At 42.1% G+C, this 66,965-nt stretch overlaps 1 protein-coding gene across 1 annotated transcript; it reads right to left on the bottom strand.

The window, feature by feature from the left end:
• Positions 1-10,455: 10,455 nt before the first annotated feature.
• SULT4A1 (sulfotransferase family 4A member 1) lies at positions 10,456-40,081 on the bottom strand (the record flags this gene model as incomplete). The annotated part of the gene is made up of 7 exons (XM_082309149.1): positions 10,456-11,773; positions 16,358-16,496; positions 17,961-18,055; positions 21,122-21,248; positions 21,372-21,452; positions 22,878-23,008; positions 39,913-40,081. 7 exons carry the CDS (start codon positions 40,079-40,081, stop codon positions 11,661-11,663), a joined length of 855 nt encoding a protein of 284 aa, XP_082165275.1. The 3' UTR covers positions 10,456-11,660.
• Between the last annotated feature and the right edge of the window lie 26,884 nt (positions 40,082-66,965).

The raw sequence follows: 66,965 nt of genomic DNA, 5'->3' as shown, positions 1-66,965 counted from the left end.
TGCAGCATTTTACACAGGTAGAAAAGCCCTCCTGCTCTCCTCTCCTCCTCCCCCCCCCCCCAAAAAAAATTCAAAATGAATAAACAAAACCACCACAGTTCAAACGCTTCAAGTTTTCATTACCTAGCTCAGTGTTTTGGACTACTAGGGAGAAGGGGCGGGGGGGGGGGGGGAGAAAGGAAGGGAAAACAACACATTTCTGACAACTTAAGCAATCTTATCTTCATGTTATCAAACAGCAATTAAGCAGATCTGAGTAGACCATCTCCACTGCTTAACATGCAGCAAATTAAGCAGTTGCTGGGTGCTGTCGCTGGGCACTACATCTTCATCCTCTGTACACTCAAATTGTTAGAATAATCCCTGATTGGGTTTTGACCCAAGCTTGGGTCAAACAAACAGCTTCTTGGGCACGTTTTGGGGGTTAGCTTCGTCAGGAACCATTCCCAATGGGCAGTTTGCATGCAGCCATCCTGTTTCAAAGGGTGAGAAGCATTTAACAGTCTGGACATGGGCTATTCCATGCCAGTTCGCCTCAGTGCCAAGAAACAGTCACAAGCACACTTAATTTACTAGCATAACCCATCTACAGCAGTAACCCCTGGCAGATGTCCTGGCTCTGTAGCCATCCATTAAAAGAAATCAGCCTTCAAGCATTCTTTCTCCACCATTCGGGTGGAAAACAACCTTTTCTTCTTCATCTGATACATGGCTAAGTGTCATCCTTGCTACAGAGGCTTGGCTGATACACTTGCAGTGGCACCCAGGCAAGTTTGGCTCCCTAGAAACCGTAAATAGGGAAGGTCCATTTCTCAGAGGCCAAGAGCTCAAATGAACGGGTTCTGGCTGCAGGATCTACCCCATCATAAATATGGGCAGACAATAAGCGTATCTGAAACAAACGCAAGCCGATTCTGCCGTTGCCTCCTCAGGCACCACCAAGCTCTGTCACAGGTACTGGGGGTTTGATACTAAAGAGGCTGTGCCAGCTATTTGTACCATGCCCAAGCCAGAGGGAAATTCACAGACTCTTCAACACTGCTCTGCAATTTTTACAGGTTCAGCAGACATATTTAAATCAATTTGTTAGCAAAAGGACTGTTCAAACAGCTAAGGCAGCAACAGCTATTTGGCCTAGTAACTAGGCTACAACAAAAATATGGTAAGTAGAAGCACATCCTGCTGCTGCTGAAGTCCATTAGCAAAGATTTCTTTGCCCTCAGAAAATCAGGATGGAGCCCTAAGCTACTCTCGTAAAAGCCAAATGCATCTGGTATTTTTTTGGACCCCTAGACGTTTTCTGATGGAAGTGTATGTCCATCTGGTCTACTAACAGTCAGCTTGCCTTTCTTAGCTATCTTTCACAGATGCTTCAGAAATAATCCATCATCCATAAGAAGTCCATATATTGAAAGTCAAAGATTACTGATACAGGGCAATCGAATTTAAAGTTTCATCAGATACTGAGCCTATATTCTCTTCTCACTTACACTGCCTTTACACCTGCAAAATATCAGTGCATGAATCAAGAATAACTTACCTGCACTGAATAGCTCCTGATTTACCTTACTTGGAATTCACGCTGGTGCATAAAAGGTTGTAAATCAGATCCATGGCTTATATTTTTAAGTACACGCCTACTAGTACGAGGGCAAGATCCTCGGTTACCATAAATCAGAATAGCTCTGCTTGCTTTCCTATCTTCAGAAGAATTACAGAATTTATAGCCACTAAGGGATTTGGCTCTCATTTCAATAATTTAATTGATAAGAGTTTCCCAAGTGTCTACATACCAGGTTCCTGCATCCGAGGCATGTTTCACTATAGCTACAAGATGGATGGATCTTGCAAATGGCATAAACATATTTCTGGTCAGTTCAGACAGAAACATAGAAGGCAGTTTCTAACAGAATAATGAGGATCCGTTACAGTGTTTCAGTCAGGACCATAGGACCACATCCTTTTCTTGGAAGGATAAATGAAGCTTTAGAAGAGAATGCTTTTTCTATTTGTTTCTGAAAGCTTCACTATTTTGTATTGTGTTTGGCAAGACAGATGATAGCAAGTCTCACCTTCATTTTCTCTTAGCTTTTTTTTTTTTAAAAAGCCTAACACATTTGATTTGTGTAACCTAAAGTAAAAGGATCGCTCTAACCTTGTCCTTTATTTCTTTTTATTCCCCTTGAAAGAGTGCCAGTCTCTGCAATTGTCAGAGAACAATTAAGGCTATGAAATCCCCCATGCAGATCAAGGGTGAACAGTTTGTGGCTCTAGTACAATTTGTTGTTCTCACGATGGGATTATAGCAAACAACTGGCAGCAGAGCGACATCAGACTATAAGCTCCTGCGTGATCTGAAATGGGCTACCAGAGGCTTCCACAGTGTGACGGGTTGACCTGGGCTGGCTGCCAAATGCCCACGCAGCCACTCTCTCTCCCCCTCTCCTCAACAGGACAGGGGGAGAAAATAAGATGGAAAAGCTTGTGGGTTGAGATAGAGACAAGGAAATCAGTCATCAGTTACCATCACAGGCAAAACAGACTCAATCCGGGGAAAATTAATTTATTGCCATTTAAAAATAGAACAGGATGCTGAGAAACAAAGAACCTAAACCACCTTCCCCCTCCTCTTCTTCCCAAGATCAACTTCACTCCTTCATTCCCAACTCTTCTACTTCCTCCCCCCAGGCGTTGCATGGGGGTTCGGGAATGGTGGTTGCAGTCAGTCACAGTTCCTCTCTGCCACTCCTTCCTCCTCACGCTTTTCCCCCGCTTCAGTGTGGCTCCTTCCCACAGGCTGCAGTCCTTCATGAACTGCTCCAGCATGGGCTCTCCACAGGCTGCAGCTTCCTTCAGGGTATGCCTGCCTGCTCTGATGCGGGGTCCTCTGTGGGCTGCAATATGGATATCTGCTCCACTGTAGTCTGCTCCATGCTCTGCAGGGGAATACCTGCTTCACCGTGGTCTCCTCCAGGGGCTGCAAGGGAAACAGCTCCAGCACCTGCAATACCTCTTCCTCCCCTCCTTTTTCTCAGACTTTGGTGTCTACAGGACAGTTTCTCATACTTCTTTCTTTCCCCTCACCCCTCTCTCTCACACAGCTGTGCTGTATTTTTACCCTTTCTTAAATACGCTTTCACAGATGCATCGCAGCTGATGAGCTCAGCTGTGCCCTGCAGTGGGTCCACTGGAGCCGGCTGGAAGCAGCTGTGTCTGCCATGAGGCAGCCCCTGCCCTCTTCTCACAGAGGCTGCCCCTGCGGCTCCCCACTGCCAACACCTTGACACCTACACCCAATACACAGGGCAAGTCACCCTGAGATCCAAATGGTGGGTGAAGCAGGGACTTCCTAGAAAGTCACTGTTACCTCCCACCTCACAACTCTGCCTGGAGCTCCCTGTCTCTGAGGCGTGCAGTGTCTTTGCTAGTGTTTGTTAGCCATAGGAAAAATTCTGGTGTGCAAATCACAGACTATCCACTGTAAAGATGGTGTCGTCTCATTGCCTTCCTTTTCTTACCTCCCTAACTCCAATTATGAAATCCTTAATTAATATACTCTCAGTCTGCATTTGCTACTTCTCCCTATTCTCTCTCCATGGCTTGAGGGGGAAAGGCTGATTGTAGAAATATCAGCTAGTTAAGAGCCAGATTTTGCCCTACTCAGAGGATGACCAAAGAAGCTTTCTCCTTACTTTATACAACCCAGAGGAAACAGTAGTAGCACTTGCTTTGTGGGAAATGCAAAACAGAAGGAAATAAACATGAAAGCTCTCTCTCGAAAGAATGAACAGTCACTTAGGTACCATATCCTCTCCTGCATTTAAACTGTCCCTGCGTGACACACTAAGGCAGAGGTTTCTGGATTCCGGCACGTGTGTTTTTCACGTGGACAAACCACCTGCAAGGGCCCTGTGCCTTAAAAGGTCTAATGTTATTCAAGTGGCTGAGCACCTTCACTTGTTCCTGTATTTATCAAACAAGGTGGTACAGCTGGAAACATACCTCCAACTGATCAGGCAGGGACCTGGCACCACTCTAATCTGTGGTGATAACCTCCTTACTACAGCAGATGATGGCTTTTCAGCAATTCAGAAATTTCCATGCCAAGATTCAATTCTGATGAGTAATGCAAAAGACCGAGATAACCTACAGGATGTGCGTTTTATTTTGCAAAGAGAATTTTATATATTCTGAGCTCAGGGAGTGTGTAATTTTGTGTCCCAAAGGCAGCAAATCCCCCAAAGTTAAAGCCAACCTGCAACACATCAAATAAGGAAGTTCAATAGCACCCAGGCTGCCTCCTGTACTGCCCTGTACTTCCTCAGCGTGGGGCAGGTCGTTCTGATTATCAGGACATGCTCTAAGTTGGGCTACAGTGACGGACTACTGGCCCGTAAAGGTCCTGAACTATAAAGCCTCTCTGTTTTGGGTACTTCAGAGAAAAGGTGAAAGAACTCTCGGCAAACAGAACTGTGGAATAAACCAGGTTCTTCTTTATCAGGGGCAGTTAGGGATGGCCTCCCTCCTAAGATAACATCTTTTCTTTCTTTACTCCCCTTGAACGTAACAGTGGAGGATTTTGACAGCCGCGCTGCCTGTTCTTCGGCCCAAACCTGCAGCCCTCGCCCTGACAGAGCACAAAGCCCAGATCCACCTGTCCCTCCACCCTTCCCCTCTGCCAGCAGACTCCCCCGCCCCAACCTCCGGAGCAGCCCGGCGCAAGCTTCAGGCTTCTGCCTTGCTTCAGGCTGCGCTTATCATTAGACGGCAGAAAATTAAAGCGATTAATTAAAGTGATCAAAGCCCTCCTTCACGTCGGGAGGCGGGTGCTCCGCTGGCCGGTTCCCCTCACGACCAGAGCCAGGCCCCGCTCGGCGCTGCGGCGGTGCAAGGCAGCCGTCGCGCCCCGGCCGGACGCCGTTCCTCCCGGCCACGTCCCTGCACGGCGCCGCGGTAGGCTGCGGGCTCCCAGCCCCGGATCGTTACCTGCGGGAGTAGCGGGGACCCGCCGGTACCGGCACCGTTCCGCGCCGCTCCCTGGTGCCGGGACGCTGTTGCCGTAGTAACAACGGCCCTCGCGTCTGATTGGGTAGAGGCGCCGCCGTTCGCATGGCAACAGTAAGGCAGGTTCCGATTGGGTGCGGGGCCGTGGTGAGGCCTTGTACCGGAGGGGCCGGGCTGGTCCGCCACCGGCTGTTGGAGGGTAACGGCAACCGTAGGGCCGCGTTGTGCCGTCCCCCGGGGCCCCAGCAGCCGTCCCCGCTACCCTGGGCTCCCGGGCGGTGGGCTAGTAACAGTCCAGGGCCCACCGCAGCCCTCGGGCGGAGGAGGAGGCTGGGCCCAGGGCCCGGAGCCTCGCGTAGGGAACCGGGGGTCACCGCCAGGCGCGGCCCTGGTGGCCGTGGCCCCGTGGTGTGCCCCTGGCCGGACCCAGAACCGAGGAGCAGGCGGGGGGCTGTTAGTACCTGATTGCCCGTTTGTTGCGTGAGTGCTTTTGCTTTAAGCATTGAGCATTTCAGTGAGAAATTGGGCCCTTTAAGGTTTGATTCAGTATAAAATACATACGTTTTCCTGGTGTGGTGACCCCTGGGAAGTATCAGTAGGGTGTTTTCCGTCTTGATTTAAGCCCTTTTAATTCCAAAAGGGCTGCATAAATTATTGCAGTCTGACATGAGAAAAGAGGCCTTTATTCTATGCCCTTCACTAGGCTTTGGTGTATTTTTTTTTAAGAAATTGAATGAGATTTGTTGAAAACTATATTGTAGCCATTGTCTGGAAAAAATACTGTCTCGCAGAGTCCAGACACACTGGCCATGCATCAGCAATTAAGTGATAATGCTTTCTATTTTCAAAAGTCCATGAACAAGTTCAGTATTTCAATAGTTCTTGACGTAGACTAATGCCCTGCAGGGCACGTTAGAGCTGTGATTCCCACAAATATTTGTGCATGTAACTTAACTTTCATGTGGTCCCTTTGAATTCAGTGGTAGATTTAGAGACAGTAACTTGAGCAGAAATATGTAAGATTGCAGGAATGTAATGGCTGTACATAGCATCATAGCTATTGCTAGAAAAACATGAGAATAGTTTTGAAATTATTTTTTCATTTCAAAGACTTCATGTAAATTGCCCCAGATTACTGAGTAAAAAAGTGACCAAATGATCCATACTTGCATGGTTAAAACCCAAATGTTTACAGTTTGAATTGGCCCATATAATATTTTTTGTTTATATTCCTTTTTCATCCTGTTTAGAATACACAGGCTTACATAGATCTGTAATAATAAAAACAAAGTCAGAACTAGTTTTAGTCTCTAATCTCACTGGGGTTTACTGAGGGAACAATGAACATGTCCAAAAGGGTCTGGCTGTTAAGAGAGACCGACCCCTAAGCGTGTGTGGCTGAAGCAGGGTGGTTAAAGAACTGAACTGGAAACCCACTATGGGTCTTCCTCTCTGGGTTTAAATCCTCCCAACTATGGAGTGGTGGCAATCCCAGGAACTGAGTGTCTCTTGCAGTATTTCCAGGATTATCTGTCTCAGTAGGGTTAGAACTGCCTTTTTGGGAGGGTTTGCAGCACCAGAAACAATTAAGGTGCAAACAAGAGTGGTACACGAATAACCTGGGAAAAGTTAGTTAAAATCTGGTGTGGTGCAAGCATCGAGTAGGGAATATTCATCATCACCTTTGTTTCCTCTGGTAAATTTTTATATATTTATTAAGCCCTAGCCATCTGATTATGTGATGTATAGGCAAAAATAAAATACTGTCTTCCCAGTGGAGCTTGAAATCTAAACATTTTCCTTGGTTCCCGTTTTGTTCTAATTGGTTCACTCGTGCTGAGTTCTTAGAGCTGTCGCATATTTTATGGGTGACTCTTTTCCAAAGCCGTAAGAAAGCAGATGTAAGGCCTGCGAGGGCTGAAGTCTTAGCACACTGTTACACCAGCTGTGTGTTACTGTTATCTACGTGTGAGGATTAAATTGTCATCTTATGTTCAGTTCTGGCAAAAGCTGAGTGTGTGACAGAGATGGTGACAGTGGATTTAATGTCTGGGTGGCAGTTACTTTGAATATCACTCGTACCACACATATCAGGCAAGTCGGCACATTAGTGGTTGTGATTGGAATCGGTCTGAGCAGTCAGCTGCCATTACGTTACTGTTCTTTCTGCATCTTGCATGCTGTCACACACCATGTCTTACTGCAGCACTCCCTCCTACAAAACAATATTCCTTCCAAAAGTGGGTTTTAGTTAATTCACTCCATGTGGCAGTGTGCATCTGTCTCCCCGTCTTGCTGAAGGACACAATTCCATCTTTATAGACCATCTTTCACAGGTGACACCCGGCCCGTATGTGAAACAGGCCGTTCCCAAGTAGAGACTGCATTCAGCCGATTGCAGAGCTCTTTCAGAAGGTCTCGGACAAGGACTTGGGAGATCACCTCCAAGCCAGGGCAGCACCCGAGGACACGCTTGCTCCTTGCAGCTGCATTTCACAAATCAGCCTGTTATCTGAAACACCATCTATATCAGTTTAAGTTAATACGTTAGCCTGTAAATTACAGCAGCTGAGGAGCCAGCACACATTTGCTTCTGCTGTCTTTCCTCCACGGTGGCCATTTCTGGCAGAGAGGCAGGGTGGACAGCTGGAGGTGGTAGCTTCTAAAGCTACTCTAGCGTGCATTGCCAGGGCCTGTCATCTGTGCACAGTGAGAACTCCAGCAAAAGTTGTTGCGTGGCTTTACAATTTTAATCATCGATGAGGTGGCAAAATCCAGAAAAATTATACTGGCGCAGCACAGCTTACCAAAGGAACCTCATTTAGCTTCCTGCATTAGCGGGGAGTACAAAGGCTTCTCCTTTCTCTATTTGACTGGTGTGAACAGCTTCACTGTTTCTAAAACCAGTTTATGGTTAGGAGTCCTACGCTGCTAATAGTAATTCCCACACGTTGGGGTCCTCAAGTACAGAAAATTGCCCCGCATTTTTGTAAACTTTTCTCGCATTCATTTTTAAAGACCACACAACTCGGACGTTTTCAGAAGGACACTGGATGTTAGTGCGCCCATGTACGATTCAAGCCTGAGATCTGGGAAGAGGCATTGTTCCAGTCTGCCTGCAGAATTTGCCATCGCTCTCCCATCTTTCAGAGGGGTGATTTATACGCAGATAGGCCGGGACGGAGTGGCATCAGCGTTGTTGACTTCCTTGCCACTCCCTGAAGATAGAACAGCAGTTTTTACTGGAGTATGACTGGGCACTTGAGGTCTAAACCTCATTATGCCAAAATCTGGGTAAGTTTTATTTTTAAATGAAGGTGTTCCTTTTTGCAGACTCCCTTTCCATTGCCAGAATGAAGCCGATTATTGGTTGCAATTATTTCCGTGCTATCTGTGTGATACACACCATGACAGGTAGCAGGAAATACTCATCTGCGTATGTTTTATAATTCAAACACTAGAGGACACCCGTCTGCAGATCCTGCAGTAAAGAAATCAAATGGATTACGTAGTGAGCACACTGGCAGCTGAGGATGCTGTGAGATTAGATATCATCTTTTCTGTACTGTGGCCTTCCCAGTGTGGTCACTGGGTTTGGGATTTTTTTGTTAATATTATTTGATTCAGCTGAATCTCTCTTTAGCCTTTTTCTCTTGACTGGAGAGGCAAATGCTGTTCCTTAATCCTTCCTCTAAACCTTTGCTGGTCGCTACTGAGTGGCGTTATTTATAGCCCAGGCAAGACTGAATGGCTTATAATAACGGTGACTCAAGCAAGTGACTCAGTCTCTATAATTATTGCCAGAACTATTGGTGCCATGTTGTGTTGTGATGCTTATACAAAAGTGCTGAGAATCTTTAATGGTTACTCATTAGCTTTCTTGTCTTTCCTCTTTACTGCCCAGCTTCACTGCAATGAACACTTAAACCTTTTATATACAAAAGTGTGCAAAAACTTCTTATCTAGATTAGTTCCCCCTCAGTTCCTTCACGTTAACGCTTTGGAGGGGGCTGGCTGAGGCGAGACACTTCATGCTGCTGGCATTTGGGACACCCCACCGACTGAAGCTGCAGGGGTGGGTAGCCAGGAGCCACAGCGCTGCTCAGCACAGCCCTGGGGCTTTCTGGGGGCCTTACGGCTAAGGCCTTTCGAGTGCTGCCTGATGTGCGCCTGCTTGATCCAGGGAGGTGGTGTCTTTGCTATATCTGTGAAGGAACGTGGCCAGCGATGGCTGGTTTGAACTAACGTTGAGGGTACTCAGTGCTTTAGAGGAAACGGGGTTGCTGGTTGGTGATCTGAGATACCACTGCAACGAAGCCATCCAAATCCTCCCCATGTCTTGCAGGTTTGTATCCCTAAATGGGCTACCAGCTGCATAACCATGATACATCTCACTAGCATGCTAACTTAGTGGCAGCTGGTAAGGATGTATTGCTCATATGTCCTCAGGATTAAGTGACTTAAGTAGATTTTTGGTGCTAATTAAATTTTCTTCTGACTCTAATCTGCAGGAACTGTGGGGAGATTTTATCTTCCTCTGTAGCAAGAAGGAACTCTACTCCTGTCTTCTTGCAGCTTGTTGTAGTTTGTGGGTTTTGGTCTCCTGTATGACAGCGACGAGTAGGACTCCTCAGCATGGAGTTGCCCGAGAACTGGAAGATAAAAGCGTGTAAAATCTTGCGTGGATTGAGCAGTGACTGTGTATCATCTGTCATAATGCAAAAACAAAGGAACACCAAATGACACTATCTGGTGGCAGGCTCTAAGCAAACGAGTCCTTTTCCATACAGTGTATATTTAGACGAAGAACTCATTGCCATGGGATGCTGTCAATACCAGCACGAAGGGAAGAAAACCCTGTGGAGGGCTATTAAACACAACGATGCTCAGCGAGTCCTGTGCTTTCTGTTGTACCCTTGCACAGGCGTTCGTTACGGGCCACTGTCAGAGACAGCTCATCGGATCAGATGGTGGTTGAGCTGATGCCGTCTTTCTGGGGTTAGGGGCTGTGGGTATGGGAGAGGATCTCTGGCTTGTACTAAGACTACCTGGCCTGAGTAGGAGGTCTAGAAAATGAGCAAACCACAAGGCATGGAACACATCTTTTATTCAATAAGCAAGCAAGCACAGAAGTATAATGTGTAGTGCTTAATATTCATACAGTACTAAAAATATAAAAATAGAAATAAAATTTCACTGAAAGCATTTTCACTCACAAATATACAAGGAAAAGTGCTGTCAAGCCACATCATGCTACACCACTTGCCAGTTGCTGAACTGACAGTTAGTTTCCCAACAGAACTGAAACACTAAAAATCTGCTAGTCCTTCCTCACAGCTTTTGGTGAGCCTGAATATTTGACTAGCAAAAATGGGCCTCCTGCAGCTGAGAACCTAGAAAGCATAGATGTCATTATCTAACGGAACAATAAAATAATTCTGGAGAGTTTTATAGTCATAGTAGCCTGCTTCAGGCCGTTTGTGTACCTGTCATAGAGAACAAAAAAACCATACAGAAATAAACTTGAATCCTGATTATAATCCAGATCAGTCATGGCTAACAATTAGTGAAACTGTACTCTGCATGAATATTTGTGCAATACTCCCACCTGGTGGCATAGTTTTAAACTCTCTTCCTTCCATGCTGCCGTTTCCTCTGCCTGCTTACACTGGCATGTATATTCATCTTCCACTTAGGTGTGCTGGAGTCCAGTAGCACAAACTGTAAACAGTGCTGAGTGCCCTTAACTTCTAGTGGAACTAGAGGATATCCAGCACCTTATCTTCTCTTACTGTATCTAACGGTGAAATTCACATCTACACAGGAAAGCAATATGGGTCAGAGACTCTGATTCCTCAAGAAAGACCCTGCACCAGATGCCTTTAAGCCCCATTTTGAGGGACTGAATGAGAGTTGGGGGCTTAAGAAGCTTCTGTTTGCTGACCTTCATCATGGAGCTGAACTTCATCCATCAGCAGACAGCTATGTGCTGTCATCCATGAAAGAACGGGTGGGTTTTGGAATTGGAGTGACAATCACAGCTGTATTTCATAACAAGGCCTGTCTTGCAGAGTATGCCACTGCACAGAACCTACTCAAATTATACAGATAAGGGTGTGCAGAACCTAATGTGAACCCCACTTTGATCAGTTACTATTTTGGAATGGGATTTATTTATACTTGATATACCTGCTATAAAAATAAATGTGACGATTAACCCCTGAGATCATTCTAAGCATACAAGTTTTGGCCTGTTGTTTCCCTCTGAAATAATTTTTTATTTGGTTTACGGCCGTTTATTTAGGTTCTAGTGAAAAGCTTTTATAAAACACATTAAATAATCAATGTGGGGCTGAAAAAGTGTACATTCTAGTTGCATATATGATACATACCTTATACGTATATAATACATTCCATAACAGCTGCATATTCTAGTATTGTCTAGGAAGTTCTTGCATGTGGACAAAGGATTAAAATACTAGAAGATAAACAGCTGTTTAGGATCAAAGATAATTGTATCTGATATGGTTTACTTAGATTGTTTTTCTTTCTTTAAATCTTGTTACACATAATAGCTACAGTAGTTTGTCCAGCAGGTAATAAATGAATGCATAAAGCACTTCTAGCTATATTTGGATATCATATGCATGCACTTTTTATAAATAAAAATCAAATGTGAGGTCACATTTTCCCATCTTCTGTTTATAAACTAAATCAAATTTCTCATTCATTGAAACAGTGAAGATGTCTTTCCATAGCCCAACTCGTCCTGAAACACAGAGAAGGAACACAAGTCAGAGTGGACATAACAGGACACCAAATATCTACAGTCTAATTGTGCAGGGCACCAAGTATCATCTGTGAGATGCTAATCAGTCTCAGCTTTCACTGAAAGCTCAATGAGACCTAAGGCTGTCCATTGTCTTGCCCAATTCCCCTGCTACAACCCTTGCAAAGCCTTAAAATAAGAACCATACACCTTGTCATCTGCACCAGGCGAGTGTTGTACAGGAAGAATTCAGATTTTTGTGATATTTTGCTCTAGCCTTAATTAGAAAAGAATACAGATTTTGGCTTGGGTATTCAATTAAAAGTGGATTTCTGGTTTCAGTGCAAACTATGGCTGTTTAATAATTCCAACAGCTAACAACAATACGTTTCAAAATTACTGTGCCTTCAGCATACGCTGGTTAGAGAACTATCCAAAAGGTACATGGAATGCAGAGTATTAAACTGATTGATTATTGAATTCTGATTATTGAGATGTAGTATTATCATTACTAATTTCTATTATTTTATGTTTAAAGGTAAGTTCAGCAGATGAATTTACATTTCTCAATATGGAGAGAATTATTTGTTAAATATGAGTGCCTAGATTATATCAATAGAAGAGAACAAGTGCCATGCACCCAGTTTGTGCCATTTAAATTTTAATTTTGTACATGAAGAATAGGAAGCTTTTGGTGGATGCAATATGGACACTGAACACTTTTTCCTTGTACGGAGCATTCTTCTACTTTACTGAACCCAACCAGTAACATAACCTGATGACGCTGCTGAACCCACCAAAGGCTGCAGCCCCCTTAACCACTGTTTCACTACAGTCCAAAATTTATTTAACTCAAAGTCAGCTGGATTACTTGTTGGTGATTAAGTCCCATGCAGTAACAAGACTGAGAGGCCCAATTCTCTTCTCATTTATATTGGATATAAATAAAGACAAAATCCAGGCTTGTTCAACTGAAATAAATGAAAGGAGAATTGGGACTCTGCTACCAGAGAGTTTAATCATAACAGCAAGAACAAAACTACATGCAGGGAGCTTAATTATGCATTTGATGCATAAGAAGAATACGCATTTAATTTAATTACCATTGCTTTTATGCAGCAACTCTGTAACTGAGTCCAAAGACAAAACTGTCTGAAACATGTACAAATTACATATTAACATGATGGTGTAGTATGTGTGGCAAGGGCCGTTTTATGAAATCAGGATTTTCCTGCAACTCCTGAAGCTATGATAGGGTTCTGGTTTGTTTTCAGGATCCAAAGATCAAAAGAACCTGAAACTGACTGAAAATGCATCATTTATTGTTTTCATCAAATTTCTCCTGTTTCCAAAAAAAAAAAAATTAAAAAAATGCTTGTAATCACAAACATCTGATACTGATTTCAATTTTGCTCTGGCAACTATAATTGCATAAAGTACAGCATAAAAGCCTGTATTTCTCTTTCAAAATGATAATAAAACATTTTCTTCCTCTGCTTGGCAAAGATAAGCCTTTTATTTCTGTATCTCCCTAACAATATGTATTGACAAATGACAAGTTTTATAAAGGACATATGCGGTGGATTATTTGTAACATTTTTTTTTTTTACCATATGAATTGATAGCTTGTCAAAAAGTCACCCACCTGGTTTATGATTTGAATCATGCAACTGTGTAAATTATGATGTGATAAGAGTCAAATATAAGTAACATATCTAATCATTGTTCTGCTTTCACAGCAGCTCAGGGTTATCTTCAGAGTAAAGATCAATGTGCTAAAAGAAAAAAAATGAAGAACTAAAATAAAGCAAAATAATAAAGTAAATGTAACTAATGACAAATTAAAAATATTTGAAACAAATTACAATAAGCTGTCATGTTATTGCCACCATTCTTTGTCACAGAAACGAACAGAGAAGGAACAAAGCACTGTTAATGAAGCTGCATTCTGAAGTAACAAAATATTGTAAAAGCCAGAGACAGCGAACAGAAGAAATTCAAAATAAGGATATTTTTAATAAAAAGCACACAGTGAACAAATGACAAAAATATTACATTAACTGCTGTAGCTCCCTTCCTTCTCTATTACAAATTGGAGGCTTCTTTTTGAAAGATTGTAGATGCTATAAACAAGAGGCTCTGACCCTTGACTGGGGGTTTGCAGGCTCTACTACAGAACAATGAACACTTAACACCGCGTACGGAGCGGTGCATGCAGCAAAAGTGGGCATCACCCTGTTTGTCTGGATGGAAATGCATTGGCCAGCAGAGACAGTATTTGACCTTTCTGCCTGTGGAAGGTCTCGCCCACAGCTCTGTTCTCTTTTCTCTTGTATTACAACCCCACCTTTCTTTCGCAACTGCCTTTCTGGCTTTCAGTGGACAAGGAGTGGGGATTTGGGCTGTGCATAGCATGTGGCAGTGCTGCTGCCCCACAGATCTCCAGATCGTGGAGGTGGGGAACAAACCTCAGGTTTTCTGTTACTTCATGCAAGTCAACAGAGGAGAACGCAGCTCTGTTGTTTGTAAAGTCTTGCACCGACACAGAACACTTTAATCAAGGCCCTCAGGATGTCTTGCCAGACTCATCATTTTGTGATCTTGTCTTCATAGCTGAGAAGTGGGTTGGTAATCAGTTCGGCAACGTGCTGTAAAATCCTACTGCAAATGAGATGGTCTGCTGTTTTCACACAAGATACAAGTTGTATTGCATGCTGAATTTTCAGTTTGAAGTAGTAAGGGGAGGGTAGGATGGGAGTTGAAAGCAAGATAACTAAGCAGGAAAGCACACCATTCAGTGGAGACTCTACCAGAAACTATCGGGAATATATTAGGTCTTTCAGTGAAACTACGAACTCCTTTGTCTTCACTGGAATTTTACCTCAAGCCAGCAAACTTGAGATATTTATTTCAAGAAGTCATCATTTACCAGAACATAAGTGAACTAGGGCAAAAAGAGGTACCATATCACAGTTATGACAGTGAACTGCCCATAGGCATCTGGTTTCCAGGTCCTACTATAATAGCTGGAGCGTATAGCCCCTACATAACGTCCTAAGAGCTTTTCCATACCAGGTGTGCAAAGTCACAGATAAAAGCAAGGAGGTGTGAGCAATGGCTTTTTTCCAAGTATGACATTGTGAAATGTTTGTGCCAACATACAAACAGGATGAGTTATCCTGGGTCAGTTACTCTGACGATAGTCTGAGCTGAGTAATGGAACACTGGCATAAGGCTCTGCCAAGAAAGACGCACAGGTAGTATAGAATACCAGTGAACCTGCTTTCATGGGAAAGCAAACTTGCTCTCAAACAAACGTGACTGAGTGTTGGTAAGGTTGAAGTTTGCCTGATTAAAGGTGAATGCAAAGATGCAATAGACTTTTGTGAGGCATGTGATTTTAGTGTTTTTTTTAATAGAACTATATAATGACAACAAAATGCGTGATAATGAATAAACAACCGGCTAACTCAAAATTAGTAATCAAGAAGGACTGATGATGTTCAGTATTTTTATCAGAGATTTGAAAATAATTATAAAAATTACAGCTGATAAAATCTGCAGATAACAAGAAGGTTGGCTGAGAGAGGTAGTATGGAAAGGGCTCCTACACAGAAACCTAAGAACAAAGTACTCAGGTCATGCTCCCCAAGCAAGGGACAGGAACCTGCAAATTAATTCCTCTGAAAAGACTTTGTGGTCATGATAAACGACACATGCTTGATGTATGACGGTGTAGCAAAAAGTGCTAACGTGGCCATGGATGGACAAACAAGGGAGATGGGGAGAGAAGGTTCTAGTTAAAACTGGATTAAATCAGTGCATAAAGTGATTTTATGTCTGGATAAGGCATTTGTGAAGCTGACATAGGAATTCATCTTGATTTTATGCCCTCATTTTTTAAAAGAACTGTTAAGTGCTGTAAAGCAGAAAATAATTTGAGGGAGACTTACTGAGGTCACTCTTTTATGCTTATCAGAAGGAAGACTGAGAAAGGACTTGATTTCTTGACATTATCAAAGGACAGATGTATCAGCAGTTTAAAGGGCACTTCAGGTTCCTAGAGAAAGACCTCACCAGAATAAACATCTAGAAGCTAAATATATTTTAAACAGCTGAGGCAGACAATGAAAAGAAAAAGCTTATAAGGAAACCTACAGCTCCTTGTCATGTGATGCCTTCAAATTAGAATTATCTGCTATTCTAGAAAATCTGATATACTTAAACACAAGGGCTTAGGCCAGGATAAACTGTATGAAATTGTGTGGGCTTTGACATGCCAAAGGTCAAAGTGCAGTCTTCTCAGCATGAATACCTCAATCCGTTGAAGTAAGCCAAAGACTCTCTAACAGAGTGCTTTGCATGGTGTTGAATATCTTGGATGTTTCCATCCTTTTTAGTCAGTTCTACCTAACTTTATTTCAGAACAAACAAAACCCCAAAATTGCACCAACAGTCAGTTTCCTCCCATCATTTACATAGCAATATTTTGCCAACATCTTAATGCATCCTGGAGGTTACTAAGTTGCCAGTTGCTTCTTGCAACTTCCACAACAAAAGTTTTACTGTGGGTTTTAAACATACCCCTGCCAACGGGAAGTGCTTCTGCGTTACAGCACTGATCAATGAGTTGATGGCAGTGTTCCACCATGGATTCCAACTGTGCTTTGTCATAAGAAACTCCTAAGAACCTCACCAGTTGCTCAACCATTGTTGCTAGGTCCTGTAAGAGAGTATTTAAAAATAGTTTATTTCACAATATTTTAAATGACCTTTTTTTAATGAGTTGAAATATTTCAAAATAAGTTATATCCTGATGAGTGTGAAAAATACAAATGCAGAAGTTGTAAAAACACCACTGTCTTATAATTTTGCCACCTTCCAATTCACTGAAAATAAACACATTCCAAGTAATTAGGGTAAGACAGGTCAGCAGAGAACATGGTCACGTAAGCTCACTTCTTCAAATATTAGAACAGGGAACTGCAAAGCGAGTGTGATGCTTCCCACTTGAGGCAACACCACACCCTTAACTGATCACTTTGGAATACGAGTGTATTTTGGAGAAATTAAAAGTTACTTTGATTTTGATCTTGGTAAAATAAATGACTACAAATGTTAGAACAGCCCTTCCTTCATTGTTAGCTTCTGGGACTGCATTCCTGTAGATGGAAAGGATCCAGTGAGGTGGCCTCTAAGCATAAGCAGCCATTCATTTATATATCCAGAACTCCAGGGTTCCTCCGTATGAGTAAGACTTCTGGAGTTGCAAGGACAAAACAGCAATGTTTATCAGGAAGCAGAAAGATACTGTGAGGCCACCAGCTTTCAGCAGCATCCATCAGTGAGCACAGCTAGGAATATACCATTATTCAAAACCATGGGTTTGAAATCATTTCTACTAAACTTTAATTATTCTGGTTGTATTACATCTTCTTTTAGCATCCCACTCCATCAGAATGCTCAGTAAAGCTGAAATTATAAATTTATTCAGCTTTATTGAGTTCTGCCCCGATTTTGCCTTTTTGTAGGTTTAGAGATAGGAGCTGGGTTTTTCCTATGCTTGCATTAATTTTCCAGTCAAATAAACATTTTGACGTATTTTCATTAATTCTCAAAAATACATTATTGCAATAGGAAATGGAAACCAATGTTCTATGTAGTATATCCACTAAACATCTGATTAAAAATAAAGTGGATTTATTAGCCAGCATACTGTAAGGACCCAATAATTATGTTCCCCTTATGCTACACGATCATCCCTAATTGTTTTCAACATTGTTTCACCTAAGACAGTAAGAACAACCAAATAATCAGAGTAAGTGCCAAATATATAGGACAAAACCCTAATGATATACTTTTTCTCATTGATACAGCACACACAGCAAGACATTTCTTTTAAATGAATGCCCAGGGCTGAGTGTAGCAAGCACTGAACAGTTACTCGTCTTTACCTTCTCTGTGAGTAGTTCAGTGCCTATGGATGCAGGCAGATTCCTGAGTAAATTACTAGGCTTATGAAAGTGCTGAAAGTCCACAGAAGCTATTGAATGCCAGTGCTTTAAAAATGGTATCAGACATTAGGAAGCCCAAATACGGACATAAGAAGCAAATTTTGTACTTTATGTATTTTAAACACTACAATGCTAAATGTTATTAAAATACCTTTTCGCTACATCTAACCTACCTTATGCATATCTTCATACTTGAGAAAAAGTACATTGGCATCCATGTGATGTTCCCAGAACTCTTGCACATGTTCAAACCACGAACCATATCCTACTACAAAGACATTATGATTGGCATGAGGAAAATGAACACTTTTGTTATTAAGCCCTTTTGAAAAAGGACAAAAAAAAGGAGAAAAAAAATTCACTGGAGTCATTCATAGCCCCAGGAGAACAGTGTCTGGTTTTGACCCACTGCCAGGCACAGCAAGGAACTTAATTAAAAAAGAGTTTTTCCTATCAGTTTGGAATATTCAAAAGAACTAACTTACCATGAAGATAAAATGTTCAACTGAAAATGCCACCATATTTCATGATGGACCTCTTGGAGCTCAGTATTAATAACACCTGACTCTTGAACAGAAGTTGAGCCAAAATAAAAATAACACAGACAGCTTTGCAGAAGGCAAATTTCCAGTGGCTCCAACCTGTGTGAATTCCTGCAGTTAACATATCACACTGCAGCTTCCTTCACTGAGAAGCTAGATACAGCATCTGTGGAAATTCCATAGAGCATCCTCTGTTACAGACCAAGAATTGCTAACAACCATTGTCCTTTCTTAATTAAAGGAGGACTGAGGAAACAGACCTATAAAAATGCTTCATGGTCATTCCCAAAACACGTAGGATGTACTGACAGAATATTCTATTTATCATTACATCTTTTGTGTGTCGTGTGTCATCCCCCCCCCCCCCTAAAATCTAAGACCTATTCTCTTCTATTGTTATTTTCTGAACACTTCCACACAACTTCTGTAGATATGCCAGAACAGTTTCCGTTATACTTTTATCAGTTATCTCAGTTATGCAATAAATCCAGACTACAACCAGATGCCCATGAGGTGTTGAGTGCCCCGAAAAGCTTACCATGATGTGATGGGGTACTTCCCATATATCACAAGTTGTGAGCAGGCCCACCGTGCAGGGTTGCCAGTGATGAACGGCATCTGCCTCCTACCTCCTGCATGCCACCAGCAGCTTGTCTTCAGTTCCCCATATCTGCTGTGTGGGGTTTAGGACTTGAAGAGAAGCTGAGGTGCTACGATGGGAGAGCCTGTGCTCCCAACACTGCTGAGGCAGTGGTTACTGGAAGTCTTAACCCTCCCCCCAAAACTTTCCTCCTTTGCTTTTCACTTCTCTGATAAAGTCCGCATTTGTACCGATTTCAGTCAATTTATGTGTGTCTAGCTGAGGTTCAGACACTGGTATTAATTAGAGAATGTCTTTTGCTGCCAATATTACCAGAAAGACAACCCAAAGGGAAACACGTTCTGCATGTTTCTTTGTTACCAGTAGTAAGTTCCCCCAAAGTACTTCAGATAATCAAGGCAGGAGTTAAGCAAATATGGTGAGCAGTTTTTCACTTTCTTTCCCATTGTTTTTTTGGTCAACTTTATCTTTTCAGTAAAGCAGCTATAGAAAAATACAAAGCTTTAGTTTTGTATTTTGAAGCCACATTTTCCCTTTGAAAAAGAATTGTTTAATTTTGGTAACTGGAACATTTCCAATGGACAAAGAGGTCAGTTTCACAGGAAAATTATTTTAACTGGCTGACTCATTTTTAATTTTCATAAAGGTATTGGAAAAATTTCATTTTTGTTATTGCCATTCCATACACCCCTAATGAAATTCACGCGTGAAACTAACACATCAGTCAGGCAAAAAGTGTTCCTAGATGCTCTTAATGGTACAGGGCAAGAATCCATTAAGATTATGTTAGCAGAGTTTACCTATGTTCTGACATGCTGTGATGTTTTATTGACTCTGGAAGGTTGTGATAAATCAGGTAGCTGGTACAAGATGAAGATATAAATAACTCTTGGGATACTTATATGAAAAAGAATACAGAACCTTCCTCCTATCTTAGAAGACCTTCTAGTGTGTCTTTCATATGTCTCCAGTCTAGAAGTTCCTAATCATGGGCTACAGACAAACATCGCATTCGCAGAGAATGCAAAAGAAAAAGCTGAAGGTGGGCTTGGAATGGAAGGTGAGCATTTACCCTCCCTGCACAAACTTGCAGGAGAAAGTAGCAAAGGTTTTTAAGGCCTGTTAAATAACTTCCACTGGCAGGCTTTTACTTTTTTCTTCCCTTTAGTATTATACAGCTCCTTTAGCATCAACTCCTCCGAATTCCAGGTTGAAGGAAAGTTTGCTGCACTGGATCTAGAGGAGGTTCTGCTCTCAGAGCACAAGGTACCTGGTGAATTCTTAGTGTCACATTAAAGTATCATAGAGAAGATTTTGTAGAGAAATAGAAGGCAGTAAAAAAATTTTCTCTTCCTAGCTAGAAAGTGTGACAATCTATTGGCAAACAGCCCAGTGGCAGCCAGTTATGTGAGAACACAGGGCTTGCCCTCCCTGTAAGTTTACAGAGCTAGTGCAATGGAGCTACTTAAGACAGTGCAGACTGAGTAGGAACACAGTGGGTGGGTGTGTCATGAAACAGCCCTCGTTCAAAGGAGTTACTGGGTGAGCAGCTGATGAGTTGCCGTAAAGTAGATTATTATATTCTCATTATAGACGTGTATTTTTCAGACAGTAGCAGCCTGCAACTGCTTTCTTACAAGGGCTCACTTCAACTTACTGATGTACTCCAGATCAAACTCATGCAAACTAGAGATTTTTTTGTGTTAACTGGTATCTTGCAAGGGACAAACTTGAGGTTTTGGATGAAATAAAAGTATTAAAAACACACAACAAAAACTTGAAGAACAGAAAGGCTCCTGAGAAGTAGCTAACAGTGAGGTACAACTGAAATCAAATGATGCTGGGAGTATTCACCACTTTTCACAAGGTACCTGGTACCTTGCAAACTGAATTTTAGAAGAGTAGACCAGAGTTTTGCCTGAGCTAAGTGGAACACTGCTGAGACCATGGGGTCAAATACTGTGAGGCAATTACGTACAAAGCATGGCCATAGTTTGCATGGACAAATGTAAGTCCACGCAGCACTATTTGCATGGACAAATATAAGTCCACGCAGCACTATCTGTAGCAACCTCCTTGCTGTATATGCAAAACAAATGCACCTTTATCCAGTTCATTTCTGTACTTGCAGAAGGAATGCAGAGATGAAAATAAATGTGTAACAGCGTGTGCAGAGAGAACAGCTCCTTACACTTGTCATTCATAAACCTTCTGCAGAACTCCTGAAACGTTCCTCTGTAGCTCATGGTCCTTAGGGAGCGGTGAAACTGGTAATAAGACACCACCAGGTCTTTGGGGTTGCGAGCCATGTATATTACCTATGATGAGGGTGAAAAAAAAAAATCACCTTACCGAAAGCTTTTTCCCCACCCCATTTTCCAAAGCACTTAAACAACTGCTGCCAATATAGTTAAGCAAACAGGATTTTATTTCTTTTTTACCTTTGAATTGCCATTATGGAGGTCCGAAGGCAAAAAACGATATGGTAAGTGGCTTTTTATGAGGCGAGGAGATGTCAGTTCCTAAAATAAAGCAGACAAACATTTCTTATAGTGCATTAGTTTTTGGCACATCCTGAGCTGTACTGAACTGTCATACTTGAAGCCCTTTACTATACTGACTCACATTCACAAATTCACTTCCTAAATTAATAGGGGTCTGGGTCTAGAAATTAGGTCAGAGAGTTACATCTGTTTTTTAAATATCAAAAGGCTGGATAATGTATTGGGTTTTTTTTTCCCCTTTTGTTTTCAAAGTACTTCCATTTGTAGGACCTTCTAAGGAAAAGAGTGTAATAGTTGACGATTCTTAGTATCAAACTAACTTTGTTTCTAGTGATGCGTCCACTAAAATTCCTTGAAAAATATTAGAAGCTCTGAAAACCCTACCCCTAACTTCCTCACTTCAAAATTTTACTCTTGCAATTTATTTTATCCTCCAAATTAGGTCTAAACAATCCAAAGGTTTATCTGTGTGTGTGAACATCTTTCAAACAGAGTATTTTTCTACAATTTGAGACAAAATTGTCTTATGACACATATCATCTTCCAGTAGTTAAAAACTGCATAAATCCACATTGGATCAAGTTGCTAGCACACAGTATAAGTAAAAATGTGTAATCTCAAACTAAATCTCTCACTATTGCCACTGCTTATTTGAATCAAGGTAGCACTGAGGTCTCATTGGACTAGGCGTCACACAGACGAAAAAGAAAAGCAACCCCTGACCCCTAAATACTCTCAGCCTCAAGTAAGCTGATGCTGCAGTTGTCGTTGACCAGAAGCAGCTTAAATCTATCCATGCCAGCCTTAGCTAGCGCAATTCAACAAACACTGTAGCTGTTATAGGATGGACCCCAGTATTTCGCCTAGTCATTCCAAGATATGCCTATATCAGAAGCAGTTACAGCAATGACACGATCACACTTACATGCCATGCCAGTCTCTGAGAGATTCTTCACAGTGTGGAAGTCACTTCATGCAGAATATTCCAAACTCCTCAAACTACACCTACAGCATCTGTAGGTCCACAGATCCTGGGTCTCTTAAGGATTTAGACGTGTAAATTCAGAGCAGTGGGTCTACAGATCCATAGATCTCTGTATTTGTAGTTCCTCTTCCGCAAATTCAGGGAAGGGATCAAAGCAAATTTGCCTCATTTGGGCAGCTTCTGTTTACATAAGCAAGGGAGGTCTGGAACTTTTATTCAGAAAACCCACTGCCAAGATATTTAGGACGTGCAGAAACATCTAAAGCATTAAATAGAGTATAATAAAGCTTAATAAAAGCAATTTTAAAATAACCCAATAATACTCTGAATCATACCAACAAACTGAGCAAGTCCAGTGATGAAAAGGACAAGGACACAGGATGAAATGAAGTGATAAATATGGAACCGAGGAAAAAGATATCCAAATGCTGAAAGACTTTCTTTGCAATAAATTGTACCTTGATGATGTCCAGACCAGGCTGAGGGTACTCTAGGACTGGAAGTTGTTCATCTATATTCATTAGTCCAATCTCATCTGGATCAGCTCCCTGACTCACTAGATATACCACCTCCTGTAGCAAGCCTGTGCCTGCATAAACCAAACAATGAAAGAGAACAGATTGTATTACAGCTCTTATCTAAACAGAAGCATATGAAGGGAGACCTAGACATAGAAATAATGATAACTTTTGTCCTTAACAGTCTGCTGTGAACAAGTCTGTAACTACTTTTTTAATATAGTATGTCTGCTCCCTTAGTTTTATTTTAAACACATGACAATCTCCTTTCATGTAAAAGACCTCAGATTTTTCTTCAGTAATAATTTAAATACATTTCTGTCTGCCAATCATTTTACCTGTGAATTGGAAAGCATTTCAAAAAGGTTTTTCCACTGTGAATGTTAGCTAGGCAAATACTACTATTTCCATTTTAGAAATGAAAAAAAATGAGGCAGACAGATCATCCAAGTTCACAAAATGCATTAGTGGCCATACTGGGAGACTGCCAGTGTCCTCTATTCTAAATTGTAGGCAATTCTACTGTTACACAATGATTTGAGAGTCTATTTATACCTCCGCGTTATGGACTGGATAAACCACTGAATGCATCAACGCATAGTGAGTTAGTCATATGCTTTAGAGGCCCCAGTTATGTTTATCTCTCCAGTCCGAGGACATTTACAAAACAACCATTAGCTATTATAGCCTTAATGACTGTGCTTTGGAAAATTAATAGGTATTCCAAATAGAAGTTTGAACAGGGAAACTATTTCAAATGACTTTACCTTCAGGCAGGTAAGAAACCCTCAGAACAGGCAAAGGTTCAGAGATATTTGACAGAGGCTTATGAAGAGAAAGGCACAGGCTTTTGGTGAGAAGGAGGAACAGAATGAGGAGAGATCAAAGTGAGCTTGCAGGGCAGGGACCCCACACTTTAGATGACAAGTCACACAGGTGTGGGACATCCTGGATACTGTGATAGATTGAACAAATATTTAAGAGTTGTGAGCAGCAAGAAAAATGAGACCAGGATTTATTCTCTCTCTCATGTTGCCTAAAGGAACAAGTAATTGTTCCAGAACTCTTTCTTTACAAAGCCCAAGCCCGCCTCAGCATCCCATGTTCTTAGAAAGATGAGCTGCAAACTCTGAGATCATGCCTCTCATTCCTCTTTTAACTTGAAAATAACTTCTAAGTTGCAAGTAACTTATAACAGTCACCAGTTAATTCATGTTAACTAGCATGACTGTACACACTAACAGACGCATTTTGTATAATTTCTGTATGTTGTTCCAACACTAAAAAAAACCAATGTATCATTATTCAGATTTTTTTTTTTTTTTAATCTGAGCTAGGAAGAGTTAAAAAAAGCTGATGTACTTTAGAGGCCGGTTAGCGTGAACACAGTCTGGAAACAGAAAGAACACACATCTCCAAGAATGGCTTTGGAGAGTAAGTACTTTAAGATTCCTCCGTTCCCTGACTGATTGGTGGGTAAATTACAATGACTTGGAAAAAAAGAAATTTTTACATTATCATCACCCACAGAGACAGCTGTCACAGACTTAATACACATTTGCCCTTAAGGCTGTTCAGTCTGCATTTTTAAGGCCAAGCATATATTTTATACATTAAAATTAAGTATCAGTCCTTGTGACTCTGAATGAGCACAACCCTTGTTTCTCATTAAATATTTATTCTGACAGGAGACACCCTGGTTCTCCATAATTTATTTCTGTATTTCCAATTCCGCCTGCAATGAAAAATGCTATTACAGCAACCTTGTTCCATAAAAGGAAAAGGAATAACTGCATGGGGATACACAACACCACAAGGACTTTCTAATTTTTCGTTACTCAGCTGCTCTCTAGGCAAAAAGAGTCTATCTCCATTGAGCCTCTGAATACAGAAGGGCCACAGAGTTGAGGCAGAACTATGCTGAAACTTCAGGAGAGCAGTATGTTCCCTACCAGCTCTCCACAAAGTCCACCAGAAAAGTAGGAGGTGAGGGCCAGGGAGCACAGCCCCCATGGCCTTACCTAGTTCTGCTCAGACCAATGGCCATGTGCTAGACTTGGCTTGACTGCTAGCAGATCCACGGAGCACTGCAGAAATAAGAAATGACATATTAATGTAGGAGGCATGGGGAAGAAGGGTTCTGATCCAGAAGGAAGTGGGCCTTTGGAAGCTCAGAAGTCTTCACCTAAATGTGCCTCCATCAAAAACAGGGATTCATTGAAAGAGTAATGCTGGGTACATGGCAGGTACTCAAGGCAGAAAGCTAAAAATCTCCATCAAGTACAGGTTCTTTAAAACAGTGCTTTAAATCTGTGAACCTCAGTGCTAATTATTAGCATGCACATACACAAATTACTGTAGTTATGTATGTAGTGCTGCACATATTCCAGCATCCTATTCCAATTCACACAGCAAACAGTATTTCTGCAGTATCTCTTCTACAAAGGGGAGGATTGCTAGCTGACAGTTGAGATGTCTGGCTTCTGGCCATCCAGCAGGTTAGAATTTCTCCTCCCTACACCTGCAGTAGGACCACTGATCCTGAATTCTCTCACCCATGATCTCTGTGCTAGTTTCCACTTTTGTCACCCATTATATTAGCGTGATTTCCTTCCACATTAGCACTCAAGTTACTCTGCTTAGGATTTCCAGGGTCTTAATGCAAATGAAAACTAGAGATTTAACTTTTGAAGGAACTGTGATTTTTTAATTTGTCACCCTTAATCAATTATTATTTATCCCCCCCCCATTCCCAAGAGCCCCATAGAAAAAATTATCATCGACCTGATCTCCTGTTTTTTAAAAAAAAAAAAAAAATCTAAACCACCACCTGCTTATTTTTTTAAAAAGAAAAAAAAAGAGCTAAAAGCCTTTATATATATAATTAGGTATATATAACCTCCTCACATCTCTATTAGGATTAAAACCAACTCAAATTAAATTACAGATATCAGAGTTGAAAGTTCTTTTGGTTTAGAAATGATGGCTTAACCTAGCAACAGACAAATAGCAGCCCAAATTCCAGACCTAGCTGCTAGGGCAAGATTTTCTGGCCTCTGGGAACACCAGCTGTCTGGAAAGCCAAACAAACTGGGGTACTGTACCTAGCTGGCAGAATTTATTAAATTTGCCACTGTGGGAAGTGAATGTGAGTCTTCTGCTGTAGCCTCTGATTCCCCATCTGCATATAAAGCATACAGAAATCGGACATTGGAACCAATTAACTTAAACCGATGTCTGTGGAGATGTGCAAGAACCATCATTTTATGGGTGAAAGCTAGAGTAAATTCCTGAAACGGAGATTTTCAAAGGAGATTATGGGAATAATCTCTGATAATCCCAGTCTATCACAAAACTTGGCCAGATCTAAATGCCACAGAAACTTGCTTAGTAAAAGGGACATGATGATACTTGTTCAAGAGAAGAAAAAGATGAAGGAAACTAAAGAAAAAAAAAAAAAAGGTGCAGAATTTAACGTTTATACTCCCTAGATCTCTGGCCTAGCTGCCAACAATGATTTATTGTCACTTGAGGGTTCCTCACTTTTTAAGTAAAATTAAAGGATTAGGTCACTAAGTGGAAAAGCTGGCATGTATGCATATGAAGCCAAGGTTTTTCTTGGAGACAATCAGTGGATCTTGTGTATCTCCAGTATTTTCCATCATTTTCTCCTTGTGTTGCTGAATGCATGCACATGTATGTGCACGCCTCACTTGGGATGGTACAGAAAGAGCACACAAACAAGATTAATCTGTCAGCCTTTGGGCATGAGGCACCAGACACTACATTCTTAAGTACCCAGCAATTCTACCCTTCCTTCTTCCATCTGCAGCAGATCCACATTTTATCCTGGAGGAAGACTGCTGGCCCTGCTACCTCCAAGGTCATATTGCCAAAACAGATGTAGAATTCATTTATGTTTATCCAATTCCAACTAAAATGGAGCCAGTCAGCATCTGAGGAACTTCAGTGCACTGTACCCAAGAAATGTTCTTCCCCAACATGCTCTGTTAGTCTATACAACGCCTCAGGAGAACACAGAGTGTTCCAGTTTATCACACAATACCTGGAAAGAGATGGGATGGGAAACAGCATTGATAAGCTACTGCCAGAATTTGCAGTTTTTTAGGAGAGCCTTTTAAATTATCTGTGAACCTGCATTTCTACTCTGCATAAGAGCATGTACAAAAGCAGCCCAAGTCACAGCAGTTTGAAAGTGTGCTAGTTGGGCTGCACTGTCCTTTTCCGTGATGCCTAACAATGCACAGAAATCAGGACTCATTAAGAATCCTATCGCCCCTACAGCAGCCTCTATGATGAATGTGAACTCTTCATTTGTACCCTTTTTCATAGCCAATGCCTCAGCAATGATAGCAAAGTCAGTTCATGGCTATACACTTACTGATAAGCAGAGGCAGTAAGTGCTGCATCAGCAACCAGACTGCACAGCAAGACAGCCAAAACTCTGAAACACCACAGATACTCCTTTCTGTTTCTATGCATTAGATGCCTTTTGACATCAAATTTAGTCTCTATAGGAGGGAGAAATATTCTTTACTGCAGCTGTTCTCTGGCTGCTCTCACTACTTTCTGGCCACTGGCACACTCCCATGCAGCTACTGAACCGCACAGATTTGTTCAAAGTGAAGTGGCAGATATAAAACCAGAAAATTTCCTGTGAAATTTTGCTTCCCTGCATGGTTTCTAATGTAGTTTATTTCAACATCCTCCCCTCCGTATCAGCTAACATGGGAAAAACCTGCAGCTTGAGGAGGCAAAGGTCTTTAGTATACCCCTTTTATTCACCGCTTGTTTGGAAACCACATGGAAAAATAAAATGAAGAAATACTAATGTTAGTATTAACAGTTTTCTAGCACTCCCAATTAGTTGTACTTTGGTCTACAAATGCTTGATCAAGTTTCAGCTAATATAATGCAATGGACCCATTATGACTCAATTTTTTTATAGCATGGGTAGATTTAAGTGCTCATTAAAAATGAGGGCTGCTGAAGCTGTCAGATTGGCCTAGCAAGTGCTGTAAAGCAGTTCTCCTCATAGTTCATCTAATTGCCTGCAAGCTTATTCCCCTTTCACCAATTTCAGTGTATATCTGCAGGTAAGTATGATAGATTCATCTTCACCCTACAACAGTGGAGGGAAAATTAGATTTTTCCATTAGAAGAAAACAATTTCCAAACTATAAAAATATCTTCTCTTGAGGTCTGCATGCTCTAGTTCTCCTACATCTTGGAATTCCAACCAGCTTAAGAATAGGGATTTTCATTATTAATTAGGGTTTTAATAATAAAAATAATGTATACACCTTGACACCATATTTTCCAATTCTTCTGTTCCTAGATGAGACCTAGGATCCAGAATAAAGGCTGAAGTTGTGACGTTATGTTGCCAACATTTTTGACTGCCCAATTAAATATGTATTAGAGGGCCTGATTTTCAAAAAGGACTGAATACTCATCCTCTAAGGCTAACGTCCCTTTTACCTGGCCTAATGCCCCTAAGTTCAATAGCGAGCAGCCAAGGGAGCATGCAACACGAGGAAACTGAATCCAGATCTTCTGAAACTGATGGCAACAGCTTAAATAAGATCGGATTTAAAACAAGTGTTAACTGCATGATTTCTAGTAACATTCAGTAAGCAGGGTGTTGGCTTTTTAGACTTATTAATCAGTTTATTTTTCTCTTGCAGCTACTGACTTTTAAAACATAGGCTAAATTCTGCTTGTCTTTCACTAGATTTACATCAGAGAACACAGAAATTAGTCCATTAGGTCTGACCTGTGTTTTGCATGCATTTCACCAGAGGCCGTAAGCAGGAAACTATGAAAACCATACTCTATTTAGGACTAAAATGTATTTTCTATTTGGTAAAAAAGCTGTCACTGAAGTGTTTACACACATGTATTATCCATAGAATTACTGCTACTATGTATAATACAGTATCCTAAAGCACTGCTTTAATAAACTGGTTACAAAACAGTGTTATTTTCAGCTAATGCATTAGTACTATTTTTAAAAAATGGCCTGAGTCCTAATTCTCCTTTCTATTAGCACACTGACTACTTAGTAGAGGACAGGATAAGAAGTGCAGAATTGACCACAGCTCAGCTCAGACCAGGCACCAACTGTTGAGGCATCTCCACTTCCACACAGCAAGGCAGGCGATGCAGTATGTTTCACACCTAACACCAACAGAAGCAGCTCAGAGAAAAAGGCCTACTGACACTTTTGAGCATGCTGGATCCTACTGCTGGAGCAACACTAGTAAATAAAACACACCAGGGCCTGGGAGGACACGTGGGACAGCCAAACCCACATCCAGAGAGATCAATTTCCCAAAGCAAGCCAGCTTCATCCACAGCTTCCTGGGAACAGTCCCTGGCTCCAGCTATCTCCCACGCCATGCTGGGGAGCACGCTGTCTGGGGGAGAGCAAAACTGTCGGGGAGCTGCTAGCAAGGAAATAGCATGGATGACAGCCTGTCAGAGCCTCTGTCACAGTTATGTTTACTAGTGTAGCCATGGTGAAGCAGATAACTGGATTGTCTATGTTGCCTCCTTTAGACTTTAAAAAAATCAGAAGAAAAATAGCTCAAAAGTCACATACTCCCTAACCATTGCATCTAACCCATGGCTACCCCCATCTATCCCAGCAGGCAGGGGTCCACAAGGCTAAGACTTCTTGTTGAGGACAGCTGGGGCAAAAAGTGTTTCTTTTCTGTCCCTCTTAATAAGCCACAACATCCTCACATGCACTGCAGCAAGGACTAGGTAAGCAGTATACTAGCAGCCCTAAGAACTGAGTCAGGTCCACACATTGCTCAAAATCTAGGGATTAAAACCAACAAGACGACACTGGTTTGTCTTTACTTGCCTTCAATTGATGAGTCATGATCTGTGTCTTCATGTTTGTCTCCACATCTGTGATTTCATCACATCTAGGTGTCCCAAATTTTGTCGTAAGTCTGTCACTGACAGCTGATATCGGTTGGTAGCTGGTATTTCTTGGTATCAGATATTCAAAGGGAAGAGCATTTTACTCTTCTCTAAGCTTTAGCTGGGCTGGTAAAATTTGTCCATGTCTATGGACATTCATCATGTCTGCACCAGATGGCATAACCAACAGAGCAGTTTGTGTGAAGTTACTCCAATTCACTTAAAATTAAGTCAGCTGAATTAGCTTAAGGCATTTCTATTTTTGGCATCAACTCACCTAGCAAATTTTGCCTGGGACAAACTAGAATGCATTCACACAAAATACTCTGCAGGTGGTTCTTTAAGACTTTTGTGGTTTAACCCCAGCCAGCAACTAAGCACAACACAGCCACTCACTCCCCCCAGTGGGGCAGGGGAGAGAATCAGAAGAATAAAAGTGAGGAAACTCATGGGTTGAGATAAAGACAGTCTAATAGGTAAAGCAAAAGCCGCGTACGCAAGCAAAGCAAAACAAGGAATTCATTCACTACTTCCCATCGGCAGGCAGGCGTTTAGAAGCTATCTCCAGGAAAGCAGGGCTCCATCATGCACAATGATTACAGGAAAATTGTTAGGCAAAACCTGCCTACACATTAATGTGCATTTGCATATATTAGGTGGTTAAATTGCAAGAAGGCAGCACACCAATAGTATAATGTGAAAGCATTGCAGATGAGAGTCATACATGCAAAAAAAAGCAGCACATTTTTGCTTCAGAATTTCAAGAAACATTGTTTACCCTCTATGCACGAAACTACGCAGCCTGTTTAGTCAGCTGTTGGTTGTCTAAGGTCAGGGCAAAGCATTTTGTCTCAAACAGAATCCCCCTCAAATTATAGCTGCCCTAAGCAAAACCATTCTTTGCAAGGTACCTATGCCCCCACTCATATTTAGCACACAGTCATTCCCTCGGCTGAATTGCAGTTTTAGGCAAACTACAGCCACTTCTATTCTATTTCTATTGCTGCCCTTCAGAATTAGAAATGGAAATACACCTAATTGGGAGTATAAAAGGGGATCAGCCAATTTGTATCACCGTGGGTCTTCTCAGTATTGCAGCAAAATCCTTGAAGAGAACACACTATTTCTGATAGAAAGCACTGGTGATCCAATAGCAGCACTAACACTGATCATTAATAATGTGCACTTCAGCTATATATGCATTGAGCAATCCAATTTTAGCAATGCCTGTAGCTGTTCTGTGCTACTTTGGCAACCCTGATCAGCAGTAAACAGGCTTTTAACTGGATGGTTAACCTGGGTTTATGATTGCCTTGCATCAACAGGACACTGCAAAGCAGCCAACGTACTGCCAAATCTGGAGTGCTGCACGTATAGTCAGTATGTGTCTTCTGAACATGATTCTTATCTCACCTGCTTCACGCTTGTCTCATTTTGTTGGCTTAGATGAATTTATTACTCATGCAGTGAATGGCAAATTTAGCACCATGTCATTATACATCATCTAGAACTTGCAGCTTTATAACGGATGATGGCCTTCACATCCTGCACTATAAACAGCAGGTGGGTAAAAACATATGAAATCAGCTTGCATTTTTAAAATTATAGATGGATTTTGGCATTTAGTGACAAAAATCCCTCCTCAGTTCTTTCTCCAGTGCTCGCTCTTTTACTTTTTATTCTTTACTAGTAATCTCAAGCACTGCCTCAGACTTAAAGAGCTAAACCTCCCCTACACACTGTCAGCCCCATGATATACTTCCTTCCTGGCATTCCTCAGTACCCCTTCACTCCGCTCACAGTGGCTTTCCTAAGCCTACAGCGCAATTTGGCTGAGATGTTATAATGATGGACTCTTTCCTCTGCCACGTTGTCTTGTCTGCACGCACACACAGCAAAACACTTCTCTTGCTTCTGAATCTGCAATATATTACAGGATTAACACATGACATAAATGGTTCATTTCTTTTGTAACAGTCTGTAAAAGACTTTGGTATAGAGAACCATAATCATTTCAGCTCTTGTGCCCCACCCTCCTGGATTCTCCAAGGTGCTACAGAAACTCTGAACAGAGTCAAAGTGCTGAGAAGCTGGGTGCTTGGTGCTATTAATCCTCTGCTGCTCCCTGCTACTGAGGAGAAAAACACATTCCTACGTACTAGCATTATTACGTGCTCAGCTTTGATACCTAGATGCTAAAAGCAATTTCAGAGCCATAATTTGCTAGTTTCTCTATAAAAATATAGATGGTAGGTGACGCCCTTTGTCCAGGAAAATTTCTTGTCATTATACATGAAAAATTCTGGTAGAGAAATACATCCACATGCCTCCAGCAGAAAATGTAGACAAAAAGATTATGACTTATGCAACGTCACAGAATCTCTAGCTAAAAAGTCATATCACATGCCCAGCGTACCAAACCTTGCATCACTTCTAAAGCAGCATTGATGAAACAATACAGGGGGTAGTTCCTTCCCCTCAGCATAAGGTGTATGAATCCCTACCGTACCCAACAAGATAAAGTCTTCATTTAATAAAAGACTGCATAATAAGAATGAAAAATTATGTGTGCTAAATCAAATTCAGTCCAATGTTTAAGCATTTTGCTTCCTTTCATTAATATCTTCATTATGAAAGATGAGCATTAACATGAAATGACAATGGCTGTTGGGTTTGGCTGATGTACATAATTTTCTAATTCTTTCGTCTTTGAGGTCATTATCATCTTTCTCATGTCCAGAATACACTTTTTACACGGGGTAAAATCTTTTTTCTCCCCACCCCCCCGACCCTGCTTTCAAAAAGCAAGTCACTTGAGTTTTGCACTACTTCACAGCAGGGAAGCAATTACGTTACATTTGCAAAAGACCCAGCGAAACCCATTAGTTAGCTCGTGAATTCCTCCTCTTCTGAACATTGTGTTCCGTCTCTAGTAACATCTCTTCACTGGTTTGATAAAAGGTTCATGAGAGAAACACTGCTAGCTAGATAACAAAAACGAATTTCTTAACAGATTTTTCTTCTCCACCTTTATTTCCTGTTTGAGGCCCATAAGGACCTATCCAATTCTACACCCACTGAAATCAAGTCAAATGCATCAGTGGCAAACTTAACATTGACTTCAATTACTTATTATTTGATGTTGGTATTTACCATTTCTTTGCCTAGCAGTATTTAAGACTGAGTCAATACCAGAAGGTATTTTGAGCTATACATAAATAAAACAAAAGATAGACCCATTTCAAAAGGACTTTCAAAGCACAGGAACCCAGCGGCCCCAACCCCCACAAACACTTGTCTACAGGTGTTACTTTCTGCACCTGAGTCGTCCTCAATGCAATGAGTTTAAGCAGAGTATTTACTCTTTTAATTGGTGGAAGGAAGATGACTTCAGTCACCAAGAGCATGAAATCAGATTCAAATATGGACCCCGTATGTCAGTCCCTAAAAGGACAGCTCACAAAACACATCTCCATCTCCCAATGCAGTTTGCTGTTCCTGTTCTGTTCGCATAAGTCCATTCTTTCCGGCCAGCTGGTAGAACTGATACACATTCATATCGCATTAAAATGGAATGATTTCTGAGCTTTATAAATTACTTAAGACAGAGAAACCAAGTAAGTGTGATGTTATTGTAAAAGAGAAAAAGTTAAATATAATATTCTGATTTTAAAGACATTAACTAACTTGTTCATCCACATTCACAAAACTAACAGAGGTTTCCTATCGTTCCATGACACAGGGAAGAGCTTGTAAATGTGCATAATATTGCCTCAAGAAAGAGAGGTCAAAGGAAAAGAATCCCAAATGTATTTTGTGTAAAAATCTCTTGATTTTTAAGCCCACCTCATGATTTCTTGAGGCATGCCTCTGGGCCAGTAACATTTGCATTCATTCTTTAAATGTTTTAAGCTCAAGGCACCAAAATCCTGCAAAGAGAATAGGACTATAAATCCAGAATAGCAGAATCTAGCTCTTTTGTAACTGCAAAACTGTTGTTACAAAATAATACCAACAAAACTCTTGGGAGGAGTTCCATATGAGAACACTGGAAATTAAGGGAAGTCAACTAATTTAGCAAATATCCATGTGGATGCTCGTGTTCCCTGAGGAGCTTGAGCTACAATGGCGTAAGGCCACCTCAGACTTGCCATTACCAGGGTAAACTTCTGCAATCCACCACAGCTGCCTCATGCCACGGTGTCTGACAGCTCCCAGGCTGGAAACTCCCACAGCTTGGGCACATCCTTGAGCAACCTTTCAGCCTGATTCTCCTCTCATTTATGACTGCGCAAATCAGGACTGACTGCCAGCAGTGTTGGACCTATGCATATCTGGGTAGGTGGGAAGAACTGGATTCCCTGTGCTTAGGCTTAGCAGTCTGTCACATCACGCAGAGGCTACTAGTACATGTTAGCCAGTTAGGCGGCAAGCCAGGGCACCAAAAAAGTACAACTTACCAAGCCATAACTGTTTACAGGCAGGTAACAGAGGACACAGGTACAGTGATTCCCTGACATAATACTCAAATTGATGTAGCTCTGTGCAGACCTGTCACCTACTCACTGATGGCTATGGCAGGTAACTGCAGATATGTTAGCTGGTGGGTCAGATGTCCCTAGACTGCAGGATGCTCCTGCAAGCATAGGTCACATGTAGCCACATAGCTTTAGTCAAGCAATAATACTCTTTATATTGAATAATAAGGGTATTATTGTGGAGTACAATAATGCTTAAAAGAACCAGAAACCAACCTTGCCAGTAAATATAACATCCCTGCCAAGAGATTTTTATAGTCTGAGGAAAACATGAAGGGTAAGATTGCACAAGACAAAGCAACATTTCACACAAGACACAGTCATTTGGTACATTTTCTTTATGGTGTGTTTCTTAAATCAAGAAATTTTGCCAACACGTTTTTATAACATGGTCCCATAGACAGCTAAGACGGATGAAGAGGCCAGAGATAAGAAATCCTTAAACTAATTTCACAAAGAAAAACTGTGTGTCTACACCCCCAATGGTTCAAGTCCCCTTTGCCTTAAGTGCAGTAACTTTTGAGTGCTGAGTCTGATCAAAGAATAGTCTAGATGTTGATGAGCAGAAGTTTATAATCAGACAAACAAGAAAAGTGGGGTTAACACTGTACCCTCTATATCTGGTTCACAGCCCAGCAGCTATGATTGTCACTGCTGTAATGGTCAATGGATCAAACAAATGTTTCCCTGTAACAGAAGAAAAGCCTGGGGCACATAGTGTCCCTGGCATGGAAAGATTAATAGGGAGAGCATCCTGCAGGGTGCGTGTTTTAGGAAGGAAGGGTGATATGGACTTGGCAGTGTTAGGTTTATGGTTGGACTTGATGATCTTAAAGGTGTTTTCCAAACTAAATGATTCTATGATTACAGCATGAGGGAAATGGGCCATGGAAGAACGCAGACAGAGCCCCTGACATGTGGCAGAGAAAGGGGAAGGACAGAGCAATGAACAGAGCTCCTCCCATCAGCCAAGGAAGGGACTGGGGCATACTGGTGTCCCAGCAAGAGGAGGTGTTGGATTCAGGAGCGCTGGAAGAGGATAAAAGAGTGGTATGCATGCAGTGAGAGAGGCGCGAAGAACAGGAGGAGACAGAAAACCCACAATGCATGCAATGTACTTTACCAACAGATGCAATGAGAAGCATGACCTTCTGTACATACAGAATCTTTTGAGCAAATAAAATGATGGGCAACTCAATTTAACTTTCTCTGATTGATGTCATATAACACCGGAGGTAAGCATTAAAGAATTTGAAAGATGAGAACTCAATGAATGTACTCACAGGAAAGCTGTCCTTGAACTGATCTGCAAATTCACTGTTGGCACTTCATTAAGCCAAAAGCCTAGAGTCAGCCATCATACTCCCTACAAGCTAATGAGTAGTTATAAAAATCCAGTGCTGCAAAGAAAATTCAAAATGCTATCTATAAAAAACACCTCCAGACAGGTAAAGGCTATATCCAGCACTTGCTCTTCTGACCTGTTGTCTGGCACTAAATGCAAGAGTTCTCATGAACTGCCTGGACTTGAAGCTGATGTTTGCCCAACAACTGACATTTTCCCACATAGAACTCCAGAAAAATTATTTGGCAAAATAATCAACATGGGAGAGACAGCTTCATTATTAATGTAAATAGCTCACTTTCTCAAATTACCAGTTTTGCAAAAGGCATTAATTTGTGGGCTTTGACCCAAGAATGCAAAATGCACATCCATTCAGAACAGATACAAGATGGTATTAAGAGAGCTATTGTACACCACTTATGAGTAAAGCACATGGACAGATCATGTACAGTCAGGGGTTAGCATCGTAAGACACAGCAAAATAAAAAGTGAACCTGGACTCAATACTATACTTTAGGGACTGATTTAATTCCACTGAAATCATTGACCTGAACAGACAGCTAATCTAGCTCTTGGCATGGTGACTGAGGGAATGAAAGGGATGACTGACATGAAAGAATTTGCTTATTCGTTAATTCTGCAGTTTAAGTTCATAGAGGAGAATTTTAATTTTCAAGTAGGGTACAAGAGGCCACAGTATGAGAGGGTTCAAGGAAAGCTGTGACAGAGGCACAGTGTTTCCTATGAACGTTGCATCTGTATCTTATCTGTGAAGCAATCTGTTGCATGAGCTCCAATTATTTAATGCTAGAGAGAATGGTATTCCATTTTACATTTGCAGCTACTGTAAATCTCTGTGTCCCATTCAGCCTGCCCATTCTATACTACAAAGGTTCATGAAAGATGAAACTTGTGATTTAATTTCTTCAAGAGCAGTAGCACACCTGATTTTAAATTATGCATCATGATAAAAAGGTTTTCTGTAATTACAGTTCTACCATATGCATGTGTATAAGCATATATGCACATTCACATATTTACATGTCTAAATGAATCCCTGGGTTTTAGGCACAAGCTTCTCCTAGTCCAGCAGCTCCCAAAAGCCGTTACCATTTGACACAGGTGTTAAGAATAATTAAAGATATAAGGAGTGTCATGATTTAGCCATCCATCAGTGGAAATCACATTAGAGCAGAGTCATTTTCCATTAGGCTTATTACATTATTTCCAGTAAGGCCACTGGTACATTCAGTTTTCTACCATTATTGGACCAGCTTTTTCCTCCCAATTTACCAATATCTGTAACTATTTCCAAGCACTATCTCCATTTCACATGTTTAAAGCTGTATCGTCTAGTCTTGCAGAGTATAATGTCTTCAAAATGGCACACATACTATTTCATCAGTCCCTAGGATTACTGAAGCAGTCCTGAGCCTACAAGCCACTTGGGTATTTTCTTTGCCAGATAAACCAACATATGGTCAACAGCTACTGATGAAGCCTTCTGCTATTAGATTGTAGCATAGGGCTCAGTAAGAGCTAGAAGCCCTGGCCTCTCACACATCTAGCAGACAGACTTGTTTGTGTATTTTGCACAGTCTGAGCAGATGGAGAGCTGGTGAAACACTGAACAAAACCAATTTCCTTAAGAACAACAACAAAGGTTTCCCCTGAACCTGTCTGACATTGGTGCATGTTTCTTTTCCTAAAACTCTGTTCTTGAAATTTTGTTCAAATGTAATTTATTAACAGAAACTAGAGAAGTGATCCCAACCATGTTTTACCTTTAAAGATCACCAAAGAAGCTAAAGTATTTCACCCCACATAATTATATTTTGTGCATGAAATCTGTTTTGTAAACCTACTGTTTTGATTACAGCAACATTATGAAAATTCTGATTAGCTCCAGTAAACAGAAAAATCTTTGTCAATGCTACTGAGAGACAGGAAGATGAAGTTGTAGTTAAGGTAATACAGAGGAGCCTGGGGTTCTGGATTTAATTTCTGGCTTTGCTGAAGCCTTCCTGCATGACCTTGGCTAAATCAATGGGAACCATATTAGGGCAGCCTAATTTCTACTGACATGCCTGTCCCTAGTCAGCAGACCCTTTGATAATTGATTCAGAGGCCCTAAATAAGGCATCAAGCTATAAGCCACATAGGATCAGCTGACAAAACAAGTTCCAAGGGTCTCAGCAGACTTCAGGCTACCTGAAGGTGGAGCTTGCAGGCATTATTATTGTCTAGAGCCTATTCCCATGACAAGGACATAAAATTCCTCAAGACCTAGGTATTCTCTTTCCTGGCAAGTAAAATACTATGGCACCTATTTTGATCCCAAGGCTGTTCCCCCAGACCCTCCACACAAGACTGTACCTTCAGTTTTGGTGCCCCAGTTCTCAATCTTCCTTTTCCTTCTTCCACAGTGACTTAGTAAATCCTCTTGTAGTAAGCACTGCTGCTAACTTTGTAAGTGGACAGTTCACTGTCACTGCCCTTAGCCGGGGCCCCAAGAGACCTAATATGATGCTGCTATATTCACAAAATAACAGCAAATTAAATATGATTATGCAAGCTGGCTTTCCACAGCCAACTGTATAGCCATTGAAACTAAGCTATTGCCAGCTGATGTATTCGCTATATTGTGCCCGGCTGCTGAAAACTGAGGTTAGCTGAGGATATTTAACGATCCACCAACACAAAGTTGGGGTGCAATACTAACACAGAAACATTGCAAACCCAGATTCGCAAAATTGAAATCTTAGAACTGAAAGAATTAAATAGTGTTCTTGCCACATGCTATAAATCTTTAAGAAGATAGTTTAAAAGAATAAAGATGTAGCTGTCTGCTCCAAATCCTAGCATTTGGGGGGCCATCCGTCTACATACTATCCCTTATCTAATGTATGCATCTATCAAGTTCTAGCCAGTCTTTAACAACATCATTAGTAATGAAAGATCAAAAAGATGTAAAGAGAAATATTTGAAACTGCTTGAGAAATAACATAATAGATGCTGCATTGTAGAAAATGTGTATATGTTTGAAGCAGCACACCAAGAAATTGAAAAGCATTAGCCATTCATACAACAATGAAATAAGTCAGAAACCTATGATACTGAAACATCATTTTACAAGGGTATTTACAGAGCTAACATCTGTTACGTCCAGCGGACTTTGAATTTTCTAGAAAGAGATCATCTTATTGTCAGTAAAAAAAGTCACTCAAGAATGCGCTTAATAGAGTCTATCTGGATTTATCAGGTGGGTTACAAAGCTACCATATTGTCTGCCTCTTTGCAGGCAGCACTACATCCATGTTAATTCTGTTTAAATATTTTTGCGTGGAAATGGAGAGGGTAAGAAATCAAGAAATACGATATCAAAAGCAGGCACCCAAATGGTATAAAACAGCCAAAGGATGCGTTTACTGGAGAAATGCACACTTACACTGCTAACAGGAGACGTTTCTGGTAATTCAGACAGTGCAGCAAGAACGTACTTTGAGCACACGTTCTCCCAGAGCGGTCTGGGGAGCGCAGTACGGAAGGCTGTAGGGCGGACAGCAAACCTGTACGCCACATTAGAAACCTGTATGCGCGCTATATACCTTCCCGATATTCAACATCTACGCTGACGGAGACGTCCCTTGCCTGGAGCAGCGCCTTTACCCCGAGCAGTTCAGCTGGCAGGCACGGGCACCGCCGAGGCGAGGACCTCCAGCGGCAGCACCTGCCGCTGGCTTCTGTCTAAACCCGGCGGCTACGCCCCAGGGCAGGGCCGCCCCACGCGCGCCCGGGACCCGGGGCGGGCGCTCCCCCCGACTCTGAGGGGCTCCGGGCGCCGCCGCCCTGACGGGAAGCCCCCCCCCCCCCCCCCGCACAGGCCTGCGGCGGCAGGGCGCAGGCCTCGCCCCGGCCTCCCGCGGGGGCACGGCGCCGCCGCCGCCGCTGCGCGCCGCTGCCGGGCGGGGAAGGCGCCGCGGGCCCGGGGCCGAGGGGGCGCCTCCCGCCCCTCCCCGCGCCGGCCGCCCTGCGAGCGGGGGGAGAGGAGAAGCCGCCCCCGCCGCCCAGCCCACCCCCGCCGGCGCAGCCCCAGCCCGGGCGGGGGAGGGAGGGGGGCCGGGGCCCACCCGCCTACCTGATTTGGGGTAGGTGACGATCCAGACGTCGCTGTCCCTCACCGGGAAATTGGCGATCTCCTCCATCTTCCCGCGGCAGAAGGGCGGCAGCCGCACCCCATTGTACTCGAAGTACTTGCTCTCGAACTCCCCGGGCGTGCTGGGGGTCTCGGCCTCGCTCTCCGCCATCCTCTTCCCTGCCGGCCGCGGGGGCGGGGGCCGAGGTGCGGGGGCCGCGGGCGCTCGGGCGGGCGGGCGGCGGCGGGCGCGGCTCGGCGCGGCAGCCCCTGCCCCCGGCACGCCCCCACGCACGCACGGGGAGGGGGCGCGGGGCCCGGCGGCGCATGGGCTCCCTGCGCGGTGATGTCATGCGCGGCAGCCGCAGCGCGCGGCGCCAGCGGCCGGTAGCGCTCGGCCCGCCGTAGCCCCCGCCGGGCGGCTGCCCGCCCCGCAGCCCCGCCCCGCTCCGCTCCGCTGCGGGCGGGCCGCCGCACGCACCACACTCCAGGGGAGGCAGCCGGCTGGGGCAGCGGCGGGAGGGCCGTCCGCCCCGGCTGTCACCTGAGAGCCCAGCCCGCAGCACACGGCTCCGCGGCGCGGCGGCAGCGCCAAGGCCCGGCCTCCGAGAGGGCAGATGGCAGGCGGCTGAGGAGACGTGCGGAAGAGGCAGCGGGAGCCCGGGCACTAGGGACTCCTTGCTGCCCTTGCTCGGAACCCAAGCACAGTGCATAGGGAGGGTGAGAGAGCAAGGAAGGGGGCACACGCCCACCTTCTTCAGCAACACGCATTGTTTGCTCATTGCAGTGCTCGGGTTTAAACCCGTACCTGGTTTTTTACACAATAAGCCCTTCATCCTGATCCCCTCTTCCCAATCTCTTGGGTGCCACCTCTCTGTATCTGGCAGGGTAACAGCTTTCGTTACAGCGTGGGGCATCTTGCAGGAGAGGTCAGGCCTGAGTACCCAGCCCCTGCCTGGGCAGGAACCCAGCACATCTTCTGCCAGTTCTCACTTGCTCCCTGGACTTCCCAGGCTGGCATCAGAGCTGACTTATTAGCTTACCTTGTTTGGTGGTCGTTAGGCAGCAGAAACCAACCCTGTCCCAACAGTGCTGGTGGTCAGTTAGTAAGGACAGTCTACACCATGGCCACTGTCTGCTCATCCCTCATATTACAGCAGCTCCAATCTCACTGCACCTGGCAGTACAGGTGAGGCCTGGGGCAGAACTCAAACAGCACTCCCAGTTGGGCTTGTGGGCCCAGGTGCTGCTTCTCAGGGTATTTAAGGCCTATTGGTGCCTGATAAGAAGGTATAAAAACTCTAACCTCCATTAAGATCTGTTTGTACTGCAGAAAGGAAGACTGTTCTGTCAGGTTGGTCTGGTATAACTGAAGAGCTTGCAGTGGTTCAATGAAATTAAGACTTGCGTTAGTTCTAGAAAGGTCAGTGATGAGTTTTGGTTTAGTTAACTCTTATTAGCCTTATAACAGCTGCTTTATTTTGTGTTTAATAATGTATGCTTCTGTAATGGTGTTAAAATATAATGAAGCTCTCTTTGAGAGCTTCAGATACAAAGTATCTGTAGCAGGTGTGCATTTGAAAGAAAATAAGCATATAAGGAAGCAGTAAATCAAGGGAAGAGGATACAATGACTTGGAAAATATATGTCTCTAAGTACTAGAGAGTGAATTATAGCTAATTTCAGTTGAGTTTACTGAATTGTGAACAGCAACCAGCTGGAGATTGTGTCCCTTATCAAACTGTCCTGTCTACAGGAGTAATCTCAGGAAAAGCAACAGTGCAAACAGCTGAGGGCAGTAACTGCTTTCAGCTTTTATAGTTCCATCTTACCAGCATATAGAAATCAATGCTTTTACTGTAGTTTACTTACATTTGTTCATATTAATAATAAACTGCAGACATTAAAACTATGGTTAGAGCAGGAAGGAAAAGTCCACCAGAAACTAACATCAAGTATATTGTTTCATGGAATGAAAATTGTTTGCAGGAATGTGTCAGGCAAAAAAAAAAAAAACCACAACCAAAAAAAAACCCCAAAAAAACCAAAAAACAAAAAACCACACACCAAAAAAAACTTTTAGAGGGAAAAATTTATCCCAGAGTCAATGGTTGACTAGTAAGACTTGCCCTAGAAGTCAATAATGCAGGTTCGATTCCCTGTGATACTAATTTTAGTTTTGAGCCTGTTTCTTTAAGACACGGAAATCAGAACTATCTGTTGACATCTAAAAGAACTTTTCCCATTTTAATTTTTTTTTTTTTTAATAAAAAGTGGGTTGACAAGAATAACAGGCAGCTGGGCAGCTATTATTCTGTATTTTAAGATAATATTGTAAACTCAGAAGCAACTGGCATTCAGGCACTGGTGCCTGTTCTTTTCTTTCCTATGGTGTTTTAAAGGGTCTGATTTCTTCTTTTCCTTACTTAACAAAATAATTCAAAGCTGCAATTTTCTATGGAAAGTAGAGTTGTGAGGTTTTCTAGCCAATTTCTAAGCAAAATGTATTTATTGGTCTTTTCTGATTATCAAAAGTATTAAGCTATACTAGTAATAAATAACTTTAAAGCCCAACAAAACAAACTTGAATTCTAGTCTCTATTACTATTTTTTTTTTAATTTCAATTTAGTTTTTTAAATTCCTAACTTAGTCCTCAGGCATGGATATGGCCTTTGCTCAATATATCAAGTGGAGGGAGCCATATTGACAATAGAAAAACTCTGTTTCTGTTTTCTCTTTAAGTTAATGGGAGTTGTACAAATGTATCTCAGGGTGGAATATCAGCTTCCATAGAGTAAAAAGCCAGGCAGGCATTACCACAAGGGATGCAACAATAACTGGAGTGATCTCTTTAGCAATGGATGCTTTCACTTACCTTGTAATGTTTCAAGTGAAAGAGCAATTGGAGCCCAATGTGGCTGAGAAACCAAGTGCCCTGGATTAACTGCACTTGGAAAAATCATCCCTGTGTTACAGGTGCAGTAAATCCTAATGTAGGGATGTTGGACCTACAGTGCACAAATTGCACAGCTGATGTATGCATCTGGCTATGAAGCATACAGGATTTACTGCATGCATGCAGATCGCCCACCCAGTGCTTACTCAGATCTGACATATCGGAGACACATCAGATTTGCTGGGAATTCAAAGACAGCTGAACTACAAAATGCATGAAAGCCATTTGTTTGGGAATTCCCTGTTAAAAAAAAGACTACAGTCAGCACATTGTGCTTAGAGGCATCATTCGCAAACAGGGTAGTCTACGACAAAAATGGTGAAGCTGGTAGAACATCATTCAGTTACCAAAGGGTATATGCAAATGACCTGAGGATGATCCAGTGTTAGAGCTAAATAAAAATCAAATATGCTGTAACAGATGAACCACGCTGGAGTATTTCACTTACCCTCAAACTAAGAGGAGTTGGGGGGGGAATCAGAATATGTAGCCTGCAAAGTAATTTTTTGTAGATTGCTTTCTTCTGTTTAAAAGAAAAATTGTAACAGTATCTCGGTTTATTTGAATGTGTTCCCAGTCTTTTCTGTAACACTTAGACCATTCTGTAACGTCACTGATCCCAGAATGTATAGCTATTCAGTGTTCCCGTGAAGTAGCAGCAGGAAATGTAGGTGAAAAAGTTTGGATTCTCTCACAATGATGTAAACAGGGACTAAGTTCACCGAAGTCAGTAGACTCCCCTCTGTATAAAACTTGGGTAAGAAGAAACTTGGGAAAAGAAGATCTTAGAAAAAGAATGAAATGCTGACCTTAGGAAAACGTTGTCATTTTAAGATCTGCAAAAGTAGGATTTAACGCTGGAAAGAGACTGGCTGTTCCTATGCTGTTTTGGTATGTCTGTGTTTCTGCTGTCTGTCACTACAAAAAGCACTCCTGTACCTTTGTACTCCTGAAGAGTCAGAAGGTGTCTCCTTGTCTTTGCTGTCAGATGTGCCTATTTATTAGCTGAAGATACTGTAAAGAATTGCCCTGTTTTGATGTGTGCACACTGTTGCACACACAAAAATGGAGTTTCAGCTTTCAAAATCTATCTCATGAAAAAAGATAAATCTGGCAATGTTTTGTCTTACCGTTTATTAAACCATTGTAACAGCAACCTGTGTCAAGGTTGCAGGGGCATGTTCAGAGGAAGGTAGACTGTTTGCACATGTTGGGGTGCCAACTGCAGTGTAGTTTCAGACATGAAATCTGTAAATGCTACCACAAGTATTACATGAAGCCGATGTAGTAGTACCCTAATAACAGCATGTAATATTGAATTAATGCAGTAAACAGTTGTGCAGTAGATTGGTGTTTATAAAACACTGCTGTCCGCTAGTGGTTTACATTTGTTCAGTGAGTACACATGAACTTTCAGGAATGTTTCTTACTGACTCAGCCCAACCATGAGCCATAGCTATGAGCTTTGAGCATATGATCGTTACACAGCATTTAATTCTTCTAGTGAATGTGGCTGAGGATTAAGCTGTCAACTGGCACTCACCATCTTTTTTTTTGTTTCTGGTACTTGTAACCAGGAATGAGTGCTCTGGCCTCATAGCCAGGATGTTAAGGAATCTGATCCCTTTCCTGCTAGGATTTCTATGTAACCTTAACTAACGCAGTCTCCCTGTGCTTTAATTTCCATGTGTCAAAAACAGCACAAGTACTGTAATCCACCTCACAAGGCTATCTGAAGATAAATCTCTTGCCTCTTGTTACCCAAGCACACGAGTCAAGGTCTTTCTAGGAGGCAGGATTGATGCAACTCATGATTTCTTAGATGTGATCCTGATCAATAAGGTCAGAATGCAAGGGTTTGTGTTCTCTCTAAAGTGTTCATAACTGGCACTTGAAAGAGCCCGTTGCTCAGCGTCCCAGACTGCAGAAGACCACTCAGCGTTAAATTCAGTAGCAATGCGAATCACTCAGTGTGCCAACTCTGAGGCAGGTCCTTACTATATAATATTTCTCACAAATTTACAGTGCTTCTAAAATTATACCCTACAGCATTTCAAATTCAGCAGACTTGGATCATGAGTACACATAGAAGTCGTGTATCACCTTTATTATTAGCACTACATTTCCCAGCAGGCCATGTAGGGAGAGACATTCAGACAAGATGAGCTTGCCTTACCACCAACCTAAGCAGCATAAGGAAACGTGTGGTCACTTTGCTGATGCATCATATACATTACACATGAAATGAGGGCAGGAACATAAAAAGGCAAGTAACTAAAAATAATCAGCAAGCTGTGGTATCACTTCAAAGGAAAAACACAAGAGGTGCACCAATATTTTTGGTGAGTCAAAGCAAAGATCACGTGAGAGGAAGATGAGCAGCAAATAAGTCAGCACTGTGGATTAATGGCTTTGCTTTCCTGAAAGGTCAGATTGGAATTTTGTAAACCCCTGCCACAAATTGTGCAATGATAATTCCACCAGAGACAGTATGGGATACCTTGCATAACTCAGCTAGCCACACTGTAAATATTTCTCCAGTGGGTTGTGGATGGCTTTAGCTATCTGCAGATTTCTATCTCCATTCCATCCTCCCACGATTTTGAATTTGTGGCTATTTTTAACAGCAGTTTTTATTTTAAAAAAGGGCTAATTTTTAATTGGGGGTAATTTTTGTAGCAGAACTGTTTATGGCTGGGACCGAGCCATAAGGAAAGAAAATTTCTAACTCAATCTGCCCTAGGTTTCATTGGAAATGCTCACGATGTGGCCTTGTAGGCACAGCGCTGGCCCGGGATGTAGGGTAGCTGGATTCCATTGCAAACTCTTGCCACTTCCATAGGTGAAGTTGGGAGAGTTACTTTGCCACCCTCCGCTTCAGTCACCCTTCGTTTTAAAGGGGGACAGAGACAGTTGATCATATTTATGTGTACATGGGAGAAAGTACAATTCAATATTGATATATAACAATGCTATCAATTAATTATGCTTATTAATTATTAGTCTTATGTTCATTATTTGTGTCATTAAAGTTGAAGACAAACAGTTTGGGGATAACTTAAATGGTCACCTAAGTAAGATCAGGGCACTGAAGGCAAATGATCATTTCAAGGCAATAATTAGTGTGGCTTTCACTGTATTATAGTAACTATTTGTTAGTTTTCAGTATGTTAGGAGAGGCAGACGACTGAGTGGCCTTTGGATATGCTGGTTTCACTATCTCTGCATAATAAAGGTTGTGCAGCTATCTCATATAAAACATTTATTTTTGAGAAGCCTGATTTGAACATCTCAGTGATTCAGTACCACAAAAGCAAATCAGTTCTACAGGAGTTTTTGTGATTGTTATGGTTGCAACACCACAGAAACTGAAGCCTAATAGGAGGTGAATGGGATATGGCTGCTTTACTGCTATGGGCTGAGAGTTATTTTCCCTTCTAAATGCCTCTGAATTTATCTATCTCAAAGCAAGCTGCTGTAGAAATGGCACAAATACAGTTGTCCCTGATGAGAAGCAGTGAGAAAATTTTCATTTATATTATGTTTCTAAAAGTATATTAGTATTTTCTTAATCTAAATACAGGCATAGAGGTATGAGGATGGATAGTCTTCAAGTCGTGGGCCTTAAACCACACAAGACCCTGTGAGTTCCTGAATGGCCTTTAACATGCATGCTTTCGTATCAGTTTTCTGCTGTTCAAACAGCTGCAGAATGTCACGTCCAGTTAACTGGGAGCATGTGTACATGAAAAGACAACTCTGAGCTGACTCTGCACAAGCCAGGCTGTGGTGTAGCCAGGTTTGTGTAGTGATGTAGGGAGGCTTCGCTGCTTCCAGGCAGCAGCTCAGCCTTCTGTGTGCGGCTGAGCAACTGTGTGTGGATTTAAAGGCTTGGGATGGTATTGGACTAGGGACTCTGTGGTGCGCTTTGCAATGCCTACCCTTCAGGCACTTTTGTAAAACCACTCAGATACCTGATCAGCATCCCCTAGCAATTACACTTTATAAATCTGGCCTCTGGGCTTGAAATTTGGAGAAGGAAAAAAAAAAAAAAAGGTGTTAAAGGAAATTAGCTACTATAGCTGTGCAGTCATTTTCACAATGAGGGTGTAGATAGCAATAAAAGGTCCTAGCAAAGAAAGGAGCTGCTCCACTGGGCTTCTGAGGAGTGTCTAGAGTTGCTTTAATCATCAACAGGTGTTGATCATGGTTCTAGACTACTTATCTCAGAAAGTAGTAAATATGCCATCCTAGACAGTCTCTTATGTGATTTCAGAAAGGTACAGAACAACAGTCTCTGCTGCACAATCAGTACAAAAATTGCCTTGCGTCAACACAGAAAACCGAATGGATACGCACAGCTGTGAGGCAGCTTTCTGCCTCATTTACTAATGAATTTCTGGGAGAGGAAAGGCCAGAAGGAAGGGATTAGAGAGACTGAAGGGAAACCATTAAAAAAGGAGAAACTTGTCCACTACTGAGGTGAGCAAGCTAGAATGTCAGGGAAGAGACAGGATGACCACAGAAAGGCAGCATAAAGGTAGTCAGTCTAGGAAGAGTGGAAGTGCTTACCAGCTAGAGGTGGAAGGATCTGGATGCTGAAATGAATGTGCCAGGTTGCTTGCAAGAGTGGGTGATGGCTTGGCACTGAGCCTGCTGCAGTCAGGAGCATTAAAGATCCCAGAAACATAAGACACAGAAATTGGGGTGGGGGGGGGGGGGGGGATGGAAGACCACACAAGGGGCCTGAAAGAAGGTAAGAGTAGATTTATATAGCAATGTGATCCATACTAAACTACTCTAAATATTGACTAGGACTTAAGACGCAGACATTGAAGAATACATGACTTGAATTACAGGAGGCTCATCAGCAGGAATGTGGCTATTCACATATTAAAATGACCACGTGCATTAATACTTTATTTCATTGATGTGTCAATAACAAAGGTGTTAAAATGTGCAAACTCTTGAGTGGGAACTGATAGTAGCAATGTCATTAGTGACACAACTGACATAATGTTCTGTATGTTCACGCATGTATGTATCACATATGTATGCACTTAACTAGTCATCTACTGCTTCAGAACAGATTTGAGTCAAGCTAACTATGATGATCAAGAAAATAGTTGCTGTTGATCTGAGTCCTGACAGTTCCTCTGTCAGGTTATGCTACTTTATATTCTGACTGCATGTGAGCACATACCCATGACGGTTGTGAAGGTTAGACTCATTCTCAAAGGCATTCTCAGAGAGTCTGGTATTGTGAGTTGTATCACCTGAGCCTCAAAACATACACCTCAGGAAGTGTGATGGGAAAGCCTTTATCTGGGACACTAAAACTGGCTTACATGGTTCTCCCAAATATGCCTGCTTCTTATTTGTATCTCCTGGGGCAATCCTGGGGTAAGGACTACCTTCATTCTATGTGAGACACTAAATAGCGACAAAATGTCTATCATGTAGACAGCCTGTTTGTAAGAACATAATCCTTACAGACTAGAATCAAGGCAAAATCCTCCTTCCTTCTCTTTGGTCAGCATCTTTGGAGCAGGTGGTACCTGATACATGTTACCTGTGAACTTGAGCTACAACAGTACTGCCATCCAACACTGTCCTCAGCTGAACATGTGTCAGACATTCTCCAGACTAAGTAGGTAGTACCATATATGATATCATACAACTAGAGTGCTTCTTTCCAGTCTTCAGAAGCAGCCTTGGTTTTTTTGTTGTCTGAATCTGAAATTTGTCTCCTGAGCTCTTTCCTAGTCACTCATTTGATTCCTAGGTGTGTGGTAGAGCAAGAGGAATTTTAAGTGACTATTTCCTCTTCTGTAATTGTAGGCAGTCCAGGATGACAGCCTCTATGGGGTAAATATCCTGGACACCTACCAGCTGCTGCTGCTGCAGCTATGCTGAGGAAAAGGGGCTGCTAGGTTCCAGCAGAATACTCAGCAGTGGGAAGCATAGTGGTTGGAAAGAACATGAAAAGGCAGAAGGAGGTGTGGTGACAGATGCCTTGAGGAGGATAGTTACTCAAAGCATCAAAATGTCACTCCTACAGCTCACAGTGTAGAGAGTACAAGTTGCAGGTGTGGACCATGCTTGGTGAACACAGGGTGGAGTAAATCCCCTTCACAATTATTCCAGACACTGGTTCAGTAGCAGGCATATACTGCTGAAAGGGAAGGAAATACTTTCTCATACAAGTGCTTGAATAGCATTTCTTATTATGTGAATGGAGTGCAGACAGAATAGCTGTTAGCACTTGAGAAATTGCAGCCTAGACTTTCCCCATGTTTTGCTAAGGCTTCTTGTGTGAGTAATGGCAGCCACCGTAGTATTCTTCAGGACGTGTCTTTCTGATCCTGCCTGTTGCTCCTTGTGCAAAGTGCGCTCCCTGAAGGCTTGTGTGGTGCAGGAAGGGAGAAGCCCGGCTCTTCCGCTGTTCTTACCACAGAAAGCCTGTTCAGCAGGGAGCGGGAAGAGGTGCGAGCAATACCTACACCATCACCTGCATGGGTTGCGTAAGGCACAGGGAGAACAGCCCTCGGGTACCCAAGAGTGACTACACAAAACTGACTGAACCTGCCCTGTGTGGAAGATACCATGACTGGTTCTGTGAGAACAGCAGTATCAATTCATAGTGGCCTGATTGTGCCCAGGCATCTGTAACGGAGATTAACAAACCACGTTACTACTGCATATTACTATATATCAGGCTTCAAGGCCACTCTGCCCTGCAAGTTCTGAAGTGATATACAAATGGAAGAGCAGGCTCTTTTAGTGGCACTTGCAGTATTTGGAAATGAAGCAGTTTATCTTTCAGCTGCCAAATCCACATGTTGACTACTGCAAAATTCAGAGATTTTTGGTTCCAGACCACCTCCAGCTCCATGCTGATCCTACTACTTATAGCTAGCAATATGGCTCTTCAGACAGTCACAAGGACTAGGGTACAGAATCTGCTGGCATGTGGCAGTATCAGGATGATTCTGGATGTATCATCAGCTGCATCATGAAAGCACCCATGAATAGTTCAGATGTCACGTGTCTTCTGCAAGTGGCTGCAGTCATCTCCTGTGGGTGGACCTGTAATGAGTATAGAGGTCACAGTCTTTCAAAAGTATGTTATATGTTCCGGTGTAGTATGACTTATCTTAACCAGACTCATTAATTAGGCTGGCAAATAGCTCTGTATATTTTTCTTACACTGTACATTATACCTTCAGTAGCAAGCGTACCTGTTTGCTAAATATAATTTGGAGCCTTTGGGATAGAGTAACCTGATATTGTTCCTAATTATCTTAATTATCATAGCTTAGGTACTGAGTGCTAAGAAAGCATAGATGCTGGTTTAAAAAAAAAAGCCAACAAAACCATAAGACTGCAATTTAAATGCTCGATCCTGACTCTTTTCTCACTTGTTTCTATGGGACTGATCATATGAATTAGGGATGTAGGCTTAGTCTGTAAAAAGAGAAACAATACGAATCAGATGTATGCCAGGAGAGATAGTATTTTTCTGAAGTTTAAGCACGTGGATGGGAAATAAAGTCTTCATTTCTAATCCCAGTTTTGCTCTAATTTACTTGATGTCACAACTCAAGGTCTTAAACCTCCTCTTTCCATACTTATGAAATGGAGAGAATGTCTTTGTCTTAGTGTTTTGGAGTCTTTATGATGGATTTACTAAAGCCTCCTCCCTTACAGCAGCCTCTTCTGAACTAAGTGGGAGAGTGCTTACCACATGTCCAGTGCTGCGCTCTCCCCACTGCAAGCTCCAACTCCCATCCTTCATGCTTGTTCAACCTTCAATTACACAGCAGAGCAACAATGACATTGCAAGACTATTATAACTTAATCCTCTTATTTGTTTTCTGTTGCAAGTTTAGTAACTCCACCAGTAGGACACGTATGTGTGACCACCTAGTGAGATGAACAGTACAAATCCACTCAGGGAACACCCGATGCCCACATGTTTAGTATCATTTGTGTAAGATGGGAAGGGGGCATCAGAGTAATAGGAGAAATTAAGGCACAGGGGAGCTACTTTTATTACTTAGGAAAACTGAGCAAAAACTTACTTTTAGTTGAGAGGCAGCTGCAATGAGCATGTAATTAAAATCTTCTGTGGGAATGACTTAGAGGAAATGAAATTTGTTTGTATCAAGCACTGACACAGAGAGGACTATTGCTGGGGAAAGAGGCTGTTAAAAAGAAGCTGTTGCCCAAGAACTTCTGCACTGACAGGCCTGGGAGTTTCTGACCTATCTGGTTATGTCCAGTGGCTTGTTCAGGAAGGTGTTCCAGGAGCAGAAGGCAAGGTGTCTGAGTCTGCCTGTGTTCAGATGCCATCTGAACAGACTACGTTAAGCCTCAGAAGTAAGTCTCATTTTCTCACAGATGAGCCTTTCTTGTGTTTACATTGAAGGACCCTGAACGAGGGCCTGGGCAAACAAAGATGAAAAACACATTTGTGAGAAAGCTTCAAATCCCCATCATCCATCTCCTTGGACTGTGGCCTAGTCATCAAGTTATACACTGGGTGAGAATGAAGAGTCCTCCTCCCCGCCATGCCTCCTGTGGATGCTGCGGACTAGAAAAGTCTTGGGGCCAGGAGGAGGGAAAACTTCAGAAGAGCATCCCAGGAGTCTTTGGCTTCTTTCCGCTGGTACTGGGTAAAGAGGGTGCTGGGGGCATTGGCTGGCTTAGTGCTGTGGTTGTGAGCAGGCTGGGATTTAGTACACAGCTCTAGGGCTCTCTTTTTTATTAAATTTGTATTATTTTTTCATTCTCCTGTTTGTTCTTAAAAATCACAGCAGAGAGTTCCTCAAACCGACTGTCTTGAATTGCACTGAATATTCATAATGAATACAGCTCAGGTCATAACTGAAGATGTTCTACACATAACTGAAGATGCTGTACTCAGCAAAGTATTAAACAGCAGGTAGAAATCAGGATAAATTCAGCTGTCACTGAATCGCTTTGCCACTACTTTGAGATTCGTAGTAAACGATATTTCTTTGGATGCATATGAGAAATCAACATGAAGTAAGACAGAAGGCAGTCCTTAAAGGAGTTATGTGCAGATGAACACGAAAGGCGTTCAGCTGTTGTTAGTACAGATAAAAGCTTCCTGGGCATTTTAACTCCAAGCCAGTAGTTACTAAATCAGTGATGCGTGTTCTGAAGGGCTGTGGCAGAAGGAGTACTTTCATCATGGAGGTGATTTGGGGAGAGGTTTACTCCAATTGCAAAAGCAACTCCAAAGGTCTTGTGCTCTTAGGAATCTGTCAGAGAAACAGGAGAAGATGAAATGAGCTTCTCAATCCCAGCTATTCAAGCTAGCATGCTATGGAAAAATTTGTTCTGTAAGTCTCTAGCAAGCCAGAGTGCCTTAATTTTTCATACTGCAGCTGTGAAGTTCACGTTGCTATTAGGTAATGAGGTGCAACTGGCCCTGATGTGCCAAACATTTTATGCTTTGAAACAGTTAAATTTGATTTTTGAAATGGTCACTAGGAAAAGGAAAATGCACAGGGGCACTCTTTAAACTTTAACAAGAGTGAAATTGTTCAAGTCCTTACTATTCTGTTGCTCAGCTACAGTCTTCCAAAGTACAGCTTGATTTTTTTTTTTTTTTTTTTGCTCAGAGGCTCAAGCTGAGGGTGATATTCTGGATTGCTGCTGAAGGTAAGGCTTTCCTTTGTAACAAGGGATGTAAAGTCTTCAGCTATGGTGGTACCTTTGGACACGAAATGCTCTTTGGGTAGGTCTGCTCTGCCTTTCATATGCCCAAATCCATTACTGAGCTTCAACTTCTTATTCATAATGGAGGGCCATATGTTCAAAAACATTAATGTTTCCTAAACTACTTAGGTATTTACACTGTGAATTGCACTGAAACTGTAGATAGCCTGTAAAGGTTCTCCAAAGCACCACTCTGCATTCACTACAGGCTGTGCCGAACAAGTAGCCTTCATTATTCTTGTCAAATTTAGTTTTCAAATGGAGCACTATCTTTGACCAGAATGACTCATTCCTGATGTGACCATCACCTGGAGAAAGAGCATTTGTTTTCAAGTGATGGGAAGTTGCCACGTTTTGGATGGGTGTCCCTGCTTCCTCAGCCAGAGTCCTGCAGCAGCAATGTATGCTTGTTGTGTGAGCACTCCTCTGATCTGCTTTACTACTAGGTCATTCAGGCTAGCTCAGTCACCCTTGCATTTCCATAGCAAATTAAACTAAAATGTGTGACTCCACACTGAAGCGAATAATGTATGCTCCCATTGCTTTTACCAGCTTTGATGTGGGAGCAGTGATCTCCAGAAAGGGGTAGCAGGGAGATGAACAAGACACAACTGCTCCATAGATTTACAGCATGAACTTGCGGCCAGGCTCATGTTTTACAAATGAAATAGCACATCCTTGGTCTTCAGTGATTCCATTGCTTTTGGTTTGCCCTGCAATAGTCATTACCAGAGTCAGAATTGCTGTGTTGCAAAATGGATACCTTTTTATTGTAAAAAATAATAAGGAAGTATCCACTACTTATGTTTCATATGGCAATATTTCCAGTGCTAGAGAATACACTCAATAGCAGTATAACTCCAGGCAATTTTAAAAAGTGTACAGTTTCCTACACTGCAGTTTCAGGCAATACATTTTGCATTCACAGACTGAAATTGCAGTGACTGATGCAACTTCAGATGCTTCTTTCTCTTTCAAGGGGGTGGTTTCCAATCGAGGGCTACAGCTGTGACTATCAGATGTCATCCCTCAACAGTAGGGACACATTGAGCATAAACTGCATTGCTTTTCATCTCTCCTCTGTCACAGGGATGAAGCAGTCTTGGATTTAAACATGGATTTTCAATGGCTTTTGGTTAAAAAAGGACACCTCATAGCCTAAGTAAGTAATATATGCAAGGAGAAAGCAAATAAACAGAAGAAAGAATGGCACTTTAGCTGTAATAGGGAGTCTGTTTTCTTGCCCAGTTCTAGGTACTGCATGACCTAACCTTTGTAACTCTTGTTAAACAAGCCTTTAATTACACTGTTGCATTTGCAAAAGCCAGGCACCTGTTGAATGTGGCTGTCAGAATTTAGCAAGAAATTAATCCTGCAAGATTTTGAAAATCTGACCTGAAAGGCAGTGTTCCTTCTTGCACAACAAACTAAATCCATTTCTAATTCCCTTGCACCTGGCTTTTCTCTCACTGGATTTATATCAGCATTATGTTCTGTGCTGTTACATGCAAATGAAACCAGAAAAAGTTAATAAGAAAGGAAAATTTGGCTTAATAAGTCTGTCTTTGGAATTGAGAAACCAGAACCCCTATTGCCTGTGTGTGTGCCTTCCAGCTACTGAGACTGTGAGCTCTGTGTTGGGAATAGGACTGCATTAACCTGTGGCTAGACCTGCTTTCCAGATTACTGCTGTTGGCATTACAAAGGAAAAGCTGTAGGGTTAAGCAAAACAATAGTTATTGAACTACTTGTCATGTATTTACTTGTAAATACTATACCACCATTCACTTTTTGCTCTATGACAATTTATATCAGCTAAATACTTGAGCATTATGTTTTTCCTCCTGTAAGTATCTAGTGATACATTGCCCATTAGATTATAACTAATCATAGTTTTAAGTGCAAAGCCTCAACCAAAAAAGGTCTGTTTGTATATATGATTCCGTGTCGTTTGCAAGAAGTGGGTGAGCAGTTAGGTGTTAGATCTGCTTTTTGCTCTGTAAAGGGAGGCAAAAGAGTTAGAATGAGAAAAATAGGAGGTATATTTTCTACAAGTGAAGTTGCACTAATAATAATGAATACAGAGGTAACATTCTGTGGTCCTTTGAATCTGCTGTTACATAGAGAAATCAAACTGCTGAAATACAGAAAATGGACTAAAAGTCAAACAACATTCAGAGATTTTAACTGGATTTTATGAGCTGCAGCAAAGATGTTTCTACTATGTAGACTGTACTTGCAGATTCATATATGCTTGAGATAGACACCTCAAAGAACTTAGGAAAATGACATTACTGCCATGCACTGTACTCCTCTGCTCTATAATATCTTTTCTGATATTTTTGTTTTAAGAGTTGTTTCAAGATTTAAAGGTCACTTGATACAGTCTTTCTCTATATTGTAGTCTTTTCTAATTGTGAAATGTTCATTTGACAAGCTTGGTTGCATTGCCATGCTTTGTAGCATTGCTCTGAGGATCTAACTTATTTTGTCATTCCAGGAAAATACAAATTAATCAAGCTTGCTTGACATCAGGAATGTTTGTAAACAAAAGATAAAATCTTTAAATAGAATTAGGACTGTCTCTGAAACTCAAGTAAAGCAGCTATTTTGTGTGCATTAAACTTAACCATTTCTGTTGTGAAGCAATGGCAGTACATATCCCTGATCCCACAAAAAGCTTAGCATATTGAAGAACAGTTTCAGACTGCTGTTCCACCATACTTTCCCTTGATCAGTTACTTCCCCATCTCCTTTTCCCCAAACTCAGCTGTTCATTCTTGCTTATTTGCTTCTGTGCCAGCTTCTTAGTTGTGTTATTTTGACTGCTTCTGTGGCTGCTCGTTCACCTTGCAAAATAGACCATGATGAGAGAGGATAAGCTGCAGTCTTCTGTGAGTTCAGAGTTTTTATTGGGCGGAGGAAATAAAAGGTGTGAGGGTGTTGACAGTAAGTACTTAACTGAGAAAGATTTTCTATTAGGGAGTTGGGCTTCTGGGTGGCAGAATATCAGTGAATGAGTCATACAGAATAAGATTTTTCTTTACAAGAAAAACAGAAGTATTAGGATCAATGCAACATAGAACTATTCCCTATTGGTACTGCAGGGCACTGTTTCTTTGACTTAGATTCTGTTCATTACTGATGGGCCACAATACATGAAAGAGAACAGAGAAATATTGGCAGAAATGGAAACAATCTCATGTCCGTTCCATTCTGGGAAAATAAAAAGATTTTATTATCTAATATTGAATTGATAGTACATGGTGACCAGGATGGCAATACTGAACAAATTTCCTTAGGTTTATTTGGAAAACAGTTAAGTGGTCATTCAGTTCTCTGGCTCTTTTTAAAGGTGACGTGGGGATCTTAGGAATTAGTCACTTAGCGGCAACTGGAAGATCACAATGAGATGAGGGGACAACTTTCTTTTTTCCACATTTTCTGTGGATGTTTCTTAGGCAGCGGAATCGGAAGTATGCACACTTTCTTCAGAGCTAGGAAGCAGTATGTTATGGCTTCAGTCAGGAGAGTTGGTAAATTTTGACCACAGCTTTGGTCTGGTTTGATTTCTCAGGAAGGGAAAAGGAATGATGATGTTGGTTTAAGTAGGAGACTGGGACAGAAGTTCCGGATTCACTAAAGCTACCAATAGATAACAAGGAAAGGAATGGATGCGTCCCCTCAGTAAGGGAACATCACAGCCAACTCACAAGATTAGGAGTTGTAGGAATGTGTTTTATCAGTGTTGGTTGCATTTTGAAAGGCTTTTTGAGGTCTTGGACTGAGAGCTGACCAACGTCTTTACAACTCAGGATGAATAAAGTGCTTGTGAGCAGTTTGGGACATGTACTGGCCAAGCTGTGTACAATAGGCCTCCATCTGACATCGGACCTTTTGTACTTCTAGGATTCATCAGTGAGTGATTAACAGCTGGACAGCCAAGAGCTTCTAGTGGGACCTTCCCATCAAACTATGGGGAAAAAAAAAATTCCCACGTGATCTTTCTGTTGGACACTGGATTTGAATGTAGATTATATGAAATTGTGTTTTGCAAAGTGACTGGTACCTTGACTTGTCTAAAGACACTTTCAAACTGGCTACACCCCTACCCCACCAATTTAGAAACTGATCCAGGAAGAATGGTTTGTCTCTACATGCTCCTTGAAAGAATTATAGAATTATAGCTAATCTCAGTTGACCCATCAGAGGTGACCTACATGAAAATATTTTTAGCTGCAGACTCAATAAACCTCTTAATGCCTCTTTAAGAAGGCATCCCTTAAAAGTTTTTTTTTCTGGATTTTAATTTTCCATGGGGCAGACAGCCCTTGGAGTATTGATGTCAAGGGCTGGCTTTCACAGCTTACCCGTGGCTAACAGATATCTTCTATGAAGAGAATAGATTGCTTGCATCTGACAACAGGAGAAAGTCCCATGTTTATCAATGTTTCCACTTTGAAAAGCCTTTTGGCCAGATTAATGGGAACAGAGCTGCAGCATGTGCTGGAGGAAGGCTGGAGTGCTGCCTGGTGTTACGGCAAGAGAGCAAGGGGTCTGCTGCCTGCAAAGGCTAAAAGGCAAAGGAAAAGGGCAAGGAAGAGGGGCATTCAAGGACAGGCAGAAGCACAAGTGGTAGCAGTCCTAATACCAGGAAGATGGTAGTCCTGGTAATGTAAACCCAGCTGGTGTCACCTTTTCTTCTAGCAGTTACCGTAATGAGTCACCGAAAAGAGCAGCTGATGACCCCTGAGCAGGTGCTGCAGCTTGTACAGCTACCTGGGGTCATGAGGAGTCACCCCGCTTTGTTGCAACAGGCTTCCTAAGCCTAGAGGGCAGATCCAGGTGTCCACAAAGCAGCGCTCCCAAGACTGATCTTTTTGCCTTTCTGTCTGGCCTTCACCCCGTCCCTTGTCTAGACGTGCCCCTAGGCCAGCTTCCTTGCTCCCTACATGCACCAGCATGCCTTAACTCTCTGACTTTAGAGCACACAGCTGTCAAGTAGCTCTTTAAGAAATAACCTCTCATCATGTCTGGATAGCAAATAGAAAGGGAAACCTTTACTTCAGTTGTTCCCTATTATAATCTTAATTATGTTACTAAACATACCTCAACCTCAGTAACTACTAGATGTGAAATGCAGCCATTGAATGGATGCCTATAAAGCTTTGGATATGGGAACGCTTGCTGTAGGCTGCAGTATGGTCTCCTATATGCTTGTCTATAGCAAAGGCTGTGGTCTGAGATTTGCCAAAATTGAACAAACAGCCCGTTAACTGCCCATAAGCATGGACTGAGACAAATTGTATTCACCTTTGTGGCAGCTAATCATGACTGAATCTTGGTATTTCCAGAGAGTGCACCCTGCTCTTTGGGGCCAGGATTTCCATGGCCCCACACAGAACAGCATTTTCCTGGTACTCAGAAAAAGGCTGAAAAACGTAAGCAAACACCAAGGTTAGAAAGTGTGTCTATAAGCATATATGTGTCTATGTAGTTAAATCATTTATGTTAATAGCTTGTGATAGAGTAACACCTCAGTTTGCAAACCTATGATGCAGCGAAAGACCTAAAATTGTATTTCAGTGCTTATGCTGTTAGTTGTTCTGTAGATATATGGGGGTTTTTTTCATGGTACAATGGAGGTAGGCAAAGCCACATGGAAATCTTCTTTGAGTAGAGAGATATCAAAATATGTGTCTTAAATTGTGCCAGAAAAACAGCTTACCTTGATGATACACTAAACATTCCTGTGCATAAGGCATGATTATCTAGCTGAACTTTGAAATGCCCCCATGAAATCATGCTAAGCTTCTAGTTCTGCTTGGCAAATTTAATGCAAGATAAAGATTAAAGCTACCAAGCATGTTGTCTTTTTGTTTTCTGAATATGCAGAACTTGTGCTTATGTTGATCTTGGAAACAAATGAGATTAAAAGAGGTCATCTAAAGATAAGATTGCTTATCCCAACTACCTATACTCTTTCTTCCTCCTAGTCTCCCAGTTAATCTTCGCTTGTACTGTTGCACGCCTGGGGTGGGGAAAAAAGAAGCAGTGGTGTTTCTTCTGAGCTAGTCTAGAATTATCTTCCCCCTTCCATGGGGCATCCAGAAATGATGGAACACTTTTGCTGTGGTAGGAAAAAAACTGTTGTTGTGTTCAGTGAAAAAAAAAAAAAAAAAAAAGTAAGAGCTTGCCATAGGAGAGTGAATCCTCTGCCTGGCACGTGTTGCAGTCCTTATGAGCTTCCTGTGACCTTGCTGTATTTCCTGGGAATAATCAGTATTAGCCCCATCTCTTGTGCAGTGAGATACATACCATCCCCTTTTAGAGGTGGCAAAGGGGTTGATCTGCTAGCTATCAGGACTGCAGTGTCTTACACCAAACATCATCTTTGCTGAAATGAGGAGCACAGTTCAGCTAGATGTAACGGGTCTGGGACTACGCTTTGCCTAGGTGTGTGTGCACACCTAGAAGGGCTGAGTGGGAAATCAGTGGGCAGCAGGCTGGCAGACAGGGACAGCGCTCCCTGGAAGAGGGGTGGATAGAAATAGGGAATTTTCTTATTCAGAACTTGATTCCAGTGAGATTAAACTTTATTCTTTGCTTTTGAAATTGACTGAAGCAAACCAACCTTGTTTCTTGGGTTGACCAAAGCAAATATTTAGTTAGGGAAAGGACAATCATTGTATTTACTCCTATTTTTGGAGTAATATAATTCATTCCACATGACAAGTCAGGGCCAGATGTATCTCTGTGGCTAAAGTTGAAGTTAAGACTTTCTCTGAATGTACCAGCTGGGAATTAAGATCAGATGTCAGTTATGTTGTGAAACAACCAGACTATCATTCCACAGCCAAATTCCCTACAGCAAGCCAACATTTGGCAGCTGGGAAAGAAGGGGAAGAGTGGTGAGTATGGGGTGGTGGTGTGACACAGTGGCCTAGATTAGTAAATTAGAATTAATTAGGGAAGGGGAGGTAGGGATTTTGCGCCTTCCCAGTACATGGACAAGTGCTTAAGGCATGAGAAGGTGACAATTACTGTTTTGTACACAACTTAAGATGGTTAAAAATGTAAACAGTGTGGTCCACTGCAGCATTTGTCAGAAGGCACACATACAGACATTGGAAGTACATCAGGGGGCATCTATATGTGCCTGGTGTATACAGAGAGCAGACTGGGGGGGGGAGAAGGGGACAGACTAAAAAACCCCCACCCTTTTGTCACTCTTTTGTCACAGCAGAGACTGAAACTGCAAAACACGAGACTTTGGAAAGAACGAAAAGCAGATACAGCAGCAGTCTGGTTTCCATGGCATATTTTTTCAGGCAATGGCAGAGGAGATGAAGGTCAGTCTCTTCCCATGCCAGAGGCAGCTGACTGACCCACTAACCAGCTTTAGCTGGCACTGCACTGTGCCCTTTCCCTCGCACACCCAAGGGAGGGAAGCAGGAGCTGCCCAGAAGTCACGAGATGGTTACAAATGTGCCTCAGCACCCACAGCCTCGCTGTACTGACCCCCATCTTAAGGTGAAGTTATGCTACAGACAGAGCCAATGCACCAGCTGGCTCCTGCCAAGAAGGGAAGACTGCCTCTGGTACTTGCTTAGCTGGTCCCTGCTAAGCCAATTCAGCTTTCAAATCCAGCAAACTATTCACTTTTGTCTTTCTGAATTTAGGTAATTGAATTGGCTAAGCCTAGGACCAGAGAAATGGCAGGAGAAGGAAAGGGCTCTCACTGTCTGCCCCTGCCTTTGTTCCTCCTCTTTGCTGTTTTCTTCAATCAAAGATGGAGCTAGAGCCCCCTTCTCTGGACATGTTTTAGCGGGAGAAGAGAATGGCAGCAGTCCCCATCCTGTCATTCACCGCCCAGGAGCATGTTTGCTCAGGATCACAGCTCCCTCCTCACCTCAAACCATACCACAACTACCTGCAGCCTCTCTTCTAGTTATCACTGCTCCTCAACTGAAGTTTAGGCAACCATACCACATAGGTGGCCTGTCTCCTTTCAGTCACTGCTGTCCTATTTTATGGGTACAGAACAACACTTGGTCTTTCTGGTACAAATTTCATACTATTTTTCTCACTGAAATGCATCACTGGAGTAAGGGGGACCACTCAAAGTAAAAGTGTTATTCAAGCAGAGCTGTTTACTAATTTCTCAAACTAAATGCAAATTCACCAGCAGATTTGAAATGTGAATACAATGATTTGCAGCAACTGAAGATCTGGACCTGGCATTTATTTTTAAATCCTAGTACCAATGGATAGGGAGTTGTTGATTTATAATGGCATTTAAACAACTGGTGACGCTGGAAGTCTACAGTAATGTTCTTGCTGATTGTGAACTTCCGTAGGATTCCTAGTTAAGTTGGGAGCTTAACAGGTTCTTGTTTTCTGCTGTATAGATTATTTGCCTACTAAACAATGAGGTCATATCTAGTGTCATCTAGATGAAAATGAAATGGTAATTAGATCAACAAAAGGAATTAGGTATTGTTATATTTGCCATTTCAACAGCTCTCTTGAAACACTTGATCCCCTGGGATAAAATTTACAGCCTAGAGTTAAGGCTGTGCCTAAATTTCCTGTGCAACACTTGGGAAGAATGGTGAATTCTTCAAAATGGGATTCACAACAGCCAGAGCCTTGCACAGTTAGCTGCCTAAAATAACTGACAGGAGGATGATGGGGATGGATGTTTACTTTAAGCCAATGAGAGATGCATAGCTTAGATGCCTTCCTCACTGACCTTAAATAACATCCTTCCTCTCTAAACAAAATGAAAAAGCTCTCTATTCCTGTTAAAGCAGAGCTAGAGGGTGAAGAGCCTTCCCCAAGTCCTCCTCCTTGCACTAAAATTCAATGATTAAAACAGAGGTCCAGGCTGAGGAAGGTCACTTACAACAACTCCTGTAACACAGCTGGTTGGCCTGTAGATGAAGCCGTAGCCAGCTCTGATGGTTTCAGCCACTCTTCTCTAGCTGTGCTCTGGAATAGCTGCTCCAAACTTCCAGCTCCACAAACAGGGTCCTCGGAGACCTTTCAGGAAAAGGCAGACTGCCTAAATTGTCTCTTCTTTCTCTCCATTTTCAGGAAGCCTAGAGGCTACAGGATTGATTCAGTGTGACTGGCCACAATGGGCACCAGCCGGTTGTCCAACATCTTCACGACACAGGGATAACTTCCATTAAGTCCCTCAAATCTCCAGTATAGCTGATTTGAACAGAAAGGTCCCTAAAGAGTGTGCGGCATACAACACACATCACCCCCATCTAGGCTGCCTCCCCTCCCACCCCCGCTCTCTCAGCTCCCCTCCCCTCGCCCTCTGTTACGTGCCACCTTCTGTGGCACTTGGGAAGTCCCTGCTCCGTTTGTGCTGGCATTACGTGGTTCTGTCATCCGGCCTGTGGCTTGGTTTAGCCATCTGCAAGGTGTAACTGTTCAGTACAATTATCTTCCCTTCTCCAACTGGAAGGAAAAAATCCAAGAATTTCAAATCCCTGGTATTTAAAGAATCAAGGGAACCAAGACTACTATAATGAAGGCCTACATTTATGCACAGTGCATATGTTTATATCCCACCCACGCACTCTGCTGACAGCATCTTCACCTATGTTCAGCTCCGTAATATCCTCTCCAGAATTTCTTACCACATTTTCAATTGTTAAGAAGGGGCTAATACACACTAAGCAGATTACTGGTTACTATTTACACAAGCAAATATTTCCTTTCATTACAAATGTTAGTTCCACACTGTTCTCGTGAGTTTCTACCTCTCAGGGGTGCAGAATGAAGGACCAGCTGTTTCTGTGTCCACGGTTTCTCTGCAGAATGAGAACCTCTGTAAGTAGGTGAATATAAAATAATCTTCATGTGTATTTCCTGGTGGATGGATCATTGTGCTGCAAGACAAGATTCAAAATGCATCATAACTCTTGTGAAATATTCTGCCGGAGAAATTGTTCCTTATGTACATATCTATCTCTAGAATAATTCCCGAAATATTATTAGTCTTAGAGTTGGGAAGACAAATATCTAGTATTTAGAGCAATAACAGATTTGAATTCTTTTCTTAGGTCAAGACCAAGGAGGAGGCTTTGCTGAGAATCTGTCTCAGCAGCTGTTGCAAGGTGCTAATTATTAGGTCTTTTTATGACAATATATTGTCATAAGATGCAACATTATTTGTTTATTAAAGACTGCAGGGTCTTTAAGAGGCAACATTATTTGCCACCCAGCAGTTACCAGATATAGTAATATCCATAACTGTAATTAAAAATAATATAGTTAATGTAGAAATGACACAACTTAAGAGAGAAAACAGTAGCCCCATTACAAGCAGAAAAATGAACTTGTGCTCTGCAAGGCAAGATTTGAAAAATTTAACTCTGGTGGCTATCCCCCCAGTTTGTTAGTCATACTCTTTTTTTCTTAGTTTTCTGTCTTAAACAATAGCATCCTTCAAAAGTTACTAATTAAAAAAAGCTAAGATTGCAAGTTAGTAATGGGCATAGTCATTGCTGTATCTCACCTGTAGGATATATAAAGCTGTATGGGATCTTTTGCAGTCAACTGTTGCCACATACGTATCAGGCTACAAATTTATGAAACAAAAATAATGTGAAAATATAAAAAAAAAAAAAGACCATGTTCATGTGAATAGTATTAGGCTATTTGTTCTATGCAATAGCTTTGAAACGATGAAGAGTAAAGGCAATGGTTGTGATATCAGACCTGAGAAGCAAATTGTAACTCTCAGGATTTACCTGTTTAACTTTGAGAATGAAAAACACAGACCACATCAAGGAATTCAAGATATGAAAATGCATTGCTTCTCCTACTAGAACCAGTTACATTGGTTTCCAGCCACCCTCCAAGATGAAAATACACTAAGTGCTGGAGGATTTTTCCTGTTTTTAGAAATAAATTGACAAAGAAAGACTCTGGTCACAGAACTCAGTCACTGTTTTCATTCCTTTAGCATGAGGTGGATAGCTCTTGATTATTGGTGAGTGGATTACATGCACTATGGATTAACCAGAGCCTTGCCGGCAGCACAGCGATGCCGAGTGCACGCTGCATAGCACGTGCCCCTTGCACCACACTCTTCTCTACCTGCTGTCATTTAAAATGAGTTATGTTCTTGAGAGAGACCTGTTTACAAACAAGCTGGTCAAAGGCAAATGCGCTCAATGTGTTTTGTAAGTTAACATGTTTTGTATTATCTTCTAAATTTGGATTACTACGTTTGTCCCTCCTGCATCACTTGGAGTAAGCGAGGGTTGGCAGCAGAATTAGCATTTCAACAGACAGAATTTTTAGGATATGGGATGCATCTAGATCGAAGGACCTCCCACATATTTTGAGATTCAGCAATAGTTACAAAATAGTTTACACAATATCAGCCAAAGTAACCAGAGAAAGTACCTTCTGATACGGCTTCCAAAATTGAGTTCCCAGTTTTCCAAGAGCATACAGCTTGAAACAGAGCCTGTAAAGAGATTTGTCAAAAGCTGCCCCTACTACACCCATGCTTCAGCCATAGTACAGAGAAAATAGGGGTCTACCTCTACAGTATGACTTAGTGTTAGATCCTAGCAAAAGGTGTATGAAATGGATGCTTGATTTTTTTTTTTTCCTTTGAAAAAGATGATGGCAGAAGCCTACAGAAAACTCCCAAGGTTGCTTTATCTATCTGCTTTTAGAGTTTGTATTGCTCCTGTGTGGGAAAATAATGGAAGACTGCCAAGGAGGACTGTAAACGTGCTCAAGTGACTTGCAGCTGGGGTGCCGAAAAACATATGTATCATACTAATTGCTGTTTGGCCTTGTGTGTTGGACAAGTAGAACATCTGCGTTTAGATAGCACAGGCCTGTGATAGACTTAGAGGCATCCTCTTGAACATGCTTGAGATTCCTGCCCTGCTGTGGGAAAGATCAAAGCACGGTAGTAAACTACGCCTGCGTGAGTCCTTGATAAACCCTGAAAACAGTAGGTTCGCTGATCCTCTAACATGGATCGAGCTCCGCGATGCCTGTGTTCCCACTTGTGTGCCTCTGCCTGGGTGCTGCTTCAGGGATCCCCCAGTTAGTGAGGTAAGGAAAATAAATTTACTCTTTGCATTTCATCTGTGGTTTTGTGCTTGTTCCTATGTCCTGCCTGTGCCAGCTCACACATTTGGTGTAGTCAGCAGGATCCAGGAACAGCCATGCCATGGCTGGCAAAAAAGTCGGGGACTGGGGAGGCCATGATGGTGACTCCCCATATTCTGGGATGGCCCAGTACTGAGCGCTGGACCCTCGTGGCCACTTCCCTGGCTACGTGGGCTCCGCCAGAAGCACGGCCTGAAACAGATGACGGGGCGGTGGTTACCCCCCAGACAATTGAAATGGCTATGCGTGGATTGCCATGGAAAGCGGCATCGGATTCTTCTTGCAAGTTAGTGATGAGATTGGGATGGTTATTAGTTACTGGTCTTAGAGCTCTTGACTGTGAAGTTGTTGCATTACGGAGTACAATGAGAGAATTGGAAAAGGAAGTCAGGACTTTACAAAATGCAAAGGCGATCGTGCAAGAAGTAATTACTACTCAAGCAAAGCGGTGCCATGAGCTGCAAGATGCTGTAGAACAGTTGATAGCACATATTGCTAATAAACGGTGGGGGGGAGTGAGTGAGCAGCTGTGTGCTGCTTAGTTGCCAGCTGGGGTTAAACCACAACTGTCCTTTTTTGGCACTCAACGTGGAGCATGAAGGGTTCGAGATAATGACAGATTTGAATGGAATCTGCTGGATCGAATTTGTAGCTGTTATGGCTGTTTGGCTATTAATCAGCAGGCTCCTGTGCTTGCCATGGGGCTTCCTTGCCTTACTGTACGTTAGAGTCTTGTGCTCATTAGTGGCTGCTTTTTGCTTTCACTGCTTGCTGTACTGCTTATCATCTTACTCAGCTGTGCCTGGGAACATTTTGATAACAGCAATGGCTCACGTGTTGATTACAGGATTCAATCCAGACAGGGTAGCAGTAATGAGAAGTATCAAAAAGCAGCTTTTGAGAGGAGTGCCTGCCTCACTAAAACCCTTGATTATACCAGCAGTCACCTATACCAGCACGCCTATATCATAATTAACATGGTAGCTAAATGGAAAGGATTAAGGCAGAAGCTTTTGGTGGTTAAATGATGGACAGATGGCATGCCTGTTGAATTTACATGCCAGACGTTGGGTTGGGTTGGTATCTGTTTACAGAAGTTTGTAAGCTGCATGCAGGTTTCCTGGTAGATTGTACCCCCATCAAACTATATTTGATTTCTATCACGTGGCCTTTCAGGCCTTTCCTTCATAGTCCTGGAGTTATGGGGAAATGATTATGGCCTGGATTCAGGAAAGGATTTAGGGTATGTCTGCAACACAGATTGCAGCATAGTATATGTAGTGATACTTGAGATAAATGGGACAATCTTGAAACTGCATATTGTACAACTGCAGTAGGGTTAGTTGGTAGCGCTTGTGACAAGGTTGCATCAACTTTCTCAGATGTCCCAGATTTTAGAGCTAGCTCCAGGATCTTTATCCTAAACAGCTATGTGCAGGGCAGATAAAACTGTAATTGGAATTAAATGACTAAACTGAAAAATGTGAAGAAAAAAAAAAGGGAAAAAAAAGAAGGGATTAGAATAGGTTTGGGGAGGAAGAAAAATTATCTTTACTTACAGGCTTGGAGATAAAAGAGAGATGACGTAGCCAGTGATTAGCCAGAAGTTCAGTGTATCAAACTAATCTACCTTTTTGATGAGACACCTGCTCTGCCAGGGAAGGCAAATGGGATCTGTCCTGTCCATATGTACCTCAGCTGATTTTGTTTTGTTTTGCCTTTTTTTTTTTTTTTTTTTTATGAGAAGCTATTTGCTAAGCTGGCGATGACATAGTGAGGAAATGGCAAGAGCTGTTGGAGAGCAGCGCAAAGAGATAAAAACGGGTGCTGAAAAAGAGCAGGCGTACACAGGAAGGGGAGTGCAGTGTCGGTGAGCGAACTTGGTGCTGTGTACTGGGAAATCACAATACATTTACAAATTGATCTAAGCTGAGATGGGGAAGGACCTGGATTTATCAGCTGATCATAATATGATTATAAGTAATCAGAATCAGTGATTCAGTTTCTCTAGCAAAGATCGTGTAAGGCTCTAATGAAACCCCATCTGAAGGACTGGTTGCAGCACTGGTCGGGGAGCATTTGTAGCACCTTTCTCATGAAAGGAAGCTAGAGGAGCTCAGCTCCCCAAGTATCAGAGGATGAGGGCTGGCAGGGAATAATGCTTATCGCTCCAAACATTGTCAGCGACAT

This window comes from Platalea leucorodia (assembly GCF_965183815.1).
Source record: "Platalea leucorodia genome assembly, chromosome: 4".
NCBI classification, from domain to species: domain Eukaryota; kingdom Metazoa; phylum Chordata; class Aves; order Pelecaniformes; family Threskiornithidae; genus Platalea; species Platalea leucorodia.
This window is presented reverse-complemented; position numbering and strand designations above follow the sequence as displayed.